General features: G+C 46.7%; 2 protein-coding genes across 3 annotated transcripts; one reads left to right on the top strand and one right to left on the bottom strand.

The window, feature by feature from the left end:
• Nucleotides 1-13,567: 13,567 nt before the first annotated feature.
• On the bottom strand, nucleotides 13,568-17,017 carry C6H10orf143 (chromosome 6 C10orf143 homolog). Its single transcript, XM_085064578.1, has 4 exons — nucleotides 16,915-17,017; nucleotides 15,790-15,930; nucleotides 15,596-15,661; nucleotides 13,568-14,938 (listed from the first exon to the last, which is right to left on the bottom strand). The coding sequence occupies exons 1-4, from the start codon at nucleotides 16,993-16,995 to the stop codon at nucleotides 14,912-14,914; spliced, it is 315 nt and encodes a 104-aa protein (XP_084920704.1). The 5' UTR covers nucleotides 16,996-17,017; the 3' UTR covers nucleotides 13,568-14,911.
• Nucleotides 17,018-20,664: 3,647 nt separating this feature from the next.
• Nucleotides 20,665-36,847, top strand: GLRX3 (glutaredoxin 3). 2 transcript variants are annotated; one of them, XM_085064576.1, is made up of 11 exons: nucleotides 20,665-20,793; nucleotides 23,897-24,005; nucleotides 26,264-26,338; nucleotides 27,876-28,077; nucleotides 31,770-31,942; nucleotides 32,030-32,091; nucleotides 33,351-33,408; nucleotides 33,946-33,998; nucleotides 34,955-34,994; nucleotides 35,076-35,168; nucleotides 36,630-36,847. In XM_085064576.1, exons 1-11 carry the CDS (start codon nucleotides 20,726-20,728, stop codon nucleotides 36,678-36,680), a joined length of 984 nt encoding a protein of 327 aa, XP_084920702.1. In that variant the 5' UTR covers nucleotides 20,665-20,725; the 3' UTR covers nucleotides 36,681-36,847. The 2 variants fall into 2 exon arrangements, with proteins under 2 accessions (XP_084920702.1, XP_084920703.1); XM_085064577.1 differs by having other exon boundaries at nucleotides 31,770-31,946; nucleotides 32,034-32,091.
• Nucleotides 36,848-70,193: the final 33,346 nt, after the last annotated feature.

Below are 70,193 nucleotides of genomic sequence, written 5' to 3'. Positions count from 1 at the left end.
CTGACTGACAGCTACTTTACACCAGCATTATCTGTCAAAACAGTATTTAATGGAATCCCTTCTAGAAGGAGTTGTTGTTATTATTAGAAATCAAAATGCGGCGATAATTGAATCCCTTTGTATTCCCTGTGTAGCGCAGGCAGTGAGACACATTCACACCTGGGGGGAAAACACATCTGGATTTCCTCTCTGCCCCAAGTCCAGGAGTTCTCCCTCTGCCTGGCTTTGATTCTCCACCTCGGCAGGGGAGGAAATTTGCAGTGTGTGCATCTCATCTGAGGGAAACGATTCCATACATAGACTGATTTTTATTTTATTTCATTTTATATATATATTTTTTTTTTGCCATAGGAATGGCATTAAATAAACAGGTAGCAGGCTGCAGTGTCACAACAAGGAGGTGTACAATTACGGAGACAAAATACCCCAAGGAAATCAACCCAAGGCTTATTAATATCCAGGCCTGCAGAAGACAACTGTCAGACAATTGGTCAACAAGGTACATGGTATCTGTTAGATACTGACTAACCCATTATGATCTTTATGAAGTGTCCTTTTGGGGGTCTAGATCTTCAAATATGAGTTGGAAGACCCTTTTCTTTTATTAGTTGCTAAGCTCTTTATACTTTTACCATATTGCGGCAGGTTAGAAGTCTGAGCTTTATTGTCTTATGTTATTGAAAATCCAGATTCCCGCAGCCTTCTCCCTCAGGTCAAGATTTGTCTGAGAATACATTCTCATTTCTCCATGTACAAAGGCTGTCTGGAGAGAGGCAGAAAAAGATTATGACTGTAATATACTTAAATCCAATTTATTTGCCTGACTAGAAACTTCCACACTTCGCAATTGCTTCCTACAGAAGATTTTTGTATTTAATTCCTTCATCGCGGTGAGGAGTGAGCTGAGCCCTCCACCAGGTCTGTGCTCCACACACACCTGAGCCAGAGGAGAGGGGATGGAAACGGCAAAAGGACATTTATTTTGCATGGTTGGAAAATATTTCTGTTTCTGGATAGCGAGCTGGGGAGGGATTTTTAAAGCCCCTCTGCAGAGCTGTGGTTTGGGGGCTCTGAGCCCCCTGGAGATGCTGTGAGATGGAGACATCACTTGGCTCGGCGACTTCATTCTCTGCTGGGTTTGGGAGGAGCAGCTCAGCTGCTGCCCGCGGGATCACCGGCTCCCGGGGCTATTTTAAACCTGCATTCGAGAAGGCTTGAAAAGGCCTGGCTCGGGTTTCCTGCAGCCTGTCCCCAAGCCGAGGTGGCAGCAGAGCCTCCCTGCCTGGCTCCAGAGCAAACCCGGCCAGGGCAGAGCGCCCTGGGACAGCCTGGGGCTCAGCAACACCTTCGGTTGGGGGAAAAGGTCTGAAATGGGATGGAAAAATGCTTTGCAAAGTGCAGCACTTGCCTTTGGGCTGTGGCTGGATGTCCATAGTGCTGTCCAGGGTTTGGGGTGGTTGTAGAGGATGGACAAAGGGACAGCAATGCCAAAGGGTCAGGAAAGCCAAGGAGAACAGGTTGATGCTGCAGTGGCTTTGGTTCTTACCTGTGCTCTGCACATCCTGCCAGGTTTTCCCTCTACTTCAGAGCAATTCATCTCTCCCAGGACCAAAATCCAGCCTGAAAAGATGGGAAATCCACTCTGGGACAGCTGTTTATTTAGGAAAACACTGCAGTTGGGTTTTTTTAGCCATGAAAAGAGATCCCAGCTCAGTTCTTGGTTCGAAACAAACTTAATTCTCCCCGAAAGTGCCATGGCTCTGAGAACTCTGGGCCAGCTGGGCTGGATAAAGCTCCTTTTCATAGAAAAAAGTATTTAATTGCTCCCAAACTTGTGCAAGTTGTAGAATTCCAGCATGAGGCTACACGGTTGTGCTTTCCAGGATCCCCATCCCTTCACCCCAGAGCTGGAATGCTGCAATTCCCTGTCCAGCTCTCCCAGCACTGTCCCTGTTTGGGTTTCACACAACCACAGCGCTGGATTTTTTCATTTCCCTCCCAATCTTGGGAAGAAATTCTCCTTTTCCAAGCCTTCGCCCCTTTGGGGCTCTGAAATCATAACAATTAATGCTGGCAAAGACTCCCGAAGCCACCTGAGCCATCCCTCCTAGGGTGGGATTGCTGGAGCAGGCAGAGAAATTAATGGAGGCGGGAGGCAGGGAGGAGCTGCTCCAGAGCTCAACTTGGGGTAAAAAGTTGAAATTTCTTTAAAAAAGGCGCTTTAGGGGAAGTGTCAGAGCTGCTCTGTCACCCAGTGCTTGGCAGTTAAAATGGAACGAGCTGTAATCACTGATTTATCCCAATTTTAACTCTTATTTCATCATTTGCTTGGGGTGTTTTTTTCCCCTTATTTTGACTTTTTTCCCCCGGATTTTGTAGCGACGCGGGGCGATCAAACAGATTTACAATAGCCGGTGTTTCTCACCCTTCCCGAGGCGTTAAGTGGCTATAAATGCATATGAAATATCGGCGGTGCATCCCTCGCCTGCTCAGCAATGTGTTCTTCCTACGTTCCTAATTGCTAGCAGGAAAAATAGGAGGAATTTGTTTACCAGCTTCCTGCATAATCTTCAGACATCTGGAGCTGCGAGGTCTGCCTGGCGTTCCTGGGGGACAACAAATCCATCAAGGACAATTAGACAACTGGGGAGCTGCAGCCTAAAGGGAATTTCCCAAACATGGGAAACTCTCCCTGGGCTCTCCTGCTCTTCCTCCTCTGCCTGAAAAGTTTTTTTCCTGCTCCTTCTATCATCCTGGGGATGGTTGGACTGGATGGTCTTAGAGGGTTTTTCCAAAAGGATTCCCTGACCTGCTGTTCCCACTGTCTGCCCTCATCCCTGTCCTTATTCCTGAGTGGATTTCCCCCAAAGCAGGGATAACAGCCTCAGGAAAATGAATTTTAGGGAAATAGAATCGCTGAAATAAAATTCTATTTAGTGAAATAGTAATACAAAATTATATTTAGTGAAATGTAATACAAAATCGAGGGTGTTTTAGGTTAATTTTTACACTCTTTTTGGGGAGAGTAAACACCTGGTGACCATCGTGCTGCGTGAGGCTTGACTGCTGGCTCGTGTCACACCCTCTGAGGGCACAGATCCCTTTCTGAGGGTTCCTCTGGGCTCCTGCCATCCCTCCAAAAGCCGGGATTGCCACATGAGAAGCAGGGAGCAGCAGTCCCCGCGGGGCTGCTCCTCATCTGTGACACAGATGGGTTATTGATGATTTTCTGTTTCTTATTTAACAGCTTGAGATCAGCAGAGAGAGAGAGAGAGAGAGAGAGAGACTGGGTGGTTTGATTGAAATCAGCCAAGGAACTGCTTTTAATCATGATTTAAATCAAAAAAAGTGAGGAACGTTGGTTTAAGTAATTGATTTTTAAAATTTGCTTTGCATTCGGGGTTTTTCAGTTGCCTAAATACAGGTCTGACCCCTTTGGGGTGTCCTGGAACCAAAACTCTCTTTGCAACACTTTAGGGCCAAAGAGTACATGGTTTCCACTTATGTATTTTGTGAACATATTTTAATTTCATTTAATTTTTAAATTTAATTTTTACCCCAAACCCACTTATCTGCTGTATTTTTATTCCTTTTCTGCTGCCTGTGTTTTATAATTCCTGGTATCAGGCTGTGGCAGGAGGTGACTGGAAGGCAGCCAGGGGACACTTTTTTCCTGGAGATAATACTTTTTGCTAAACACTGAACCTGAGAAAAGATGCTTGAATATATTTGGGCAGCAGGGGAGGAGGCTGGGGCAGCTTTGGGAGCTCAGGTGTGCCCAGGGAGGGAGATTTGGGACTAGGTGGGATCCCTGAGCCACCTGGCACCTCCAGGACACAGAATATTGTCTAGCACTGACTTTTGCTCTGTAGAATTCACAGATCTCATCCTCTCACATCTCTGGGTGAAGAGAGGTGTCCAAGTGCATTTTGGACATTGGGGTTTGGAGCAGCCTGGGACAGTGGCAGTGTCCCTGCCATGGCTGGGGTGGCACTGGTGGGATTTAAGGTCCTTTCCAACCCCAACCACTCTGGGATTCTGTGAAACCATGAGGAGCAGGGAGGGGAAGCACAAGATACCCCTTGGAGCATCCACAAATTGTTCATTCATCCTTCCACCCCTGAGGAGGTTCTTCTGCCCGGTCTGGGGTGGGTTGGGTGGTTTGGGGCACCTGCCCTGCCGGGGAGCTCCATGGATGGATTTCCCTGGGGATATTCCCACTGCTGAGCGGGAAGCTGAGTTAGTGCTGTGGCCAAACAGGAACTCACCGAGCTGATTGCATTCCAACCAGTGGGTGCTCTGCTCCCTTTCCGTGGATCTAGGGAGTTCCCCCAGGCTGGATGGATCCACTGTCAGGAGCACTGCTGGTTTCCTGAAGGGCTGATCAATACCTGAGCTGATCTTTGCTGCTGCGGCCGCAAAGGTTACCCTGGGAGCTTCCCCCGCGGATAAAACACAACACAACATCTCTTTTGGACTCGCTCAGAACTGCACATCCTGGCGGGGAGACACGCTGGGCAACTCGGCCAGCCCCGGTGTCCAGCAGGAGAGGAGATCGGCCAGCCAAGGTCACTCTATATGCCCTGAGCAGCATCCTGACCTTCCCGAACTTCATCCTGACCTTCCCGAACTTCATCCTGACCTTCCCGAGCCTCATCCTGACCCTTCCAGCATCCTGACCTTATGGAACATCATCCTGACCATCCCGAGCCCCATCCCAACCCTTCCCGAGCATCATCCTGACCCTTCCCGAGCCTCATCCTGACCTTCCCGAGCTTCATCCTGACCCTTCCAGCATCCTGACCTTATGGAACATCATCCTGACCATCCCGAGCCCCATCCCAACCCTTCCCGAGCATCATCCTGACCTTCCCGAACTTCATCCTGACCCTTCCCGAGCTTCATCCTGACCTTCCCTCATCCTGACCCTTCCCGAGCCTCATCCTGACCATCCCGAACCTCATCCTGACCTTCCCGAGCCTCATCCTGACCCTTCCCGAGCCTCATCCCGACCTTTTCCGAACCTCATCCTGACCCTTCTCGCATCCTAACCCTTCCCGAGCCTCATCCCGACCCTTCCCTCCCCGGCTGAGGAAAGGATGGAGCTGAGCTCCCTGCGGGACCCTCGGCAGCTCTCGGGCTGCGCGGAAAGGATGGATGATGGATGGATGGACGGACGGATGGAGGGACGGATGGATGCAGGGGAGGAGGGAATGGCAGCAGATGGAGCTGTGGGCGCGCAGGGATGCTCAGGTACCCTCGGAGCGCGGCGATGCTCCACGAGCGGTGCTGGAGCTCCTTCCTGTGGCGGCAGCGATGAGTTACTCGGGAAGCACCAGCCGGGAATCAGCCTGGGAATTCACCCATGGCACGGGATAAACCCTCCAGCCGGGAATCAGCCCGGGAATTCATCCCTGGCCCCGGATAAACCCTCCGGCCGGGAATCAGCTTGGGAATTCATCCCTGGCACGGGATAAACCCTCCGGCCGGGAGTCAGCCCGGGAATTCACCCGTGGCTCCGGGATAAACCCTCCGGCCGGGAGAGCAGCAGCCCTGCGGTACCCTGCGGGTGCAGGATGGAGTGACCCCGGACACTGCCCCAGGACACTCCAGAGGGACACTGTGCTCACCTCAGCCAGCCCCGGGCAGCTCTGTGGTCACTCGTGGTGTGTTCCCTGTGCAATGGTATTTTCTCACTGCAGTGGCACTTTTCCCGGTCAGGAATGGTCAGTCTGGCACTGGGGATGGCAGGGCGGAGCGAGGGCACAGTGTGGCACACAGGGATGTGCCTGGCACGGCAGAATTGGGGATTTTGGGGGACAGGCAGTCCCTGTCCAGCCCTGCCCAGCCCTGCCCAGCCCTCTCCCCTGGCCACAGGGACAGCAGCAGCCTTGGGCAAGTGGTGCCTGCAGAGCTTCAAAAGAACAGAATTGGGCCCTTAACGTCCTTTTGATGTGTTTTTTGTATGCAAATGAGGCTTAATTTGCGAACTTTGAACAGTTTGCAGATGAGTTTATTAGAGTGTTGTGTTATTAAGTTGATACTCCTGGGGTCAGCGGCAGGCTCTGGGAAACCACAGCGAACATCATTTCTATTGTTAAACAAAGTCAAGGAATTCAGGCATCTGCTCTTCGCCAGGAAAACAGACAATCAAAACAAAGCCATATTTGTAATCATACTCAGTAGTGTTTTTATGAGGTGTAATTACTAAAATCATCGACAGGCATGGATGGGATTATTAATGACAGGCACAGCCTGGAATATCCATCCCTCCCTCCCACAGAGCAGCTGGGGATGGAGTGAGTAGCCCTGGGGTGTGGAATGCCAGAGTTCCCACTTGGAAAAGTGTTGGCTCAGCTGAGGAGCTCGGAGGGGAGCAGAACTGCTTGGGAATTGTCACTCCTGTCCCGTGGACTGCTTCTGCTCTTTCTGCTCTGAAGAAACTAAATGTAAGTTATTAATGAATTCCTTTTAACATGAGCATTTATATGCGTAGGGCTGGGTGGAATTCCAAATAAGGTGGAAAACATCCAGGCTGGTTTGCTTGCTTTGCCAGAGGGATGGACAAGGAGTGGGATATCAGTGAGAGCCTGCAGAGGTGTCCCTGGGTCAGGCTGTCACTGTCATCAATGCCTGCATGGACAGGGCTTGGAGCAGCCTGGGGCACTGCAAGGTGTCCTTGTCCCTGGCAGGGGTGGCACTGGGTGGCTTTGAGGTCCTTTCCCATTCTGGGATTCTCTGACATCTCTGGTGATGCTCACACTGCTCACAGAGCAGGGCCTTCCCCAGACCCACCTGCCGAAATTCTGAGGTGTAAACCTGCTTCAGAGAGAAAATAAAACTCCAATAAAATATCCATGGAGACACACCAGGTGCAGCTGGAGCTCCCTGAGCCCCGCTGGGTTTTCATTCCAGGCCAGGCTCTGCGCTGGGAGCAAAGGGAGGAGTTGGGAGCAAACCTCCACCACGCTTCTGGAGCAGCAGCAGCGGGAATAAAACACCACTTTTCTGCCACTAATGAATGTGTGGCAGAGCAGGAACAGCTCAGTGCCCACAGGAAGGCTGGATTTTCAGCTCCTGTTTGAGTTTCTTTTCTTGCAGAAGTGCCGGTGAGGCTCAGTCCTGTCAGCCACTTCCTCTTACAAGCTTCGCTGACTTCAAAGGAAATCCTGCTGGCAAAATAGCTACAGAATTGTGTCAGGAGTTTGTTTGCTCCCAAGATTAGATAATTAATGAAGATAGAATATTAAAATTACATTTACATAAAGCCAAGGGTAATCTTAAAGCGTTCCATTATTTTGTAAATGACCCGAAGTTTGTAAGGCATTTATAATGATGAATCAGGAGACGAGGCCTTTCAAATGAGGAAGTGCAATTTATAATCTCACTTTCCTTCATTATTTATTCATCCTGCTGTTGAATCATCTGCTCTTCAGAACCTGGAAAGCCACACAGCTCCCTTTACCTGCCAGGGTTATCCTAGAAGGAAAACAAGCTTTGTGCTTGAGTCTCAATCCCACTGTGAGGGAGATCCTTTGGCTTGGACCCACTTTGTCTGAAATTCATACAGTTTCAGAATGGTTTGGGTTGGAAGTGAACTTAAATTCCATCCATTCCCACCCAGCCATGGCAGGGACACCTCCCACTGTCCCAGGCTGCTCCAAGCCCAATGTCCAGCCTGGCCTTGGACACTGCCAGGGATCCAGGGGCACCACAGCTTCTCTGGGAATTCCATCCCAGCCCTTCTCCACCTTCACAGGGAACAATTCCACCCCAATATCCCATCCATCCCCGCCCTCCTTCAGCTGAAGGCCGTAAATCCCACAGAACCTCTGCTGTCTGGCTTTCCCTTCAGGCTCAGACATTGCTACACCTGAATTACCGAAGATGCAGTGATGGTAAAAACAGACCTTTTCTATTTTCAGCACAAACCCATGGAAATATTGATTCCTTTCCTCTCTGGAGCTGTGCTTGTGGCAGTGCCCTGAACGATTGCCACTGCATGACCTGATTGCTCTGCTCCTCTCCAAACAAAGCCTCTCACCCAGCAGAGCTTTATTTAAAGCCCATTGCCCATCTCTGGGTGCAGCAATTCCCCTCACTCCTCACACCAAGGAGGAATTTGCACCACAAGAAGTGTCCAAGGCCAGGCTGGACAGGGCTTGGAGCAGCCTGGGACAGTGGGAGGTGTCCCTGCCATGGCTGGGGTGGCACTGGATGGATTTAGGTTCCTTCCAACCCAAACCATTCCAGGATTATTTCCCAAGTGTGGTGTGCAGACAAAGCCCTCAGTGGGCATCACGAAGATCCACCCGAGGAAGTCAGACCCTTAATCCAGAGGCTGCTCCAGGAGCATTCCCTCATTCCAGCAGGAACAAGGAGCTCCCCAAACTCCTTGCCATGAGCTGGCACCAAACCTGACCCACCCTGCTGCTTCTCAGCACCCAGAGCAACACTGGGGTCAAGAAATGAGAGGAAAAACCTCTATCCCCTTCCCTAAAACAGCTGTCCCAACCTGCTGCTCTGGAGAAGTGATTTGCTGCACTCAGGGACTGAGGAAGCAGAGTCTGGACAGGGCAGGACTGTGACTCAGCTGTCACCAGGACTGGAACCACTTCAGCAGGGTGCTCAGCACCAGTGATGTAACCCTGGCTGTAAAACCAGACAGAAAACTTGGAATGTTATTTACTAACTACCCGAAATGACCCAACCTTCAGTGAAACAGCCTCCCTCCACCAAACAACTCAAACCAGATATTTCCCTTTCCTTGCAAGCTCTTTTTCAAATGACTCGGAATTCTTTTCCTTCCTGGCTTTGCTCAGAAATGCACATTTTAAAAGCTTCCCAGCCTCTTTCCTTGGTGAGCTCCTGAGTCAGGGACTGAAGCATCTGGCCCTTGCTGGGATTTTCCAGCTGGAGGTGCTGAGTTCGGAGAACTTAACTTTGATTTAAAGGCTTTTTTTCTTGTTCAAGACTCAACCAAAGCAGCGCCCTGTGGGTGCTGAGGGACTGGAGATGAATTCCTGTCCCTCTCCCTGGGGATGTGAAGATGAGGGTGGTGAGGGTGAAGGCTGGGGCTCGGGAAGGTGTTCAGGACGATTCCAGCTGTGTGATTTTGGTTGTTTTGTGTGTTTTGTTTTTTTGTGTGTTTTGTGTGTGTTTTGGTTGTTTTAGCTGTGTGATTTTGGCTATGATTTTAGCTGTGATTTTGGCTGTGATTTTAGCTGTGTGATTTTAGCTGTGTGATTTTGGCTGTGATTTTAGCTGTGTGATTTTGGTTGTGTGATGTTAGCTGTGATTTTGGCTGTGATTTTAGCTGGGTGATTTTAGCTGTGATGTTAGCTGTGATTTTAGCTGTGTGGTTTTAGCAGTGATTTTAGCTGTGTGATTTTAGCTGTGTGATGTTAGCTGTGTGATGTTAGCTGTGCTCTGCCCTGCTGAGGGGCTGTCATGAAATATTCACATTCCACTGAACTCTTGTCATTCCCAGGGCATGGACAGGCCTGGCTTAGGGCACCACTGACCAAGGGAAAGGTGTGTTGACATCTCTTTATTAATTAAAGCCTCATTCATAAATTAGGATTCAATGTGATTCCTCATCCCTGGCAGTGCCCAAGGCCAGGTTGGATGAGGTTTGGAGCAGCCTGGGACAGTGGAGGTGTCCCTGCCATAGCAGGGTGACACTGGATGGGATTTAAGCTCCTTCCCAACCCAGACCAGTCGAATTCCATGTAATTAAGAGGTAAATGTTAATGGCTTGAGGGGGAAAAGCTTCCCAAGGAGCTGGCTGGAGCTGGCAGAAGTGGAAAGGGGAAGGAAGTACAGCAGGAATTCAGTGTTCAGGTCCTGATCCAGTTTGATTTATCAATGCCCACAGTGCTTGTTTGGCACCATCAGTGACCAACACTGCTGGCAGCACAGCTGGGGGAGAAATTCCCGTGTGGAATCTGTGGGGAAAGCTCAGCTGGTTTCACAGCGCTGCCTCCATGGATCAGGAAAACCTTCCTGCTCCTGCAGGTCTGTGCTCCATCTGCAGCCTCCCCCAAACTTCACAGGCCTCTCACTGCGCAATTACAGCAGGATTTTAGGCTGATTATATATTAAAAATTCTCCTCTCTAAAGAAACTCAAAGATCAGAGACATTTCCTTTCAAGTATTACACCGAAATTTGAACGCTCCTGCTGCTTATTACAAAATGTTCCTGCAAGGCTCCGTGGAACTCTCAGGCTTGATACTTTTATTGTTGGGATTGTTTTCTCTGTAAATCCGAGCATTTCGCTTCCATCCCCTTCTTTTTTCATGGAAATGTTGTCAGGGAAGTTTTAGTCACAGCTTGAGCAGGATGCACAGCCACAAGCCACTGCTGTGGGTACATTAACAGGACTGTGAGAATCACAACCAAACACAAAATAAATGACATGTTTGTCCTTCAGCTGGGTGAAAATGGGAATGCAAAGTCTAGAGTCTTATTTTCCCTGATCCCCACGATTCTCTAATCTTATCAAATATACATTCCCATATTCCAAGGCAGCCTGATAAAGCTGCTTGCTCGAAATAAGTTGCATTAGGCTGTGCAGAGCACATTTTCCTAGGAAATCCAATTTCACAATCATGTTCTGGTGACATTTAGCCATTGCTTAGTTCAGCAAGGGTTCCTTTGAGCTCTGAGGCTCTGCAGCCTGGGTGGCAGCAGGGCAGGGCAGGGCAGGGATTGTCCCCCTGTGCCACCACAGGGACATTGAGGTTCTGGTCCTCACTGCAAGAGAGCCCTGAGGGGCTGGAGAAGGAAAGGAAAGGAAAGGAAAGGAAAGGAAAGGAAAGGAAAGGAAAGGAAAGGAAAGGAAAGGAAAGGAAAGGAAAGAAGGAAAGGAAAGGAAAGGAAAAGAAAGGAAAGGAAAGAAGGAAAGGAAAGGAAAGGAAAAGAAAGGAAAGGGAGCTGGGAAGGTCTGGAGAATCCTGAGGGAGCTGGAAAGGAGCTCAGCCTGGAGCAAAGGGGATCAGGGGGACCTTGTGGCTCTGCACAGCTGTGACAGGAGGGGACAGCCGGGGGGTCAGGCTGTGCTCCAGGGAACAGGGACAGCAGGAGAGGGAACAGCCTCAGGCTGGGCAGGGAGGGGCAGGGTGGACAGCAGCAGGAATTTCTCCATGGAAAGGGATTGGAATTGCCCAGGGAGGTTTGCAGTCCCCAGCCCTGGAGGTGTCCAGGGAATTCCTGGCTGTGGCACTGAGTGCTCTGGGCTGGGGACAAGGTGGGCATTGGGCACAGGTTGGGTTTGGTGATCCCAGAGATCTTTCCCAAGCTCAGAGATCCTGTCCATTCCTTCCCCAGACCCCACTCCTCCCTGGGCACACAGCCTGGTGTCACAGCACCCTCCCTGCTCGCCCTGGGAGGCAGGGAAAGGATGATTCCCCACCAACCCCAGATTCCCAGGAAATCCCAGATTCCCAGGAGCTGCCTGGCCAGGCACAGCTGCAGAGCTGTCCCTGTTTGTCTGGCACTGGAGGTGCCTCCAGGTTCATAAATCTGTATGCAGTAGTAGGGGTTCTCGAACAGCAATTCATTTTAATTATGTGAGACATAAAAAGACCACCTACAGATGAGACAATACAGCTGTAAGATTCTCAAGGTTACTACGGGGAATACTTCATAACTGAAGTATGTTTTCCCCGAGGAATTCGACTACCATTTGATTTAATTTTTAATTTTTACATTTTAATCAAAAATAGATCAAATGGTGGTGTTCTCCCCCGGGAAACATACTTCAGATATGAAGCAGCCCATGTTCCTTTTAAATATGTAAAGCTGCCATTTATGTATAACTCATGAATGACACCCTGTGTTGCAAGCAAATACCAGGCGGCGATTTGGGGCTTGTGGCAGGGACAGCACCACAGTCACACCCAAACATGGCCCCAGCTGCTCCCACAGAGCCACAGGGAGGGTGCAGGAGCTGATCCAGCCCTTCCTGAGGGTATGGAATAGCCCCTGGATGGAGGATGTGCTGATCCCACATCCCACGGGATGGAGCAGCAGGGTGGGAGCTGCTCAGGAGCTCTGCTGGGAACTCAGGGTCAGGAGAAGAGTTTGGGACATCAGAGCAAAGCACAGCGAGCTCCAGGCTGGGGAGATGGAGAGGGACAGGGGACAAGGGATAGAGGGACAGGGAATGGCTTCCCACTGCCAGAGGGCAGGGATGGATGGGAGATTGGGAAGGAGGCCCTGGGATGGAATTCCCAGAGCAGCTGTGGTGCCCCTGGATCCCTGGCAGTGTCCAAGGCCAGGCTGGACATTGGGCTTGGAGCAGCCTGGGACAGTGGAAGGTGTCCCTGCCATGGCTGGGGTGGCACTGGATGGGTTTAATGTCCCTTACAACCCAAACCAGTCTGGGATTCTGTGACATGAAACAGCCTCAGGCTGTGCCAGGAGTGGGTCAGGCTGGATATTGGCAAAATTTCTCCATGGAAGGAGCTGTCCAGCCTGGCACAGTGCTGAGTCCCCATCCCTGGAGGGATTTCACAGCCCTGGGGATGATGTGGCACTTGGGGACAAGGGGCAGCGGTGGATTGGCAGTGCAGAGGCTTTTCCAACCTGAATAACTCTGTGATTCTGTTGCATCTTCCTGGGATTTTTTCCATTTTTGTGTGTTTTTAACCATCATGGCCAATGCTTTTCTTGCTTCCTGGAGAAGAGCTGGGAACAACTGAGGGAGGAGAGCAATGGCTGAGCCCTGATGTCCCTGGGGTGGGGAAGCTGAGATCCCTGGCCAAGGCTTTGGTCACCACTGGGACATGTGGGACAGAACTGTGTCCTCCTCAGGACATCCTGGGATCCTGAATGGCTCCCAAACTCTGCCGCCTGGGCAGCTGAACTCTCAGCTGAATTCTCTCCTTGGTCAATTGTCCATCCCTGTCCTGCTCAGGACACCCAGGGATCCTGAATGGCTCCCAAACTCTGCCAGGGCAGCTGAACTCCCAGCTGAATTCTCTCTCTTTGCTCAATCATCCATCCCTGTCCTGCTCAGGACACCCTGAATGAGAGTTGGATGTGGGAGAGAACACCCAGTGTAAGTGTTAATTTGATAATTAGAGCAGCAATCAAGGCAAACCCAGAGTTATTTGTGTGAATCTGCTAGCACAGGAGATCACATCACCCTCCCAGGAGAGCTGCTGAGGTTTGAAGCAACTCATTCAGACACAAACACCACGGGTTTTAAATCTCCTCAATAAATTATGGTGTTTAAAATAAACAAAAATAAATTTAAATATATTAACTATATGAATTTAAACATATAAGTCTTGGCTTTGTGGCTTGTCAGATCCAGGTTGCTTTTAAACCCCACTGATCCAAATATTTTGATTTTCCATCTTTTTTTGGCAGTCAGGATGCCAACTGGACTTGCAATTAATATCAAATGAACAGTTAGATGTAGTCCAAAGCAACTAAACCCACTACAAAGATACTAAATGACACAGAGAATTCATTTCTTATCCTCACCAGGTTTTATTTACCTTTATTCCTCAGTGCCTTCAGAAACCATTCATGGAATAACACAACCAGACAACTCCATGCTGTAGCCAAAGTGGTGTTTAATGCTTCTGCTTTTGCAAGGAACAATTTACAAAATACAGAGGTAAAAATAAGAATTAGATCCTTTTAACCTGAATTAAAAACAGGCCAGGTGCCTTTCTCACTATGTACAGGTAAAGAAAGCATCACTCTGGTTATTCTGTGTACAAACCACAGCAGTAGGAAATATAAAGTTTATATATTTTTTTTAATCGAGAAAAGAAAATTTCACAATTCTGAAAGGCATACAAAAATAATTCTGTGGTTCCACTGCAGATTTGACACAAATCTGCTTTAAAGGAATATTCACTGTCCCAGCCTGTCCCAGCTTTATGATGCTGGAAAATCCCAAAATAAATTACACTCTATTTAAATCTATTTAAAAAAATATCACTATTAAAAGCCTTCACTGGAGCAGACAATTAAACTCCAGTTTGTCCCAAGCCTGGCTGATTTATAAAAGCATTTCTATGTTGGAAAACAGGGAGCAAGGATTCACTTTCAAGTATATCCAGAAGTGTCTGCCTTCCCATTTGGGAAAAAAATCAGGGAATTTGTGAAGAGCCTTCACAAGTGTCTCCCTTCCCATTTGGGGAAAAAATCAGGGAATTTGTGAAGAGCCTTCACAAGTGTCTCCCTTCCCATTTAGGGAAAAAAGAAAATCAGGGATGATGAGGTGTTTGTGAAGAGCAAAACGTGGCTTTGGGCAGCTGGAGTGGTGAGGGAAGAGCTGAGGAGGAGTCAGGGCAGCAGCTCTGCCAAGGAACACCTGGATGGGAATTCCAGCTTCCCAGGGGTTCCATTTTGGGATAATTCCCACAGAATGGAACTGAAATCTGCATTTATCCACATCCAGGAGGTGCCCAGAGAAGCTGTGGCTGCCCCTGGATCTCTGGAAGTCTCCAAGGCCAGGCTGGGTGGTTTTATTTTGGGATTGAAATAGAAGCTTCAGTGGGATTTTTCCCAGACTTCACAACTGCAAAGCCACTTAAAATCTACAATTTGTGTCCTCCCATTCCTGCCTGTGGCCCTGGCAAAGGAGCATTCCCAAGGGAGTCAGGAGTGGTGGGAAAACCTCTGGAATCAACACCACCTCTGCCCAGTCCCAGGTGAAGCCTGAGCCTAAGGCCAGCTCAGTTTAAAACATTCAATCAGCCTTTTTTGTCCTTCTGAAGCCAGTTCTGAGCTACCTGAGGAGCAGAAGCAGTGTGAAAATGAAGCTGTTTGTGCCCTGAGTGCAGCAGAGCAGAGTGGGTGAGCTGGGGCAGGCAGGGCTGTGCAGCACCCACAGGGAGGAGGGAATCCTCGGATTGCAGTAGAATACTGAGCTGCTCCTGTCCAGCTCTAGCTCAGGATGTGACTGAAGTGACCCTGAAATGACAAAATTCCAGGTCACCACAAAGGAGCTTGGCAAAAAGGCTTTTCCCTCAGTTTTCATTTTTAATTTTTAATTTAAATCACTAAGTAACATCACAAATATTCCCTTTTTTTTTCCTCCAGGGATTAGTTGGACACCCTTTCTATGGAGTAGCTATAGCCTGAAAATATTGCTCCTTCCAGAGCCAAAATGAGGAGAGATGTGAGGAAATGCTGGATGTTTGTAGCAAAATCTGTGTTTTTCAGGCTGTGGCTACTCTATAGAAAGGAAATATCCAATTACAGAAAAAAGAGGACAGAGAATGAGATTCCTAAATATGTTGTTATTATCAGGTAAATCAAGGGCAATTAAAAATGAGGCAGAGGAAGTTTATGGTATTGTTTGCTTCAGTTACTTCCCAAATTCTGCTTTTCAGAGGGAATTTCAAAGCTGTGTTGGCAATCTCCATATTTTCCAATTCCTGCTGGAAATGGATTATTAATCTGTGCTCTGCTGAAATGCTAAATCCAACTCATTTTTTTTCTTTATTTCTATGCTTTATTCCCAAGCAATGCAATTGTGGGGCTTATTAACTTAATGTTTGATGGATCTAATATTGGAGAACAAACCCCAATCTTTTTTTGTCCCAAAAATCAGCATCACACACTTACAGATTCTCCAGCAACACATCTCGGGCAGGGCTGGGAAGTGCCTTTGCTTCCATGATTTTCCAAGGTCTGCTGAACAAAACCAGACACAAATCCACCAAAAAATTAAAAAAAAATAGGGCAATTATTTGGAGTTTTATTATAAAATGTATTTGAAAAGTGATGTTGTAACAAACACATGGACAGTGGGAACTTACCACAGGATTCTGCTTTGTCTTCTCAGCCCAGGGAGCAGACTCAGGGAGGAATTTCTGCCTGGAGTCCAAATCCATGGCACAGTCCATGAGCTGGGCTCCAGCCTCCCTTGGAATGCTGTCCAGCAGTCTGCACACTCGCTTCTGCAAGGGAAAAAGTGATATTTACATCTCTCTGCAAGGCACAGAACTCAAATTATCCGGATTTTACTGCCCGTTACTCTCAAAGATCTCACATCCATTGGGAAGAACACCAAGTTAATAACAGACTGTGAGATGTTAGGTCAGAATCCAAGATTTTGGATTTCCCACTGGGAGAGCAGGGAATTCTGCACATCTCAGCACTCTCTGTGCCTCAGTTTCCTAAATTCCCACTGGGAAAGGTATCCTTCAGCCTCCTTTGGAGCAGCAGTTTGGATGGAGCTCATCACAGCAGCAGAGCAGGGAGCTGTGGGAAATGAGGAATTAAATCCAGGAAAGAGAGGGAAAACCCTGCAGCCACATCAGACAGTGATGACAACATCCTTGGAGATGAGTTTGGTGTCTTTTCTTCAACATTGGCACCTTTTCCCAGCTTTCCAGTGCTCTAACTTCCCACTGCTGAGCTCTGTGCAGGACTGAGGGATGTTTGGCTCTCCTGGGAATCAAAGGACTGAGGGATGTTTGGCTCTCCTGGGAATCAAAGGACTGAGGGATGTTTGGATCTCCTGGGAATCAAAGGACTGAGGGATGTTTGGATCTCCTGGGAATCAAAGGTGGGACAAAGGGCTGAGCTGATTCCTCACAGTGCTGAGGGACTCCTCACAAAACCAGGAATTCCCAAAAATACCGCTTGGAGCACCACGGTGGGAACTGGGAAGGGAACTGGGAATACAGAGAAAGAAACACAGAAGTAACGAACAAGAAGGAGAGAGGAGAAAAGAAAGCGGTAAAGAAGGAAAGGTAAAGCCAGAGCCCGTGCGGCTCAGTCCCGCCAGGCCGAGCTGCCCCCGAGCGCACCGCGATAATCGCGACAGGCCGGGGCGAGAGGAGCCGGCCGGAGCCTCAGCCCATCCCATTCCGTCCCATTGCCATCCCGATCCCACCCTATCCCATCCCGATCCCGATCCCGCTCCGTCCCGCACTCACACACTCGGGCTCCCCACTCCCGCCCGGCCCCAGCGCCCCGCGCCTTCCCCTCACGGGCAGCGCCAGCGGCAGCGCGGCCATGGCGGCGGCGGCGGGCAGGGATCCTCCCCGGGAACGGCCCCGGAACATCCCCTAAACCGCCCCGGGAACCTCCCCTGAACCGCCCCCGGCTCCTGGAACAGCTCCGAGCCTCCCCCGATCCGCCCCGGAACATCCCCGATCCGCCCGGCCCGGCCCGGCCCGCTCTGGGCGCACGGCGGGATACAGCCGCTCTGAGGGCTGTGCTGAGCGCGGCCTGGCTGGGTCATGGAATATCCCCGCTTGGAGGGACATTAAAGCCACCCACTGCCACCCTGCCCTGCGGGGACACCTTCACTGCCACCCAGCCCTGTGGGGACACCTCCAATGCCACCCTGCCCTCTAGGGACACCTTCACTGCCACCCTGCCCTGTGGGGACACCTCCAATGCCACCCTGCCCTCTAGGGACACCATCACTGTCACCCTGCCCTCTAGGGACACCTTCACTGCCACCCTGTAGGGACAGACACCTTCACTGCCACCCTGCCGTGCAGGGACACCTTCAGTGCCACCCTGCAGGGACACGTTCACTGCCACCCTGCCCTGCAGGGACACCTTCACTGCCCCTGGTGCTCCAGTGTCCAGCCTGGCCTGGGACACTGCCAGGAATGGGACATTTCCCCAAATTCTGCACAGTTCAGCTACAGCAGGTTTGATCACATCCCAGCTTCCCCACGGTTGCTAGGTGTACTCTAAAAATATATATTTTTAATTCTACAATGCAATAAATGTTATTTATGAATCGAAACAGAGCATGGATATAGCCTGAATACTTGGCAAGTTCCAGCTGCTTCCAACTGGAATTGCAGAGTCTCTGCTGTTCTGTCTTTGTCTATAATATTAATAAATATTAACATTAATAGCACTAAACACCAGTAACTTTCCTGCCACGTGTGAAACTGTGGGATCAGGGCTAGAATGGGAATGAGGTTAAAAGGTTGGTATTTCAGGGAATTCCCAGCTGGAATGGGACAAACTAACCCTGTGTCCATAGGGAAGGTGCTTTCAGTCCTCCTGCTGGGCACTGAAATGGGAAATTAGGGAAAACCACTGGAAAACTGTGGGATTTGGGAGCAGTCAGCAGCACCCACCGCCCCTGTGCTCTCGGGGCTTTTCCATCCCGATTTTCCCTCCCAGTCCATCTCTGGAGCTCCAGGAGAGCAGAGGATCAGTGCTGCTCCACCCCGAGTCCTTGAAGCTTCCCCGGGACGCTGCTGCCAAAAGCTCCATATGGGATCCCAAAAATACAGCCGGATTTTCGGGAGATTTACCTCCGCCGTGTCTCGGTGGGGCTATCCATTAGGAACAGCAATCCTTCCCGAGGAACCTGGCAAAGGTCTGGTGAACCTCTGCGGGGTGATTGATGGGGCAGAGCTGGAGCTGACAGCGGCTATGGGGAGAGGAGATTTATTTGCAGGGTTCCAGCTGTCCCACGCCTCGTTCCCGAGCAGAACTGGGGGATGGAGAGTTTACTGTCCGAGGGTTTAACTCTCCATCCCAAAATGCCTCCAGCCAGAGCCTTGCGATTCCCTCTGCTGAATGCCTTGAGATGAGAACTCAGCGGGAACAGGGCTGAAATATGGACCCCAAAAATCCCAAAACGAAGAACGAATATATATGTGCGGCAGAAGGAATTTCAGGAGGAATTCCAGCAGGAATTCAGCAGGAATTTCAACAGGAATTGAGCAGGAATTCAGCAGGAATTTCAACAGGAATTGAGCAGGAATGCCAGCAGGGATTTCAGCAGGAATTCAGCAGGAATTTCAGCAGGATTTCAGCAGGAATTTCAGCAGGATTTCAGCAGTAATTCCATAGGAATTCCAGCAGGGATTCCAGCAGGATTTCAGTAGGAATTTAGCAGGAATTTCAGCAGGAATTCAGCAGAAATTCCAGCAGGACTTTCAGCAGGAATTTCAGCAGGATTTCAGCAGGAATTCCAGCAGGACTTTCAGCAGGAATTCAGCAGGGATTTCAGCAGTAATTCCATAGGAATTCAGCAGGAATTCCAGCAGGAATTTCAGCAGGAATTCAGCAGGGATTTCAGCAGGAATTCAGCAGGGATTTCAGCACAAATTCCAGCAGGAACTCCAGCCTTTCCTACAGAATCCTGGCTTGAACACACCAGGAATGTGGGGAACTCCAAAGGCAAAAGGATTTCCCGCTGGAAAATCGATTTGTTCATGGAATTCCCTGCTTTAGCCTCATCAGTGGCACAGCATGCTGGTTGCTCTTCCCAGTTGAGTGTTTTCCATGTTATTTCATTTGGGATTTTATTTGCTGGGAGCTGGAATCCAAAATCAAATTGGGCAATGTGTGAGGCTTATTTATAACATAGGAATTCATGATTTAAACGAAATTATTTTCTTCAAAACAAATATTTCATGGGGGGAAAAGCCTGTTTTTTCTTGTTTCATGACAGAGGGACAATCATTTTGAAAAGCTCTGAAACTCAGCAAAGCAGGGGATAAAATTCCTAATGGTTCAAATTTCTGATTATTCCACTGGGCTTCTGTCAGGTTAAAATGTCAGGGAAAATAAACAGAATTTGACTTTCTTCCCTCTGCTCATGCACTTTATACCAGCTAGAATGTATTTATGGAAAACGTGCAGTTTTACATATTTTTGTTTTCTGTAAAGTATTTTATAGAGACAGTCTATAAAAATGTCCATGAATGGAGATCTTAGTATTTGATTTTCGGATTGATTTGATTTTGAGAATTCAGACAAACTGTTGATTCATGTGTCAAAATTTTACATTAAATTTATCCGAACAGTAAAATTTCAGGCTGTTTCACCTTTTTAACAGCACAGAGCTCGGAGTGCTTTGGATTAATATTTTTTTTTCCTCTTTCTGCACCAGAAGGATTATTGGACAAAACCAAACCCAATAAAATATTCAGTGTTCCTCTTGCAATCCCCATCGCTGGCAGTAATCCTGGTTCCAGCTGCAGATTTACGGGCAGCGAGCTGCAGAGGTGAGAATAATCTCATTTCACCTTGACAACATCTCGGGTTCTTCTCCCCAGAACATCCTGGCGAACACAAAGGAAAACAGGGGAAGCAGAGCTGGGGGGAGCTGGGGACAAGGAGTGACCCAGGGTGGGTGGGATGAGACTTGGAGCATCCCGTCCCGAAGATCGAACAGCCAATAGCAGTTTTTAAAGGAGAATTTTAGATTTTCCAGGTTTTGGAATGTCCCGGGGTGGTGGGAGGGACAAGCCTTGGAGCATCCCAGTGCAAAGATGGGATATTCAATAGCAGTTTTTCAGGAGAATTTTACATTTTCCAGGTTTTGGAATGTCCCTGGGCGGGAGGGACAAGACTTGGAGCATCGCAATCCAAAAATCGAATATTCAATAGCAGTTTTTCAGGAGAATTTTCCATTTCCCACTGTTTGGAGTGTCGCAGACGGGGCGGGACAAGCCTTGGAGCATCGCAGTGCAAAGATCGAGCACCCAGTAGCAGTTTTTTAGGCGAATTTTCCATTTCCCACGTTTCGGAGTGTCCCAGCATTGCAGCCCATGGCATGTCCTTGTCTGGGAATGGGATGGGGACACACGGCCACGTGACACCGGCGGGACACGTGACGCGGGCGGGGCACGTGACACAGGCGGAAACACACACTGCGGTGTTATCCACGTGATGGCGGCGGAAGCGCGTGACGGCGGCGGAGCCACGTGAGGCGGGCTGTCACGTGGCGGTGCCGCACGTGCGGCTGTCCCCTCAGGCGGCATGGCGGGCGCGCTGTGCGCGGCGGGCTCAGCCGAGCAGCTCCAGCAGCTGCTGCAGCGCCCCGACAGGTCAGCAGCAACGGGGGGAGCGTGCCTGGGGCTGGCGGGGGGCTGTGCTTGGGGCTGAGCGGGGGGGGTGGCCGGGAGCGCCAGCCGGGGTGACATCCGCTTGGTGACATCCGCCTAGTGACATCCGGGGTGCCATCCGCCTATAGCCATCTGCATAGTGCCATCCCCCTAGTGCCATCCCGGGGTGACATCCCCCTAGTGCCATGCCGGGGTGACATCCCGGGTGCCGTTCCCCTAGTGCCATCCCGGGTGCCATCCGCCTGGTGCCATCCCGGGTGTCCCATCCCCGCTGTGCCATCCCAGGGTCCCTTTCTTGGGTGCCATCCCCGGCTGTCGTCCCTCGGTCCCCTCCCGGTGTCTGTCCCCTCCCGGTGTCTGTCCCATTCCGTGTCCCCTCCCGGTGTCTGTCCCATTCCGTGTCCCCTCCCGGTGTCTGTCCCCTCCTGGTGTCCCCTCCCGTGTCCCTGCCTGTCCCCTCCCGTGTCCCCTCCCGTGTCCCCTCGCTGTCCCCTCCGTGTCCCGCAGCGCTCAGTGCCCGCTGCTCGGGGACAGATAAAAGCCCCAAGCGGTCCCTGCATGTCGCACAGCTCGGTGTCCCAGCCCGCAGTGTCCCCGCTCGGCAGCCCGCTGTCACCGAGCAGCTCCTGCACGGGGATTAGGGGCAGGAAAATGATATAAATCATCAATTTTATGAATTCTGTAACCCAGAGCCGCCCTGCGGGCTGGGCTGGTTTGTCCTGCAGCCCTGAAGTGCCAGCAGAGCGTGGGACACTGCAGTGTGCTGCTCATCGGCACACCAGTGCCTCAGAATTCATCACTCACCTCTGCCCAGCGTCTCATTAATTAGCTTTTATGCTCTAATCATGACTAACAAGCTCTGCTGTTCCCACCAGCCCAGCCTGGAGCTGACAGCCGTGCAGGGACATCTTCCCTGGCCTGGGACAGTCCAGTGTCCTTGTTCCTGTGTTCCTGCACATAGGGAATTTTGGGATGAGCTGCACTAATTACTCTGTAATTACACATCTATGGGTGCTTTGCTGATTAAAGGAGGTGATGGAGCTACCAGCATCAGTTCTTACAGACAGCAGGAGGAAATGTTGGTAAATGTTGGTTATGGGGGAGAAAAAAACCCCAAAATTTCGTCAACAATTTCTTGCTGCAGGATTTTCGCTTTCCTCTCTGGAGTTGTCCTTCAGCTGGATTGTTCTGTAGGGACATTGCAGAGGAAACTCCTGGGGCCAAATGACAATGGCTTCAGGAACAAACACAACATTTTAAGGTTATTTTCAACAAAGCTCTCAGTAATTTTGCTCATTGCCTTTGTCTATGGAACATGATTCAGTTTTCTCTTTAAAGGAACTGATTATTTTATCCTTTTTTTGGACCCAAGATGAATTGATAGTTCTGATAAATCTTGCTCTGCTTCCTTTGAAAACAGCGTTTATAACTACATTTGAATTTCATAGGATTTCTTGTTTCAGAAAATTAACATTTCTTCCATCAAGTTTCTGTTGTAGAGTAAGTGTAAATTTTAATGTTTAAAGAGAGAATTTGGGATTTGTCATAACCTTTTTGTTCTGTCCCCTTTTATAGCTAATAGTGGAGCTTTTAGAAATACCTTGGGTGAATGCAGGGATACTTTGTTTGGAATTATTGAAGTGCATCATTTTGCTAAGTCTTTATTTTTTCCTTTGTTAAGGTTTTCAGTTACTCTGGCTGTTTTTAAGATTAAATTTCTAAATTTCAGTTTATTTTTTAAACCAAATTTTTTATTTTTACTCTGGCTGTTTTAAAGTTGAAGTGCTCAGAGGGCCATTCAGTTTAAAAATTTGAATTGTTCTGCGAACGAATTTTAAAAAAAATCAAAAACCAAAACAACTCCAAAACCCACGGAGGAAATGAATTTAAAGCATGTTCTTCCTGCAGATAAAAATGAAGTGTATTGCAGGAGGATGGAGCAGGCTGTGGTGGGATGAGGATGAAATAACCCTGTGATATTTGTGCTCTGCTTTTGCTGAGTTCATCCTGCTGTGCACACCGAGTTAAACAGCACTTGGGCAAAAAGAAAAGCTGTTCTGTTGGTTTTTGAGCAGAATTTTCTGGAATGTCATTGGCAGATCAGGTTGATGGGAGCATTCAGGGTGTGTGATCAGGTAACACTGCCAGGAGCTGCTGCAGCAGGGATGCTGTGCTGCCCACAGATCTCTACAACTTACAGTCAACTCCCATTTCTTAGGAATAAAATACTTTTATTTTATTAATTTGTTTATTTTATTTATTTTAGTGGCTGCTCTGGGCTGGCTGCCTTGATTTCTCTATTTCTCTAAATCAACTAATACCAGTACATTGTACCTTTAATTCCTTATTCCCATTCTCCGGTGGGTTTGTTCTCTGCAAACCTGGAGGATGGAAGTGACAATTCCAATCTCTGTCACTGTTGTCATCCCAGCATGTTTGAATTGGCACCCAGTGGGACAGGATTTCTGCTCCCACCTGGGATTCTCCCCCCTAAATTCTGTGTACAGCCCATCCCAAACACCCCAGGACACCTGGCAGGTGGAGCTAACGAAAGCAGAAAAATAACATTACACCCTGATTTGGTTTGTGTTGCAGTGCTGGTTGGGTTTGCAATGTTTCCTGGCCAAGTCCTGCTTTCACTTTGCAGGTTTTTTATCCCAGGAAGATGGTGGGGATGGGTTTTTGTGAGTCCCCAGCCCTGGAGGTGCCCAGGGAAGGGCTGGATGTGGCACTCAGTGCTCTGGGCTGGGGACAAGGTGGGCATTGGGCACCTGGAGTGAGATCCTGGAGGGCTTTCCCTGCTTAGTGATTCCATGGCTGTGTTTATTTTTCCTTGGCTGGTTTTGAACAGATTTTTAACTCAATTTTAACCAGTTCTTTGCAGGTTTTTAACCAGTTTTTAATAGGTTTCTAACAGGTTTTTAACCGGTTTCTAACAGGTTTTTAACCAGTTTTTAACTGGTTTTTAACCGGTTTCTAACAGGCTTTTAACTGGTTTTTAACCAGTTTCAAACAGGTTTCTAACAGGTTTCTACCCAGTTTCTACCCAGTTTCCCCCAGGTTTTTAACCCCTTGTTCCCCGCAGGTCACTGGTGGTTGTGCATTTCTGGGCGCCATGGGCTCCGCAGTGTGTGCAGATGAACGAGGTGATGGCAGCGCTGGCCCGGGAGCACAGCCAGGTCACCTTTGTCCAGGTGAGGGGACAGCACCCTGGGGACACGGGGCAGCACAGCCTGGGGACACGGGACAGCAGCCCTGGGGACACGGGAGAGCACAGCCCTGGGGACATGGGGCAGCAGCCCTGGGGACACGGGGCAGCAGCCCTGGGGACACGGGACAGCACAGCCTGGGGACACAGGACAGTGTGGAGGAAGGGGAATATCCCAAAAAAGGTGAGCTCCATCTCAGAGTGCTGCATGGCTCACATTGCCTCTGTCACCCCAGAGCTGCTGCTGCCAGCCAGGGTGGGCTCAGCAGGGAATCCTGCAATGCTCGGGGCGACAAGGGACCCTAAATGCCACCCAGTGCCACCCCTGCTGTGGGCAGGGACACCTCCCACTGCCCCAGGCTGTTCAGCCCTGGAGATGTTCCTGGTGAAAGGATCTCAGCATTCCCAGAGCTTTCCTGTGCCACTAAAAGGAACCTTCAGGAAGGTGAATTCAGCCCAAGCAGCATTGTCACTCTGCTTGGTGACACCCTCTGCACATCCCAGGGACATCCAGGGGCAAGGGAAAGGAATTCACTCAGCCACACACTGTTAGTTTGAAACCAAATTTCTCTCCTGAGTGAGGTTCTTGTGAGATGATGAGCGCTGGGAAGAATTTAATTTGAGTGTTTTAATTTGATTTCTTACAGCCTTGAGGTTCTGTGTGTGGTTTTTTTAATGATTCCTTTCTCAGTTGGTATTTGTAAAACAGGATAGAACTGTTCTAATGGTATTTTATGAGCTAGAACTTCAAAAGACTTAATTTTCAACATACTGCAAATTTAAGATGCTTAAATTTATGTAGAGTTTACTAGATTTTAGTCAGCCCAACAAAGTCTGAAAGGTCTCAGTTGCCTCCTTATTATTCATATATTATTTATTTACAACCTTTATTAGTCAGCTGTAATTTATTTTTTAATAACAAGGTTCCAAAGTCATCCAGGGCTGTAAAACCAAGACAGTGGCACATCCTTCCCCTCACTGCCCTCCTCCCAGTATTACTGCTGCTCTTGCTTAGAGAAAATAACCTACTGAAAGTGAATTATATTGATATATTTTTGGGGGGAGGAGCTCCTGAAGAGGAATATATTTGATTTTGGCAGTTCTTTGGGTTTTCTTTAATTCCAGAGTAGCCAAACTGCCTTTGAATTACCAACATCCTGTTACCTCCTGAGATGTTTGGATGCAATGAGTGTGTTTATATCCCACAGGATTTAAAACCAACATTTTGGGAAGTTGTGCCACTAAGAGCAAGTTCCTGAAAGGTGAAATTAAATCTCTTATGTGGAACATAAATATCCAAGCAGGAAATTTTACTGGGAAAGACAATGAGCTGGAAGTCATCATTTATCCCTGGAAAAATGATCAATAATAAGAGTTATCTATTCTCTTTCAGTGATATATAAGCTTTCAGTTCAATCTGAGCTGAATAAAAGCTTTCCTTTTATAGCTGTTGCTGCTGTTGGAATGGGGATTTGCAGAAGGAGGTTTGGGCTCAGTTGTGATGCTCCTGCTTTGCTTCTGCAATTAGTGAGTTCATCAGGAGCCTGCCTGGAGCAGCTCCCAATCAGAGCCAACCAACATGAAAAATATTCACAGTGTGATGAAATTGAGAGCAGCAATGCCAGGTTTGGCACTCAGCAGCCACCAGGAGTTCAAAATGGAGCTCAGCAGCCACCAGGAGCTCGCTGGAGGAACACCTGCTGTCCCTGTCCCCCTTGTCCCCCTTGTCCCCCTTGTCCCCCTTGTCCCCCTGTCCCCCTGCCCCCTGTCCCCCTGTCCCTCCCCATCCCAGGAGCTGTGGCTCTCAGGGTGATGCAGAGCCCCCCAAGGAGCCAATCCAGCAAACAGCCAGCACTGCTGGGGACACAAACCCGTCTGTGACAGTGACATCAGCAGGGTCACTGATTTATGGCTTCCAATATCGCAGGAGCTGCACAGCAGTGAGAATTTACTAGGTCAGGAGTGCAGCGAGAATTTTATTCTGAGCCTCGGGGCGACTTTGGAAATGTGCAACCAAATAAAAACCTCTGAACCTGTTGTGACACCGCGGAGGTTCAGTGGGTGCCACGGCAGCCCTGAGAGTCTCATTTAAATGCAAATGGCTCGGGAAGTTCAGCAGCAGCTCCTGTTTAAATGTATAAAACGGCTAGGAGAACATGCCAGGCGGGAGTGAGACCCACAGCGAAACTTTAAAGAAGATTATGAAAATAATCCGGGTTTTTTTTTGTTTGGTTTGGTTTCTAGCTGGAGGCTGAGGCTGTGCCTGAAGTGTCTGAAAAATATGGAATTAGTTCTGTTCCAACGTTCTTGTTCTTTAAGGTAAGAGGGAGTGGATTGAAGAGGAAATGGATTTAAGAGAAAATGGATTTTAGAGAAAATAAAATCCATGTGGGCTCTTAATATTTATACTTTTGTAATGCTCTACCAGAACCTTCAAACTTTCTCAGTGAGGAAACACCTCTGTAACTGATTGAAATCTATCCAGTGGAACCTAAAACTGGAGATGGAAATGGCTTTTGCACTTTATGTGGAATATTTCAGAGCTTCCTTAATTACTTTGGGATTCATCCATAGTTTTTATTTCAGTTGTTGTACTTTGGTTGAAAAATTTACAGCAATGTTTCTTTGTGCTGTAGCTGGGAAAAAACCCAATAGATAAATACAGTAATAATAGAAATAACAATTCTATTTGGGTTCTTTTTGCCTGTGATGATAAAGTTCATAGATTATCAAATTTAATAAGTATTTCTAGAGGCAACTTTGCTGCCATGAACACCATCAAAAAGGTGTGAGCCTGGGGATGCAGACCTCACCTGAAAATCCAGACTTTGCTGGGTGTGGTGCCTGGCCAGGGTAACCTAAAACAGGCTGGACAAAGTTAAGAGAATAAAAGATAGATTTATTGAAGGCCTGCAAGGTGCATTCAGGGCAGAGCCTATTGGAGATGCTGCACCCAAAATGGACAGTGAGACACGAGTTTTTCATACCTTATAAATTCTGTCCATTAACATATTGAGCCTTAATCCTCCAATTACACCTTCAGCTGATGAAGTCAATTACTCCAAGTTTGCTCCTGCAATTCACTTTTTACATACCTTGGGGCTCAGAGGCAGCAAAGTGTCCTTGGGTCTCGAGCTTTAGAGGAATTGTTTTGTGTAAAAAATACTGAGAGCAGGAGTTTTGGCACTTTGTGTGAAGCCCAGAGTCCATTAATTGGAGGTTTAATCCTCCAGTTACACCTTCGGGTGATGATGTCAATTAATTACTCCAAGTTTGCTCCCCCAGCTCACTGCTGTTATATATATCTTATATCTTACAGAAGATATCTTATATTTTACATACACACTTGGGGCCTCAGAGGCAGCAAAATCCCCTTGGATCTTGAGGAATTGTTATGTCTAAAGAATGCTGAGAACTGGAATTTTAGCACTCTGTACAGAGTCCAGAGCCACATGCTAGAACTCCAGCTACACCAAAAATCCAGAATTAAAACCCCTGTGGGCTCAGGGTGGTTTTAGCCCTGCCCAGGAGTGATTTGAGGGATTGTTATGTCTAAAAAATACTGAGAACTGGAATTTTAGCACTCTGTATGGAGTCCAGAGCCACATGCTAGAACTCCAGCTACACTAAAAATCCCAAATTAAACCCCCTGGTGCCTCAGGGTGGTTTAAGCTGGCACAGCAGTGAGCTGAGGGCTGTGTTTGTCCCACAGAATTAAACCCCCTGTGGCTCAGGGAGGTCTAACCCAGCACACAGTGATTTGAGGGCTGTGTTTGTCCCGCAGAATTAAACCCCTGGTGCCTCAGGGTGGTCTAACCCAGCACACAGAGAGCTGAGGGCTGTGTTTGTCCCACAGAATTCCCAGAAGGTGGACAGGCTGGACGGCGCCCACGCCCCGGAGCTGACGCAGAAGGTGCAGCGGCACGCGGCGGGCACTGCCCCTGTGCCCAGCCCTGCTGGCACTGCCCCCCAGGAGCTGCACGCCCGCCTCAGCAAGCTCGTCAACGCCGCGCCCTGCATGCTCTTCATGAAGGGCTCTCCCAAGGAGCCCCGCTGTGGTGAGCGCCTCTGGCCCCAAGGTGTCCCCAGATTGTCCCCATAGTGCCCTGCTGCCCCCAGGGGATATGGAGGTGTTGGCAGGGCACAGCTGGTGTTGCCAGGGCTCAGTTTTGGGAATGGAGGCTGGGATTGGGGCTTTCTGACAAAAGTGGGATGGGTGATTGTGGTGTTGAACACACAATTGTATGGCAAAGACATTCATTGCAAAAACCCAGGGTTCTTAAACTGTTAGTTTGCTATGAGTTTCCATACCTGTGAGGCACAACAAATGTGTTTAGCCAACACCACAGACCAGACAGGAACAGCACCAGGTGTGACCAGCCACAGCCCCACAGTGAGCACTGACTGCTGCTAATAATTCTGCAATTGTTCTAATTTACAATTGTTTCTAATTGTTTCCCAATTCTGTAACTTGTTTTTCACCTCTAGTTTAGCTGAGTCACTCCCAGAATGCTTTTCTAGTTAGCCAGAGTACCAGAAGTGAGCAAGGATTTTCCAAGGGCAGCATCTTTCTGCCCCACAGGAGGTGATGTTATCCCTGAGCTGGGACACTTCTCTGGTGGAGCTCAGGTTTATTCCTGGCAGGGACAGGGCTGGAGCAGCCTGGGATGGTGGAGCTGGACTGGGTTTCAAGGTCCTTTCCAGCCCAAACCATTCCAGGATTCCCTGTGGTTGTGCTGCAGTGAAATGCCTTTTCTGCAGCTTCATTCTGTGAACTCACAGCACAGAAGTGCTCACAGTTCAGTGCTCAGTCCCAGAATAACTTCAAGTGTTGATCTACTTGTAAAGCTCATGAACAAATGATAAAAGACAAAATTTGAAGTGCCACGGAAATGGAGCTCTGTGTGGTTGTTGAAATTCAGGAGCTGAGTCTGTGGAATAAATAAGAGCATTTTCATTAACTTCAGGTGGCTTTGGCAAATAAAGGAGCTGAGAGCAGTGGCCACAGGGCTGGAGCTGCTGGGAGGGTTAAATGTGGCCTGAGTGAGGTGCTTTGAGCTGATAGTAGTGTAGATTTTCCTGTGAAAAGCTGGTGAAGTTCCATCTCTTTATGTATAGATAATTCTGTATTTGTGTCATGTAACAACGTGGTTGTAGCTGATGGAATGTGTCATCACAGGAATTTACAGATCATTTTTAGGAATGGAAATTCTGACTGATTCTGCAATAGAGCCACTGCTCTGAGGAGCTCCTGACATTTCTGGGTACATTTGGGGTGTCTGAAGTTTGGGGTTATTCAGATATTTCTCCAGGCCTTCAGTTCTTACATGGTGCTCCATGGAAAGGGCCCAGAAGGCAATTAAATAGAAATATACATTAAAATTGGATTTATTAAAACGGAGTGAACACCCAAATCATCTAAACTTCCAGCTCTCAATTTGCAGGTAAATATTTTGCCAGCTTTGGGCTGCTCTGGGGGTGCCTGACAGTAGCTGGGTCCACTGAGCTTCCTAGAAAACACAAAATCTATTTCAGGGTGGAAGTCATTCAACAGTTTGTCAACATTTTTATCTTTCTCAAGTTGAAGGGGATTTAAAATTTTGACAGAAATTATCTGCATCTGTTATGCCAGCAGTAGGAGCAATAGAAATAGAATTAAATAAAGAACCCTGCTTGTTCAAAGGGGAAGATAATTTTGACTTTTATCTGTTTTGATACAAATAAGACTTGCTGGGGTCTTCAGTTCAGTCAGCAAGCAGAGGGGACCTTACCCAGCAGGGATTTGGGGATTTTATTGCAGTTTTGGGCATTTTTCCCTTGGAAGAGGCAGCTGAGCAGAGCAGGCAGGGAGGCTGTGCCCTGGTTGGCACTTGGATGTGGTTCCTGCAGGTGCTGTGTGCTTTCACTGCATTTATTTGCCAATATTGCCATTTATTTGGTATATTTGTTTATTTGCTTCATCCACACTGTCATTTATCCAGGGTGTTTTTGTTGCTGTGGAGTCTCTGATCACCACACTTAATTTTGTCTTATTTTCCTGACCACCCTTAATTTTGCCTGCAATTTAATTTGCAGACACTTAATTTAATGGGCACTGCTGCAGAAATCCCACCCAGCCCTCCTGTGCTGGAAGTGAAGCTCTCTGGGTCACTTTATCCCAAATAAATCCCAACCAGTGCATCTTCCTGCTTTGCATGGAGTTGCCTGCAGCTCGAGCAAAGCTGCTTTTCCAGCCTCCCCAGCAGGAATGAGGTCATTTACTGGAATCACCAGCAGCCTGGAGGTGTTTGAATGAACTCCCAGGTGAAGAGGGAATTCCAGGGTTTCTCTTGCACTCCAGGCTCTGCACTTGTGGAAGGAAAAGCAGCCTGAAAAGTGCTGCTGCCTCACTCACACTCAATAATTGCAGTGAAAATCCATATTTCAGCTGAAATCAAAGCTTGTTCTGTGCTGCCACTCCCATTCTTTCCCCCAGTTCAACCTTGGTTTTTAATTCCTTTGGCAAAGCCTTTCAGCATTGTCTCCCTCTCTGTTTGTTATTTAATATTTGTGGGAAGGTTTTCCTCTGTCTGCCCAGCATTTGTGGGAATTCTGGGGGGGAATGGGAAGGATTGAATGCAAACCAGGCTGAGCTGGCAAAGCTATCAAACATTATTATTATTATATTGATTTAGGGGCAAATTCTCCTGGATCCTTCTGCAAACGATGGCATTGTGTTGTTTGGGAGGTGGAGAAAGATAACTCTAAATTCAATAATATTAAAATTTTCATGCCTACAACTTTTGACAAGTAATGGGACAATTTTCTTGGGGAAAAAATTGCTTTGTGACAAATGGGAGAAACTTCTCCTCTCAGGTTGGCCACTTGTAAACACATAAAATCTGGTTGTAAAAGCAGAATATTCAGTGCTTAATGCCCTGCTGAGAGTGTGGATATGAAAATCTGTCAGGAAGGAAAACAAACCATGGTGTGAAGGTGTCACAGGGGTAATGAAATAACATTAAACACTCAGGAGAACATCAACACTTGAAGAAATAAAGAGGAATTTGCCTTTTAGGTGAAGTCAGGAAGGATGCTCTAGTAGAAAATACTATAAAAGTCAAGTTTTAAAGTTAAACCAGTGAGAACAGCAGTAAATAAACAAACAGCAATAAATACCTAAACAGAAATAAATGGGTTTTGCCCCTTTTGTATTATTTGAGGCTATTGATAGAGCAAAGCAACACCTAAGCAGAAATAAATTTCTTTTGCCCCTTTTGTATTTGAGGCTATTGATAGAGCAGAGCAATACCTAAACAGAAATACATTTAATTAATTATTTTTTTTCTTTTGTATTATTTGAGGCTATTGATAGAGCAAAGCAATACCTAAATGGAAATAAATTTATTTTATTATTTTATTTCTTTTATATTATTTGAGGCTATTGATAGAGCAAAGCAATACCTAAATGGAAATAAATTTATTTTATTTTTTTATTATATTTATTTTATATTATTTATATTATATTATTTATTTTATATTATTTGAGGCTATTGATAGAGCAAAGCAATACCTAAACAGAAATAAATTTATTTTATTTTTTTATTTTATTTCTTTTGCATTATTTGAGGCTATTGATAGAGCAAAGCCCAACAAGCAGAGTTTTCTGGAGCTGTCAGTGCAGCAAAATGCCATTTTTGGGTGACTAAATGAGCAGAGCCACAAGAACACCCAGCCCAACCCCACTAAATTCCCCTTTGTGTGGCCGCAGGGTTCAGCAGGCAGATGGTGGAGATCCTGAGCAAGCACAGCATCGCTTTCAGCTCCTTCGACATCTTCTCCGACGAGGAGGTCCGGCAGGGCCTGAAGGCTTTCTCCAACTGGCCAACCTACCCGCAGCTCTACGTGGCTGGGGAGCTCATCGGGGGGCTGGACATCGTCAAGGTGCCTGGGGGCATTGCTGGGGCAGAAAAGGGGGTTTTTGTGCTTCTTCTGGCTGATCTTGGGGGTTTTCCGTCTGATTTCAACCAGGAACTCGAAGCGTCGGGAGAGTTGGACACCATCTGCCCCAAGGCTCAGAAGCTGGAGGACAGGTGGGTGAATTATAGAAATTATTAGTGTTTATTAATAGTGTTATTATATAAATTATTTTATAAATTATTATATAAATTATATAAATATATATTATACATTATGTTATGTTATATATTATATATTATATATTATATATTATATATTATATATTATATATTATAATATTATTATATAATGTAAATTATTATATAAATTATATAAATTATTTATAAATTAATACTATTTATTAATAACATTACATTACATTACATTACATTATTATATTATATTATATTATTATATAATATTATTTTATTCTATTACAGTATATTATCTATAAATTATATATTAATTTTTGAGGTTTCTTGTGGTTTTGGTTATATAGGATAAACCCCCTGTAAATTCCTTCATTCTCAAAAGTGCCTCAAGGATTGATGTATTTACAGAACTGCACTTGTTCAGTGTCCTCTGGGTTTTATATACATAATATAAAAAAATACAAAAACATAAAGCTGCTCTGGTCCCAGAGTCTTTACTTATATTTGTAGTTTAATTTTTGCTTATAATAGGAATATATTTATATATTTATGGCTATATTTATTTGTATATTTATATCCCTATACATGTATATATCTATATAAATATTTATATACTTATCTATACATATATATCAATATATACAAATATAGATTCCTTCTTGTCTCCCTTTGAGATTTTATTCTCCAAAGCTAATTGAATACATTCCATTTCTCTGTGCTGATAAATAGTAATTCCACTGTTCCAAATTCTATGGATTTATTAATTCCTTTCAGATCTGTCTGTGCCTTGAGTTACTTTAATTTGGAATAGTTTCACTGAGGATACAAACCCCAATGAGTGCCACAAACCCCAATGAGTGCCACAAACCCCAATTAGTGCCACAAACCCCAATTAGTGCCACAAACCCGTTAATGCCACAAACCCCAATGAGTGCCACAAACCCCAATTAGTGCCACAAACCCCAATGAGTGCCACAAACCCCAATGAGTGCCACAAACCCGTTAATGCCACAAACCCCAATGAATGCCACAAACCCCAATTAGTGCCACAAACCCCAATGAATGCCACAAACCCCAATGAGTGCCACAAACCCCAGTTAGTGCCACAAACCCCAATTAGTGCCACAAACCCCAATGAATGCCACAAACCCCAATGAGTGCCACAAACCCCAATTAGTGCCACAAACCCCAATGAATGCCTTTTGCAGGAATTAAATTGGATTTTTCATGTCTTTTTGCAGACTTAAATCCTTGATTAACAAAGCTCCTGTGATGCTCTTCATGAAGGGAAGCAAACAGGTAAAATTCCAGAATATATTGAATTTTTACCTCCTTTCTCCTTCATTCAAATCACTGCAGCTTGAAAAATGTATTTATCTTTTTATTTGGTGTTTCTGTAAACCCCAAAACACTCCCTGTTTGATGATTGCTGAATATCCAATATCTGAAAATTGCTGGGGTTGGTTTTTTGTCCTTGTGTGAAGGGTTGGCAGTGGGAATTAATTATTATTAAATATTAAAATTAAATATTAAAATTTAAATATTAATTGTTAATTACTAATTAATTCTAATTGGCAGTTGCTGTACTTGTTCATTAATTACAGTTTATTAAGTGGTGAATACAGGGCAGTGATGCCTCAAAATAAAGCACATTTATTCCATAAAAAGCAGGAAATAAAGGATGGAAAAAGGGATTATATAGTGGCTCCTCCAGCAAAAAAATTGGGAATTTTGGGTTCATTTTGTTCATTCAAAAACTGGGAATTGCTGGAGGACTTGGAATTTCATGGATTAAATCAAGCAGAGCCATTTGAACATCTGTATTTTGTATTCCAGATGGCAAAATGTGGCTTCAGCAAGCAAATCATCGAAATCATGAACAGCACTGGGTATGTAATGGGGTTGGGAAGGAAATTTGGGGTTAAAAAGAGCTTTTTTTTTAAAAACAAAAAGGTTAAAAAAGAGTGGAATTGTTCCTCAAGTGGAAGTTGTCATTTTTTTAAAGAGGATTTTAAAGGAGTTGAGGGTTTGGGGAGAATTTTAATTGGTTTTTTTTGGGATTGTATTGAGGGTTTCTTTCAGAATTTTGAGGTTTTTTTCAGCATTTTGAGATTGTTGGTGTTTTTATGATCGTTTTGAGGGGGAGTTGAGGATTTTGAGGGGTTTTAAAAAATTCTTGAGGTTTTAGAATTTTGAGGGGGTTTTGTGAGAATTTCAAGGGAGTTTTGAGAATTTTGAGATTTTTTTTTGAGAATTTTTAGGCTTTTTGTGAGAATTTTGAGTGTTTTAAAAAATTCTGGAGGTTTTACAATATTGAGGGTTTTGGTGAGAACTTTGTGGGATTTTTGTGAGACTTCTGAGGGTTTGTTTTGAGAATTTTATGGGCTTTTAAAAATCTTGCAGTTTTAGAACTTTGCGAGTTTTTTTTGAGAACTTTTTGGGGTTTTTTTGTGAGACTTGAAGCTTTGTTTTGAGAATTTCATGGGCTTTTTAAAATTCTTGAAGTTTTAGAACTTTGAGAGGTTTTTTTGAGAACTTTGAGGGTTTTTGGTGAGAACTTTGAGGGGTTTTGTGAGAATTTTGTGGGTGTTTTTTGTGAGACTTGAAGGGTTTTTTTGAGAATTTTATTGGCTTTTTAAAAATCTTGACGTTTTAGAACTTTGAAAGTTTTTTAAAAACTTTGTGGGATTTTTTTTTTAGACTTTTCAGAAGTTTCTGAGAACTTCAAAATTATTTTTTTGGAGAATTTTAAGAACTCCCTTGAAAATTTTGAATGATTCCTGTTGTTTTTCATTTTCCTCCCCACTCCCCAATAAATAATCTGATTTTTTTTTCCCTTTTCCAGTGTGGATTATGAGACATTTGACATCCTGGAGGACGAGGAGGTAACACAACTCTCCATCCCTGCAGGGATTTATTTCCTGGAGCCAAAATTCCCCAAAAATCCCAATCCTGTTGTTTTTCAGGTGCGCCAAGGACTGAAATCCTTCTCCAACTGGCCAACTTACCCCCAGCTGTACGTGAAAGGGGAGCTGGTTGGAGGGCTGGACATTGTCAAGGTAGGAATTGCACTGATTTTCAGTAAAAAAAAGCAATTTATAGGCATTTTTCTGCCTGTTCCACACGGAATTCCTGCCCCTGGATGCTTTTCTGAGCTCCACCCAGGGAAAGGAGAAATAAATCTCCAACCTGTGGTTGCAAAAAGCTCATTTTTATCCCTTTTTGCAGCTTTCTCTGCCCTGATTTTCCTGCTGGTGTTGCTTTTTTACCCCCAGGCAGGTGGTTAGGGTTTTTTCCCAGCAAAGATCTTCATTTCTGGGAGGAAAAACAACTTTCTTGGAGTTGTTGGAGGAATCCCAGAGTTCCCAAATCCTCCTGAGCTCATTGCTGCCAATTCCTCAGACTCTGGGGCTCCTGGGAAACACAATTGATAAATCTCATTTAATTCTAAAAAATACTGCTGCTGCTTAAATGGTAGAGATTTGTTTTATTTATTTAAGAAGTGTAGGGATTGCTTAAATTATATAGATAAATTTTATTTATATAGATGAATTTCATTTATTTAGATAAATTTTACCTAAATTATATAGATTTATTTATCTAGATTAAGGGGAATTATATAATTATTTATATAGGTTAATTTTATTTATCTAGATTAACCAGAAATATAGAACTTAATTTCATTTATATGGATTAGTTTTATTTATATAGATTATTTTAACTTTATATATATAGATTAATATCATTTATCTAGATTAACCAGAATGATATAGATTAATTTTATTTATTTATTTAACAAGTGTGGGGATCAAATAAATAAAAATAATCTACATAATTGGAGGAGTGCTGAGGAAGAAGAGTCTTGGGCTTTGTGAGTTGCTGCAAAATCCTTTTCTCAATGTTATTAAATAGGATTTCTCTGCATCCTTGGGCTGAGTTAATTCCCTGCCTTGTATGGCTGCTGAATGCTGTCAGTGCTTTAAATTGCATTTTTAATATGGAATTAAATGCAGGCAGCTGTTTCTCCTGGGATGTGGGAAAAGAAGAATATTCCATGTTTTTTCCAAGTGTTTCCTGGAGTTCTGGAGCTCCTGAACCAGTGCACAGAATTGGAATTTCACTCCCCAGGACCACCTGGGCACCTCTTGCTCAGCAAGCTGAGCATATTTTATTGATATTTTACAAAATCCACCCATGGCTGGCATTTTTTCATTTTTCAGGGAGGCATTTAGGATGCTGGAAACTTCTGTGGTGCCTAAAAAATGTCAGGAATTCCACCTGGGAGGAGATGCAGGCTGACACCAAGCAGTGCTTTGAAATCTTCCTCTTCACCACTTCGTCTCTTTTGCCAAACAGACCCAAAAAAAGAATTTAAATACTTTTTAAACCTCAGAGTGTCGGCCAAGAGGGACCTCTAGTGAGCCTGACAAGGAGGATCTCCTCACCCCTCAGCATTCCCTGCTGGAATCCTGCTGGAAAATCCCCAAAATGTCCCTAACTGCTGCATTTCTGCCTTGCAGGAGCTGAAGGAAAGTGGGGAATTGCTGCCTGTGCTGAAAGGAGAGAATTGATGGGCAGAGAGAGAAATCCCTGGAAAAACCATCCTGCTAGAGATTCCCTGGGAGCAACAGAACTTGAGGAGCATCAGGAGTGAAAACAACCAGGAAATAAATATTCTCTGTGTTTCACCTGCTCTGCTGGAGAGACAAAAGGTCAATTAAAATTCCCTGCTCCAGGACTGTGGCTGTTGGGATTTCATTCTTTGCCCCTCTGTCCAGCTCAGAGTTATTCAAAGCTCAATTGCCCCTTGGTTTCTGTGGGTTCAGCTCTCCTCAGGGGATATTAATGGGGCAGCACAGTTTGCTGTCCTTCTGTATTGTTTCCATGTCCAGTGAGCAAGAAAAGTGACTTGGAAAACTTCACTCAGTGCAGTTTGAGGAAGTTTTTAAAGAGTTCAGCTCTGTTCTTTGTGTCCTCATTAACTGGGGCACTAATTGCTGATTGGGGTGCTCAGCCTGGCTGGACATGGGGTTTGGGGAATGGTGTTGGTGACCCTGAGCAGCCCTGGGGACATGGGAAGGTTCATCCTGGGCTGAGCAGGGATCCTTCACTCCTGCATGTGGGAGTTCATTTGGGGTTAATCCTTGTTTCTGGGATTAAACCCCACCTGAGGCTGGGTTAATTCCAAGAGACTTAATTTGGGGTTAATCCTTATTTCTGGGATTAAACCCCACCTCACTCTGGGGTAATTCCAAGGAATTTAATTTGGGATTAATCCTTGTTTCTGGGATTAAACCCCACCTGAGTCTGGTTTAATTACGAGGAGTTTAATTTGGGGTAAATCCTCATTTCTGGTATTAAACCCCACCTCACTCTGGGTTCATTCCAAGGGGTTTAATTTGGGATTGATCCTTGTTTCTGGGACTAAACCCCACCTGAGTCTGGGTTAATCCTAAAGGGTTTAATTTGGGAATAATCCTTGTTTCTGGGATTAAACCACACCTGAGTCTGGTTTAATTACAAGGGGTTTAATTTGGGGTTAATCCTTGTTTCTGGTATTAAACCCCACCTCACCCTGGGTTCATTCCAAGGGGTTTAATTTGGGGTTAATCCTTGTTTCTGGGATTAAACCCCACCTCACTCTGGGTTCATTCCAAGGGGTTTAATTTGGGGTTAATCCTCGTTTCTGGGATTAAACTCCACCTCAGTCTGGGTTCATTCCAAGGCCAGGAATTCCCCTGAGTTGCTCCTTGTCAGGAGGAAGCAGAACTGACTTTTCCAGGTGTTCCTGCTGGAAAAAGAGCTCCAAGTGAGGTGCAAACCTTGGAAAGGTTTGCCAGAATTTGGGAGCAATTCTGGCATTTTATTCCTAAAATTCCAAATACAATCTGTATTTTCAAACCTAAACCAAAACTGGAGTTTATCCCAACCTGGTAAATACTGCCTGCAGGGAAGCAGCATCTTAAATATATCAGAGGGTTCCTAGGGAGGGATATTTCATTTTCTGGGATTAGTTTTAGTAATTGCTATCAAATATATGTTATAACTTTAAACCCAATTTTAATTGCTATAAAAAAAAATGCTTGTCATGAAAACAAGCCTTAATTAATCCTCTTAAGTGAATTGCAAATGCGTTCAGGTAGTTGTCAGGAGGAAAAAAAATAATTTATTATAGCAAAACGTAGCATCCCTGTGGTGAAATTAGGAGTTAGAAGCTTTAATTAAATACTAAATACCAAATGCTATTTAGTTTTCCTTCCAAATTCGGCGTAGTGGAGTTTATTTGGGGTTTATGGAGTCGTGTTAATGGATTTATAGATGTGCAACAGAGCAGCAAGCAGTAATTCTCCCACAGTTTATATTTTGCTTTATTCCAATATTGGATGTTGGGAAGGAAATCCCTCCTTTTGAGGGTATTTTCCTCCTTGTTTTGCAATCTTTTCCTTGCTTCTCCCAAGATTGCAGTTGGATTATTTTTCCCTGCATTTTAATGTTGGGATTTAAGGAACCAAAAAACCCAAATTATTTCTGAGGATGGTCAAGAGGGAAACAGCAATTAAACAAGTGAGGTACTAAATATATTGAATAACTCCACCTGAAGATGATTGTCACCTCTGTCACCTCCTCCCTGCTGGGATAAGGAATTCCTGCAGAACGCTGAAGCATTCCAGCTTTGAAAGGGAATTGTCACCTGGCTGGGCTGAGGTGACACTTCTTACCTCCTTCCTGGGAAAACAGGGAAGGGAACTGAATTCAGCTGTCTGTGTGCTCCGGAGGGAACCTGCGGGAACTGCAGGGGAATGCTGGGCTGGCTTCACTCGGAGGGGAATGGGGATTTGGGGTGGGGAATGGGGTTTTAGGGGTGCGGAGTGGGGATTTGGGGGTGGAGAATGGTGGATTTTTGGGGGTGGAGAATGGGGGATTTTTGGGTGTGGAATGGGGGATTTTTGGGTGCGGAATGGGGATTTTTGGGTGTGGAGTGGGGGATTTGGGGGTGCGGAATGGGGGGATTTTTGGGTGCAGAATGGGGATTTGGGGGTGGAGAATGGGGGATTTGGGGGTGTGCAATGGGGGATTTTTGGGTGCGGAATGGGGGATTTGGGGGCAAAGCGCAGTCCCGGGGATTTTCCTGCCGGTAGCAGTACCGTGAATGGCCACGGGGCGGCGCTGCGCACCGCAGAGCGCGGGATAATGGGATAGCGGGATAACAGGATAGTGGGATAACGGGAGTGGGGATGGTGCTCCGGGATAATGGAATAATGGGATAACGGGGCAGGGAATGCTGCTCCGGGAGAACAGGATAACGGGGCTGGGAATGGTGCTCCGGGATAACAGGATAACAGGATAATGGGATAACCGGAAAACAGGATGATGGGATAACGGGGCTGGGAATGCTGCTCTGGGATAATGGGATAAAGGAGCTGGGCATGCTGCAAGGAGGGATAGCTGGGGGATAATTGGGAATAGTGGGGTAGTGGGGCTGGGAATGCTGAGGGGGAGCTCAGGGTGGGATAACGGGGGATGTGGGACTGGGAATGCTGCGGGACAGGATTGTGGGATCGTGTGCAGTGGGACAGGACAGGATGGTGGGATCATGTGCAGTGGGATGGGACAGGATGGTGGGATCGTGTGCAGTGGGATGGGGCAGGATGGTGGGATCGTGGTGCAGTGGGATGGGGCAGGATGGTGGGATCGTGGTGCAGTGGACGACTCAAGCTCTCGGCTGTGGAGGCTCCTGGCAGAATCTGCCTGGCAGTTCTGCCTGCTCAGCCTCTGGTGATCCTCAGCTGCCCCTGGCACCTTCGGGGTGCCATCCTGCCTGCCCAGCTCTGCACCCCGAGGGTTTGGGTTGGGATGATCTTGGTGACAGAGCAGATTTTGGGGGAATTAACTGATGGCAGCAGAATTCGTGGATCGCCTGTGAGTCATCCCAGAATCCCAGACTGGTTTGGGTTGGGATGACCTCAAAGCCATCCAGTGCCACCACAGCCATGGCAGGGACACCTCCCACTGTCCCAGCCCAGCCTTGGACATTCCAGGGATCCAGGGGCACCACAGCTGCTCTGGGAATTCCATCCCAGCCCCTCCCACCTCCCAGGGAACAATTCCTTCCCGATATCCCATCCATCCCTGCCCTCCTTCACTCGAAGCCATTCCCTTTTCCTGCCACTCCACACCCTTTTCCAAAGTCCGGATGGAAGATCTTCACCTGATTTGGTTTGATTGGAGTTCTTATGGACAGCAAAGCACGGCAGGAAAATCCAGTTATTTTGCCAGGACAGCTTAAAACCCCACAGCAATCATTACCAACTGCCTTCCCCCTGCCTTTTGCTCCTTTTTCCCGGAATGTGCCTGAGTGGCACTAGGTGGAGCCTTCAGAGCACGGGAGGAGCTCGGGGAGCTCAGCAGTGCTGCACTTCCAGCACAGCCTTGGAATGGTGCTGATGCCATTGCTGCTGGGAATGGGGATGTGTTCAGGGGGGAAAAAGGGATTGCTCACACCTGCAGAGGGCAAAAATCACCTGAGGGTTTCCCTCGGGGTGGGAATCCATCTGGAATGAGAGGTGGGATTGTAGACATGATTTTTAAAGTGGTTTTTTAAACTCGCTGCTCGTGGCTGGGGGTGGAATGAGCTGAGCTGGAATGAGCTGAGCTGGAATGTCCTTTCCATCCCAAACCAGGCTGGGATTCCATGGTTTGAAGAGTGAGCAGAGGAAAGGTTGTGCTCATGGCTTTGGGGACATGGAGGGATGGATGGAATTTCCTGCTCTGCAAACACCTGGCTGTCAGTAGCTGCCTTCCTGGGGAAAAGGGTTCCAAATGGGATTATTATTGGCTGTTGGGGTTTTGGTGGTGCTGCTGTGGTGGGAAGCACTTCCCAGAGCTCTCCGTGCAGCAGCAGAGCAGTGTCACCATTGTGTCACCGTGCTGAGCACATCCCAGCCCCTGCCAGCCCCCAGAAAAGCACACTGTGGAGTGGCAGTGTCCCAGAAGAGGAACTGCAGCGTCGCTCTGGGATGAGCCATGGCATCTCCACTCCTCTCTGCCAGCTCTGCACTGAGTGTAAACAGCTTGGACACTTTGCTGGCACCACAGCCTGGCAGGATAATGAGAAAATGCAATTATCCAACACATTTGGGGCATCATTTCTCTGTTTTTTTCTGAGAAGGAGAACTGAGAGGGCAGTTCTTTGAGGGAATTCTGAGAGGGGAATGCAGGGAGCCCATGAAGGGAGATTTTCTGCACCAAGGGGCTGCCAGGAGTGTCCAAACTGAGCAGGAAGGGATTTGCTCCACCCTGGAGGTGTCCAAGGCCAGCTTGGAGCAACCTGGGATGGTGGAAGGTGGGTGGATTGGATAGAATCCCTTCATTGTGGTCTCTTTAGTGGGAGATTGCAATTAAATTCAAATTATTTCAATCCTTCTCACTCCAGCAGGTCAGGACAGATTTTCAAATGATGATGTTCAAGATTTGTCATCTGGAAGAAGAAAAACGTTGAGATTTTAGTATTAAATGTTAAATCCTACCTTCCTGGCTTTGTTGTGTACAGTTTAGTGTTCCTGTGGAAAGGGATGGAGCAGGAGGAGCTCCAGGGTGGCTCTGCAATAGGAATTGATTGTCCCTGTTGGTGAGGAACAATCCCTGTGCAGCCCCTGCTCCCCAACCTGCCCCAAATGACTTCAGAAGCTTTTTCCTATGGATTCCATCAAAAAGAGCTCAAAACAACACAATCATCCACATTCTAACACTTTCTCTTATAAATCCTACAGGGTGCTGAGAGGATGTTCAATTCTCAGGGAATTTCTGTAATTCAGATCGATGATTTTTCTCCCAAAGCAGCAGAGATCACCTCTGCCTTTCCATGGTTTTTTTTGGGATGGGATCAGCCCTCAGCTCTGCAGCTCCTTGCACTGAGTGGCTCTGCCTGGAATTCCATGGATTGGCCAGTCCTGGGGTTGTTTTCCAGCCTGCATGGTCATGAATTCCATGGATTTGCCAGTCCTGGAGTTGTTTTCCAGCCTGACCCATGCTGGGATTTCATGGATTTGTGAAGCCTGCAGTTGTTTTCCAGCCTTGACTGATCCTGGAATTCCATGGATTTGCCAATCCTGGAGTTGTTTTCCAGCCTGCATGGTCATGAATTCCATGGATTGGCCAATCATGGGGTTATTTTCCAGCCTGAATGATCATGAATTCCATGGATTTGCTAGTCCTGGAGTTGTTTTCCAGCCTGCATGATCCTGGGATTCCATGGATTTGCCAGTCCTGGAGTTGTTTTCCAGCCTGACTGATCATGAATTCCATGGATTTTCCAGCCTGACTGATCATGAATTCCATGGATTTTCCAGCCTGACTGATCATGAATTCCATGGATTTGCCAATCCTGGACTTGTTTTCCAGGCTGACTGATCCTGGGATTCCATGGATTTGCCAGTCCTGGAGTTGTTTTCCAGCCTGCCTGATGCTGGGATTGCTTGGCTCGCTGGCAGCTGGATACCTGAGCAGACCTCATTAACTTCTGATCAAACACAACACAAATTCCTGCCCTGAAATGGTAATTTTCAACCCATGTTTCGTGTTAAAAGGACCCTTTTTTCTCCTGGCTTCCCTTTCATCAGGAATTCATGCCCAGCCTCTCGGAGAAGCAGCTCCCTGTGTTTCAGGAAATGTTTCCCAATTCCTGAGCTGAAAAAACCATTTGAAAAAAAAACCTCATTTGAATTTTTAAACAGCTTCGCCTGCCCCAAATGCTTCTCTGCCAAATCAAAGAGCTGCACCTGAAAAGTTCTCCAGCTCTGGGGAAGAAGTGGATCTGCATGTGGAAGCAGCTGAGGCTGGAATTGCTGAGGGAGAGCAGGAAAGAGGAATCCAGCCTGGATTTGGGGTGGCATGGATGGATTTGAGGTCATCCCAACCCAACCCAGTCTGGAATTCCATGGAAACTGCTGGTTTAGCAGCTTGATAGCTCAAAAGCTGTCAGAACCATGGAGCCTTAAGGCCCAAAAACCCTTTAAAATCATCAAATCCAACCAGCAAACGTCATTCTGCATTTTTTCCCCCCCCAGGGAATGGAGATCTGAATTCCACCAATCCAACCCTTGGCTGAGATCTGCTGGGATGAGCAGGTGAGCAGGTGAATCATGGGGTTTAACCCACATTTTGGATTAAAATCTACATTTTTGGATTATCTGGGATGCCTGAAGGGGTTTGGTGAATGTCCAGCATGGCATCATGGACAGAATCCCTGTGGAGCTGCTGGTGGTGCAGCAGCTCTGCCTGGCTGGGAGATGTCAGAGTTTTGGCCAAACACAGCAAAAAGGAGCACAAAATGCCCCAAATCCCCTGGTGCTCCATGTTCAGAGAGCTCAGGAAATTACTGGCTGCAGGAAACCCAATTTCAGTGCTCACAGTTGCCTCCTGGCTCTGTGAATTCCCTGTAAACAGGAGATTTCTGCTGGGGGCAGAACTCTGCTGGGTTGGATGCTGAAAGCTCGTTAAGATCTGATGGTAACCAATTAATGCTCCCAGGGACAAATTGGTTGGTGTAGCAGGCCTGGCTGTAGCCAGAGGAAAATACAATATCTCGGGAAATTACAGGCTTTGTAATAAACTCTGTGCTCACAGAGTGCTCAGTGATTCTCAGGGCAAACCTCACTGTTTCCAGGGCTTCTGTTCCAGGGAATCTGGGGGGATTTAAAAGCCTTTCCCAGCACTGGGAATGGTTGGGTTGGATGATTTTGAAGGGTTTTTCCAACCTCAGCAATTGTGGGATTCTGGAATTTATGAAAATGCCCTTAATTGCCTTGCAAACCCTTCCCTCCTTGGCTATTTGCTGCTTTTAGCTCCAAACATTGCACAGGAATTGCACCAGTGAGTTTAATGAAAATCCTATTTTGGCTCGAGCTCCATTTTCCCTGCTACATCTTCATACAGCCATAAAAACCACAAGAACGTTCCTTGGGGAATGAAGGCACTTCCCAGGGCTCAGGTTTGGGGTCATTACCCTCAGCTCTGCCCAGGGATATTTTTCATGCTGAAATCCCAGATTTCCTGCTCCTGATGAGTTCCCTGAGCTGAAGGCACTTCACAAAATGCTCCTGTGGAGTTTGGATTTCCCCAGGGACACTGCAACTCCTCTGGCACTCAATATTCCACATTTCAGCAGCCAGCCCTGGTGGCAGGAGCTGAGTGACACAGAGCAGAGCATTCATCCTGTTTTCATTTCGTCTCTGAATTTAATGAGTGACCACTGATGTGTTTTTGTTTTCCTCCCAAATTTTTAAGATCTACTTTCGTATTACTTCCTTGAATCAAAAGGAAAATCTCTTCCTCCTCTCTTCCTTTTTTCTTTTCCCCTTTTTTCCCCCTTTTTCCCCCCCTTTTCCCTTTTTCCCCCGTTTTCCCCTTTTCCCTTTTTTCCCCTTTTTTCCCCCTTTTTCCCCCTTTTTTCCCCCTTTTTTCCCCCTTTTTCCCCCTTTTTTCCCCTTTTTTCCCCTTTTTCCCCTTTTTCTTCCTTTTCCTTCCTCCCTCTCTTTCTTTCTCTTTCTTTCTCTTTCTTTCTCTTTCTTTCTCTTTCTTTCTCTTTCTTTCTCTTTCTTTCTCTTTCTTTCTCTTTCTTTCTCTTTCTTTCTTTCTCTCTTCCTGCAGCTCTAAGGCAGGGATGGATTTTTGGATTTCATCCCTCATGCCACAGGGTGAAAGGAAAACACATTTAAGCTGTCATCCCAAGTTTTAATTTCTTTTTTTTTGTTTTTTTTCTCTCCTGTAGACATCCCCCAAAGCTCATTTATGGAGCAGCTTGTTTGGTGAGCGTCTGCTTGAAATATTTTAGTTTCCATTTTATTACCTGCAGCTCTAATCAGCCTTTGCATGAGTCTGATCACAAATAATTTTGCCACCAGACATCTTTAGTCCCAAAAAAAAACGACTTTAAGAAAATGTTCAGTGATGCATTAAAATGTGTTTTACAGAGAAATTATCTCTATATGCTTTGTCTTTTTTTTTTTTGGTAAAAAGTACAGATGCTGTGAAGCCACAGGAAACACAAAAAACCAAACTGCTGTACTCAGAAAAAGGATTTGCCCAATATCTTGGGATCATTAGTGGGTTTTAATAACCACCACATCTCTGGCTGCTTAATTATTCACGTGTTTACCACATTACTTCCCAAATAATGGGCTAATCAGGGCGATGATGAGTTTTCCAGCTGGAGCAGGGCTGGGATCCCAGGAAATCCTGGAAAACGCTGTGCCTTCCCAGGGTGCTGTTTATTTCTGTGCAGTATTGATTTGCTGCCAGGCTGGAGTGGATTTAATGGGAACTGCTGGTCCACTCGTTCATCCAGGTTTGAATTGCTGGGGAGAGCTGTGGGGTTGTGTTTGCAGCATTCCAGAGGGGAGGAATTCCCTGGGGAGGGAGGGAATTCCTCAGACAGCCGGGCAGGTGAGCATGGCAAGGGAAATGTTTCCCTCTGGGATCCCTGCCAGAGCTGGAGGATAAAGGAATTCTGGGCAGAACTCAAATTATAGGGAAAGAGAGAGATCAGTCCTGCTGGGAATAACAAAACCAGAGCACAGGGAGAGGTTGGGACCTTTTAAACTCTGAGTTTTTTGTCCTGCAGGCCACAGTCAGCCAGAAGAATCCCAGAAGGTTTGGGTTGGAAGGAACCTCCAAGGTAACCTCACCCCTGGGTCACCTTCCAGAGAGGCTGTGGAGTTTCCCTTCCTGGGAATATTGCAGAGGATCTGGAGACAATCCAGAGGGATGTTGGACCCACTGGGGTCTTTCCAACCCAGCTGGGATTTCCCTTGGCTGCGGAAGTGATGTGGGAATGATGATTTTCTGTCCACTGGGAATGTGCTAAATGAGGTTTGTTGGTTTTTTTTTTTTTAAATTTTTTTATTTTTTGGGGAGGTGTTAACTCCTGAGCATCCTCATCCTTTAATCCCAACCCAAACCCCACCTCCCCAGCCCTGCTTTGCTGCAATTCCATAAAAATCCAACCCCAAGGCCCTGACCCCTCAAAAGCAGGATTATTGCTGAGAGCCCAGCAGCACAATGAGCTGGGTGCTGGAATCCCTGATCAGAGCATGGACTGAGGGCTGGAGCAGCACTGGTGCTCAGCTGCAGCAGAACTGGGTTAATAACCATCCTCTGGGGAATGCTGAGCAGGAGAACAGGCTGGGGATCTGCAGCAGTGGGAAATCAGGGTGATCTCAGTGGGCCAAACCAGAGAGGGGTTTGGGGTAAGGAGGGAAATGCTGGGCAGTGGCTCAGTGAGTGGCCTGAGCCATGCAGGACTCAGGGGTTGTGCCCTGAGCACTGCTGGCTGCTGGCAGGGGATGTTCAGAGGGAATGTTCACAGGGAAGGACACTGGAGGTGTCAGGATTGCAGAATAATAGGATTATTGAGGTTGGGAAAGCCCTGCAGGATCATGGAGTCCAAGCTGTGCCTCATTCCCACCTTGTCCCCAGCCCAGAGTGTCACAGCCAGGTGTTCCCTGGACACCTCCAGGGTTGGGGACACCAGCAATTCCCCTTCCATTGCCTGACCACCCTTCCCATGGAGAAATTCTTCCATCAGAGCAGGTTCAGGTTGGATATTAGGGCAAATTTCTCCACAAGGGTTGGATATCCCCATCCCCAGAGGGATTTCAAAGCCATGTCAGTGTGGCACTTGGGGACACAGGTGAGTGGTGGCTTTGGCAGGAGCCAAACACATCCTGCATTGGGTAAACTCTCCAAAATGCAGTTTTCTGGAGCGTGAGGGGGAGAAAAGTTCTTGGGTACAATGGCAAAATCCAAACTTTGTAACACAGAGGAACAAAAGGTGTGGATGAGGAGGCAGAAGCTGCAATCATAAATGAACAACAAAGCACACTGAATAAAGGGAAGGAGAGGCCTAAAAGGAGTGCACAGGGTTTGAAACCCTAAAGAGAGCTGCAGAGGCTGAGTTGCCTCAGCAAGCAGAGCTCCATCAGCCACGGGGAACAACCAGAGTCAGACTGGGCTGGGCTGGGGCTGAGGAGGGCAATAATCACCTTGTGGTGCCAAAACCACAACTGAAAAATCAGTTTTCCACTCCAAACATGGAGGTGTTATTAGGGGGACAGAGTGCCTGGCAGTGCAGCTGGGGCTGGCAGGAATATTGCAGTGCTGCTGATTGCTCTGGGGTGAGCTCCCTGCTCCCCTGGCCTGCCAGCCTGATTCCTCATTTCTCCTGCCATTCCCCATCTTTGAAGGCATTACAAAGGAATCTGAGCAACCCATTTTTAGCAGTGCTTGAAAGCACCTATTTTTATTTTATTTTTTTTTCCCCCAGGCCTGATTCTTGAGGAGCAGCTTTGATTCTGGTTCCTTTTGTTTTTGCTCTCCATTCTGGCTGCCTTGGAATGCAGCTTTCCTTTGGCCCTGAGGTCTCCTTGAGACATTTTAAACCTTTCCCCAGTGCTGCCCCTGCTGCTGTTTGCAGTCCCAGGCACAGGTGGTGTTCAAAGGTGGCATTTGATGGCATTTTTCACCCTCCAGGAGCAGCCAAAGGCAAGGGTTTGGTTTCAATGGCAGGCAAAAAGCTGGAAAAAAAAAAGGACAAGCTGTGTGTCAAATGAGAAATGTCAGGAAATAATCCTAATCTTGGCAGTTCTGAACCTAATGGGAGGGTTGGAATGGTCACTAAATTGAGGAGTTTCACCTCTGGCTTTCACAGGACCTGAGTTCATCTGCTTTGATTGGATTCACAGCTGAATGATGGGTGAATAAATCTGGAAATGTCCTGTAAGGTTTAACTGCTGTTCCTATGGGGCAGCTGAGCTCTTGGCCCTCATGGCTTCACCCCTCTGGGTTTGGATTTCCATTTTTCCTCTTTTCCATCTCCTTCCCATCCTTTCTCCTCAGCTGGAGGAACTCAAATCAAGGCTCTTCAGCTACTCCCAGTCATTACACAGCAAGAAAATCCAATTAAATTCCTCCAAACTCGATGTATCCTCATTTCATGGCTCAAACTCCCTCCTTTTACCCACACTCATCAATCCTGAGGTCTCTGTGTGATTCTCTCCATCTCAGTGAACTCCTCCATGAGTTCTCTGGTTTCTCCTCCCTCCCTTTGTCTCCATCCCAGGGCTCTGCTGAGAGGATCTGAGGCTTCAGCAGTGCTCTGTCTCCTTCCCCAGCCCAGGAGCAGCAGATCTGATCTGGGAGCTCAGCTGAGGTTTCTCCTTGGCAGGGAAGATGTATGTTGGGCACAGAGCAGATTATCCTTGGAGCTCTGATTGCGAGAGCTGATCGAGGTGGAATTGCTCACTTGAGGGGAAAACATTATTAGGCTTTGTGGAATGGTTTAGAGATCCCAGGAATATCCCAGGATAGACTTTTCCTTGGTTTTCCCTCTCCCTGGCTGGCCTGGAGCAGGAGGATTCACCCCAGGCATGCAGGGAGTGGAAATCTCATCTCATCAAGGAAAGGAAATCTCATCTGCCTGGAAGTCTCAGGGATTTCATTCCAGCTGTATTTATTTTCCATTTCTGCTCTCACTAAGCTCTCTCACTTCCAGAGCACACCAAAATTCCTCACTCTGCTGTGCCATAATTGATTTTAATTTCTAGGGGAGAACAATGTTGCTTCTCTGATGAGGGAAGCTGCAGTTCCTGGGATCCATGAACATCCCTGATACAGAATTCCAGAATTCCTGAGGCTGGAAAATCCTTTCCAGAGTCCAATCTGCCCAATGCCCACCTTGTCCCCAGAGCACTCAGTGCCACAGCCAGGAATTCCCTGGGCACCTCCAGGGCTGGGGAATCCAAACCTGCCTGGGCAGCTCCAATCCCTGACCAGCCTTTCCAGGATGGAATTCTTCCCTAATTAATTAATTCGTTCATAAGAAATTAATTCCTCTGCAAAACAAGCTCTCCTCACCCAGCAGAGCCCCAGGACTCACAGTCATGTTTCACAGACAAATGTAAAACCCATTTCAGGCCCCAAAATACTGAAATAAACTCACTGCTAATGATGGCAAAGTCTACATTCCAGAGGAGAAACCTCAGAGGCTTTATCCAAGCAGCCAAAGGCTCTGAGGACACTGTGGGGACATGGAGGTGGCTCATGGTTGGACTTGCTGATCACAGAGGGATTCTCCAGCCTGAAGGGCTCTGAGATCCCATGATTCCAGAATCAGAATTCATTTCCATCTGTGCATCCATAATCATCCTCAGAACTCTGTGTTTCCATGATTCCAGAATTTATTTCCACCTGTGCATCCATAATCATCCGTAATCATCCATAATCATCCTCAGAACTCTGTGATTCCATGATTCCAGAATTTATTTCCACCTGTGGAAGGATCCAGCCAAGCTGATTTCTGGAGAAGAAGCTGCTGATGGTGCACAGAAATGGTAATGGAAGTGAAGTGAAGTGAAGTAAAGTCGAAAAGGTGAAGTAAAGTCGAAAAGGTGAAGTAAAGTCAAAAAGGTAAAGAAGGTAGTGTGGGGTTCTGTCAGACCCTGAGCAGTTCAGGGTGGCAGCAGCAATCCAGGGACAGCATTCCTCCTGTCACCTCGACAGCTGGGGCTCTGCAGCAGCAGGAAAACTTGGGGAAAACGTGGAAATGGGGGAGAAATGGAAGCAGAAGCAGCAGGAGAGTCCTGAGGGGCTGTGATGGCAAAGCTGGGTCAGGTCTGGATAACTGGCCTTGGGGTGGAAAATGGGATTACAAATCACCACCCAGGAGGCCAGGCTGCCCCCAAGGTTGTGGGATTTCCTTCCCTGGGCACTTCCAGAAGCCCTGTGGACACAGTCCTGAGGAACATGCTCTGGATGAGCCTCTGGAGCATCTTGGAGCTCAGTGGCTCTTTCCAGGCTGGCTCACTGTGGTTTGGGGGATTCAGGCTGATGGAGGTTTGGTGATTCAGGTGAGTTCAGGTGATTTCAAGGAGATTTGATGAACTTTGGCAGGAGATTTTGCAGAGTGTCTCCCAAGGGGAAGGCAGAGAGCCTGGCTGATCCTTTTCTTTTCCCTCCTGAAGTTTCCCCTGCTGAGTCACCTCTCTCTGGTTCTCTCCATGTGACCTTCTCTCTTCTCTCACCTCTTTCACCTTCCTAACCCATTTTTCATTGGTTTTCTGTTAGCAGGGAGTTTTCATGCCTTGTTGTTCTTTTGTGCTTTTCTGGTTTTCCTGATACTACACGGTAACCAGAGATTGGAGCAGCGAAGGGAATAGAAAAGCAGGAAAAGAAAGGATATCTCACCATGTTCTTTTTTTTCCATTATCCACAAGTTTTCAGTCTCCCAGAACCTCAGTTTTCCCCCAGAGCAGAGGAGCTGCTTTTGCTGTGTTCATATCCTGCTCCTCATTTCTGCCCCAGCTGAACTTCCCCTCAGCAAGGAGCTTGGCAAGGAATTTCCCCATTTGGCACTCAGATCTGAGATTCAATTTCCTGCTAGTTAAACCCACAGAAACCCTGGGAAATGCCATGCTGCCCCAAAGCCTTGCCCAGCTCCTGCACCCCACAGTGCTCCCCTTGCTCAGCACCACAAACACCCAGTTTTGATCACATCACTGATTATGGAGCTGCCTGAACAGAACTGCCTGAACAGAACTGCCTGAACAGAACTGCCTGAACAGAACTGTCTGAACAGAACTGTCTGAACAGAACTGCCTGAACAGAACTGCCTGAACAGAACTGCTCTCCTTTACCCCGTGCTGTCCCAGGAAAGCTCTGCTGTGCATTCAAAGGGATTTAAAGGAGCTGTGGAGATGAGAAATGAGCTGTTTCCCATCAGTTATTTAGCTCTCCTGGCTGGAGGTGCTGAAGGGGCTGCCTGGGAGTTTGGGCTCCAGTAATTCCTGAGCGTGGAATAAATCCAACTTCTCCCAGGTCAGATTCCAACAGGTGGGAGGCCAGGAGGGGATCAAGTGGGAGGAACCTGTTTCATGTCAGGATGAAGCAGATTGGATTGGATTCACAGCTTTGGTATCAAGATGTGTGCAGCTAAAAGCTCTGGTGGTGATGGTGGTGAGAAGCCATGAGCTGTGAGACCTCCTGCTTTGGAAATTCACCTTTTTGGCTTTAATCTCTGGAATTTTGGCTGCCCCTGGATCCCTGGAATGTCCAAGGCCAGGCTGGACAGGGTTTGGAGCAGCCTGGGACAGTGAAGGTGTCCCTGCCATGGCTGGGGTGGCACTGATGGGATTTAGGGTTTCTCCCAACCCAAACCATCTGGGATTCTCTGATTTTCTGACAGCAGGAGGACAATCTTTGGTCCCCATGGAGAACATCTCAAAACGATGGAAGGCAAATGGTAATTTCTGTGTCCCAATGAAATGTGCTCAAGAGACAGAAAATCTTTTGCCATTCTGGATTTAAAACTAAAATATGGATAAACTCCCTAACTGCTTAAACAATTAAAAAAGGGAATCACAGAATGGTTTAGGTTGGGAAAGAGCTCTGGGATCATTGAGTCCAAAAGATGAAAAACAATCTCCTGACATGTCCAGTTGTGCAAAGTGGTAAAATGAGTTGGCATTGAGTTGAAAGTTGTCCAAAGCAGCATTTCTGGGCAGCTGTGGAGCAGCTGTGAGGGGATGAGGAGCAGCTGAGGGCAAAGCCAGGCTGATCAGAGAACCTGCACAGCTCTGCCTCTCCCATCCCTCTGAACTCCTGCTCTTGGATCTCCTCAAATCCACAAACCCCTGATGGAGCTCTGGGAGCATCAGGAATTTGGGATTCTCTCTCTCTCTCTCTCCCTCCAGCCTTTCTCTCCTGGCTGCAAACTGAAATTTGTGATTTTCGTGTTGCTGCTTAACACATCCGAGTACAATTCCTCTTTAACCAGAGCTCTGTTTTATCCCTGGCTGCCTTTTCCTGCAGAACACTGAGAGCCTTTCCTTCTGGTCAAGCAGTGTGTTTTAGATTAATTCCTCTGTTATTTTTCCCAGCTGGGCTGCTGAAGTTGCTGGAGAATGAAAACATTAATTTCCAGAGTAGCAGGGGTTTGCTCCTTACCCATGTCAGAGTGCTAAAAATCTCATTCCTTTCGCTCTCTCTTGGAAGGTTTGGGTGCAAATTAAGAAAATAAATGGAGGTTGGGATTTTTGGGTGGGATGGCAGCAATAATTGGCTCATGTCCTGCCCTGTGCTGGGAGGTGGTGTTGGGATATCTGGGAAATTCAGGAATACAGGAAAATTCAGGATAAATCCCACCATTCCCGTTCAGATTATTTGATTAATTGATTAGGAAAGTGCATGAGGAACAATTATTGCTTGGCATTGTTTGTGAAAACCAAGGGAAATTGGAGAAATGCATCAATATTCCAAACCACAGGCTCTCTGAATGTAAAAACCCAAATTCCCAGGTGCAGCATTAAAATCCATTTCCTGGAAAAACATTAGAAAAAACAAACAACAATTTGCATCCTTGGTGATGGAATAGCAAACTCCAAAACTGCTTCACCACCAGGAGGAAATTGGGATGTTCCTGTGTTTAAGTGGCTCAAACTGCTGGAAAAGAGCTGGGAATAAGTGGGATTACACCCTGGGATGGAATCAAAATAAACCAGAATTGGATATTCTCAGATTTGAAAGCAGATAAAAGCTGCAGGAAGGACTTTGAGGAAATCCCTGTGGCACAACCAACTGCTCAAGAGTCTGAGATATCCCAAATTTTCCTTTTACAGTGAGCTGAGAGTTTTCCTCCTTCCTTAAGTCTGGGCAGGAGGGAGGAGTAAAGGCTGAACTCGCTGTCAACTCCCTTAAAAAGCTCTTTATTGCAGCTGGGATGTGTGCTAATGGCCCCCAGAGCTCTCATTACAGTTAATTAAAGGTCTGTTTCTTTTTCCTGATGCCAGGGCTCTATTTTCTGCAGTTGATAACACAGCAATAAAAACCTGCTTTAGGCAAAGGCTCGCCAGGCAAGGTCACAATTCAGGTGTGATTTGGAAATGGAAGGAAAAGCAGCAAGCAGAGGCTGATTTCTGTTCTTTGTGAGTTGTGGGAGGGCAGAGGGAATGGTTTGGGGTTGGAAGGGAGGAAAAAGAGGAATATCAAGGTCTGTGCACTGTGGGGATGCTCAGTGCTGCTCGTGGTGGAGAGGTGAAGGGAGGACAGGGAATTTGGGGTAAACATCTAATAAAACATGAAAACTTGTCCAGTCTTGGTTTAATCTGGGTTGGAAAGGTAGAGCCTAACTCCAGGGACAGGACAAAGTTGGGGTGGAATGTCAGGATTTGGTCAAAACTGGAGATTTCCATCTCTTGGGAGTGGAGCTGCCAGAATGTGCTGCTGAAGGTGAATCCATTGGGTGTTTGGAACCTCCTGGGATTTATTGAAGGATTTTTGGCTCCCAAACCCGGGGATGGACGCTGGGAGGCTGTGGGGTGTCCTGTTCACATCCCTGAGCTGTGGGGTGTCCTGTTCACACCCCTGAGCTGTGGGGATCTAGTTATTGAGGAACAAAATCACTAAATTTCCAACCAGATGACGATTTACGGCTTTGTGATTCAAACACCATTTCTGCACTTTCATTCCAGGGCCAGCTGAGAGGCAGCAGGTGCTCGATTGGTCAGGGAAAAAAAAAAAAAAAAGTCATTTCCTGAGATAAGAGATGTAAAATAAGTGCCAGTGGTGGGGATTTAATTGCTGCAAATCTGTTGAGTGTTCTGCTCTCCAAAGGAATCACGGCCAGCTCCCCAGCCAGCACAGCTGTGCTTTGGATGGCGTCGAGTTTTTGGCAGATTTGTGGTGGGTGTGTTAATTAAAAGGTTAATTATGGCTGAGATGTTCTGCTGCTCGGGTTTCCTGCTGCTGCTGTGGGGTGGGAATGCTCCTCACCCCAAAATCAGAGGTATTGAAGGGAAATGGGATTATCCAGGGAAAATCTGGCTACCTCTGGAAGTGTCCAAGGCCAGGCTGGACAGGGTTTGGAGCAGCCTGAGAAACTCATCCTGGAGACACACAGGAAAAAATGATTGAAAAAAAGCTCAGAAATGTGTCATCTGGTGATAAGAGATTTCCCACCTGGCGGCAGAAAGGGTTTAATGGAGATTAATAACGAATCGCCTTAAGGTTTCAAACGACTTTGGGAATTTGTACAAACAAAACAGAAACAAATCCCCAGAATTTAATGCTCAGAACTGCAGCTCTGCGAGGCAGTGGCAGTCAGCTTGGAACCTGGGAAGGGCTGGAAATAAATTCCCACCCTCTGGGAAATAAATTCCCCAATTTCCTTGGGCAGCACTGGGTGTTGGAACACCTCAGTGACACTAATGAATTTCTGCAAACAGAGAGCAAAATTCAGCTCTGTGAAGAGAAGATGATTAAAAATCCAAGGAATTCTGAGTGGGAAGGGCAGAGTCCTGTCGCTGTTGAGCTCCTAGCAGAGTAAGAAGACCCAGGTTCAAAGTGTGGCATCAAGAAGAAGGTTTTATTATTTAATTCCAACTTATATAGACTTTTCAGAGGTCACCCAGATTGGTCAGTCAGAAACCTCCCCCTAGGCCTGACTGGCCAGGCCTGAACTGTCCAAATCTCAAAAAAACTGTTTTTAATAACATCCAAACTTTATCTTTGTTTAGAAAACACAGGAAGAAGAGAGAGAAGAATTCTCACAGAAAGGTCTGTGCTAGCCACAGAGTCCCCCTGGGGCAGAGAGTGGGACAAGATGGCTTTAAAATCCCTTCCCAGCCAGACCAGAAACTGGGATTCTGGGATTTTTAGAAAGAAACTACAGCAGTAAGTAGTTTTTTTCACATTAAAAAAATCCAATGTTCCCTTTCTGCAGCAAACTGCTATCCCATCCCTCAGGATTCCCTTCTCAAGGCCTTTTCTGCCAAAATTTGGATTCTGTTGAAGCCACAGCAGCCCTGACTAGAAAGTCTCTTCCTTTTTCAGACAGAGCTGCAGAGAGAGCTGTGCAAGTTCTGCCCTTCAGGGGAGTTTAACATGCAGCAGTTTTGGATGCAGGGTTGGTTTAATGGGATATTCATCTCCCTTGGAGAAGTTTCTGCTGCAAACCTTGAAGTTGGGAGAGGCTGCAGCAATAAGACTTCTCTGTTCATTCGAAGATAAGTTCCTTTTTGCTTATTTTTTTTCCATAAGAGATTTTTTTTCCTAGGCCAGAGTCTTTTTTTTCCCCCCTAATTTCCTAAATTTTCTAATTTCAGGGGAGTTGATGGAAATAAATGTCTAACAGCAGCTGTTCAAGGCCATGGGGTTGTTCAATCTCGTGGTGATGTTCCCACAGCTGGGGTGAGCCTGTGGAGCTCAGGGAGCAGCAGGGAATCCTTGTGGGATCAGGGATTCCCACATTCTCTTATCTCATTAAAAAAATTTTAAAAAAATTAAAATAATTTATTATTGATTATGATTAAAATTTATTATGATTATGATTTAAAAAACCCGCAGAATTGATTGCTTTAATTCTATTTTCCCCCTCTCCTGTAATTATGGATTAATTTTGAGCATTTTCAGTTGTGAGGTTTATTTTCATCCCTCTGTCCCACACCAGCAGCAGCCCCAGGAGCCTCCTGGATTCCAGCTCTGCTCCACCCAGCCCAATCCATCACAAATCTGCATAATTCTGCGTGTTTGCTGCTCCCTAAGCCATGAAACAGAGGATATCCAGGGAATCCATCAGTGTCTCCCACCCAAGCGCAGCAGCTCCGGAGTGTCCATGCTGACAGACTTCTCCACGTTTCCTCCCGGGAGGAGTAATTCATCCTGACTGCCAGACAGCAGCAGAGCATCCCCATGAATCTCCTCAGGAAAGCACCACGTGAAGGAATCGGGGTTGGGATCACAGCAGAGTTTTTCCTTTTTTAGAACTGGAAAAATAAAAGAAAGGAAAAGTGGGAGCTGGAGGGCACTGAAGGAGTTCCAGCAGCAGTTTTGTCTCTGTGTTCAGCCTCTGTGCTCTGGAGCTGCTATGGAAACAGAGCATCCCAGGAGTTTGGAGTTGGAGGAGGAATTATGTAAAAAATCAAACACTGTGGAGTGAAGCCCAACTGGACTTCAAGGGGATGCAGAGGAAAAGCAGGGGGTGCAAGGGAAAAGTTCAGGTTGCTGTCTGGAGAAGGTGGAGTGTGAGCTTAGAGAAAAGATTCCCTGATCCAGGAGGAGCTGCTGGGGCAGGAGTGGGGATGGAGAACACAGAAAAGCTCAGCAAAGACTTTGGCAGAATTAATTGCCTGGAACGGGAGGGAAATCCATGACAAGACATGTGTTCATGCCCTGGCTGCCTGCTGGGGATGATGTTTGATCCCCAGTTAGATACCAGAGGCTCTGACCTGCCCTGTGAGCTGGGCTGGGCTGAGGGGAGAGGTGGAAACCGCAGTGACTGGGGGCTTTGCTGCTGGGCTGAGGGCACGGGAGTGTCCCTGGGGCTGGGATGTCCCCTGGGGCTGGGATGTCCCCCGGGCTGGGATGTCCCCGGGGCTGTGTCACCCTGGGCTGGGATGTCCCCTGGGCTGTGTCACCCTGGGCTGGGGTGTCCCCCGGGCTGGGATGTCCCCCGGGCTGGGATGTCCCCTGGGCTGGGATGTCCCCTGGGCTGTGTCACCCTGGGCTGGGATGTCCCCTGGGGCTGGGATGTCCCCTGGGGCTGGGGTGTCCCTTGGGCTGGGATGTCCCCTGGGCTGTGTCACCCTGGCTGCTGCTCCAACTCTGCTCGTGTTTTGGTGCCACAGCTCAGATCACATTTCAGGGTCACACTGCAGTCTGTGCTCAGAAGGACAAGAGCTGAACAAGTTTCCTTCCCGCCTGCTCTGGTATGGAAACCCATTTTCTCTGTGTTCCCTTGGGTTAAGCTGCAGTGTTTGGGCTGTGTTTGGATCTGTGGGGTTGGGGACTGTCCCCTTTGGAGGCACAGCTCCACATAATACACTTACATTCTGAATAGTATAATATATAAATAATATAATATAATATAATATAATATAATATAATATAATATTATAATAGAATAGAAAATGCTGTGGAGAGCAGCAGGCTGTGCAAGGAGCAGCCCAGCTCTCCCAGCCTGGCAGCCCTGAGGTGCTCAAGGCTTTGGGAGGATTGGGGACATCCAGATCCAAAATGCAGGTGACAAATTCCAGAGGCAAATCCTTCAATTCACAGGTGAATTACGAGGCACCACCAAAAGGAGTCAGGACTGCAATGGAATATTCCTTCCTGGAAAGGCTGTCCAGCCTGGCCCAGCTGCCCAGGGCAGTGTCCAGTCCCTGTCCCTGGGGGGTTTCAAGGACACCTGGATGTGGCACTTGGGGGTTGGTTTAGTGCTGCAGTTGCTCGTGGAGTTATTTCAGATTCATCCTTAATGATTTCCGCAGCTCTCAGTTTGTTACATCCACCTGAACACCTCCTCTGTTCTGTCCTGTTATTCCATTTTCCCTTGGCTCTGCCCTGCAGTGTCCAATTCCTGCTGGATTTCCCCTCAGCTCTGGGGGAGGATCACCAACCCCTCTGGGTCCCTGCTGAGTTCCCAAACTCCTCCTGGCCCTAAAAACCCCAGGGATTGCCACTCCGTAGCCCTGTGATTTCCTGTGATTTCCACTCCATATTCCTGTGATTTTCCACTCCAAATCCCTGTGATTTCCACTCCAAATCCCTGTGATTTCCACTCCAAATCCCTGTGATTTCCACTCCGTATCCCTGTGATTTGCACTTCATATTCCTGTGATTTCCTGTGATTTTCACTCCATATTCCTGGGATTTTTCACTCCATATCCCTGTGATTTCCTCTGATTTCCACTCCATATTCCTGTGATTTCCTGTGATTTCCATTCCATATCCCTGTGGTTTCCACACCATATCCCTGTGATTTCCCATGATTTCCACTCCACATTCCTGCACTTTCCTGAGCATTCTCAAGGTGCTTCTCTGATTTTTTCCTCTCCTTCCCTCCCCATTTCCCCGCAGGTGCCTGGGGATGGGATGATGATTCAGTCTCCAATTTTCCTGGTTCATCATGCGAAATCCACTGACAAAACCTGCTGCTCTCAAATCCTGTAAGACTGGGGAGAAAATTTTTTTTCTCACCAGAAACCATTACGGCTTTTAGGACTTGGAAAATTCATCCTCAACAGCATTACATTTATTTTTCATTATTGGGTCAGGCTGGTTTTTGTTCTGTTGGAACAAAAGCCCAAGGAATTATTTTCATCTATTTATTTTTCTTTTTTCCCCCACCACCCTTTTATTTCCCAGGATGAAGACCTTTCAGTCTCAAAGTTTTATTTCACTGAGGAACATTCCTACCCCACCTGGATCTCCGTTTCCTTTCCCCCCACGGGCTTTAGCATCAATCAAATCCTTTTAAATGTCAGTTCTGTCACTTCCTGCATTATTATTGTTATTTTTTTTTTGCCATTTCAGATGCTGCAAACTGACCTTGCATTGTTGGGAGAGGTGAAAAACTGGAGCATTGCATCCTTGCTTGGCTGATTTTTCCATGGAACAGGCTGGGAATGTTTTGGGGGATGCTGGTGGGGTAGGAACAGAATTTTGGGGTTGTTCCAGGGTGGCCTTGCTGCTTAGGCTTGGGATTTTCTGCTTAGGCTTGGAATTTCTAGTTAGTCTTGGAATTTTCTAGTTAAGCTTGGAATTTTCTGGGTAGTCTGGGAATTTTCTAGTTAAGCTTGGAAGTTTCTAGTTAAGCTTGGAAGTTTCTAGTTAAGCTTGGAATTTTCTAGTTAGGCTGGGAATTTTCTGGTTAGGCTCAGAATTTTCTGCTTAGGCTTGGAATTTTGTAGTTAGGTTTGGAATTTTCTAGTTAGGCTTGGAATTTTCTAGTTAGGCTTGGAATTTCCTGCTTAGGCTGGGAATTTCACCACAAATTGTTCCAGGCAGTGTTTGCTGCCTGCAGTCACAGCTAAATGCTGTTTGTGGTGATTCTTGGGGTTAGGTAATGATATAAAAATGGAAAATTAGGTAAAAATAGGGAAATTCTTCTCTCAGCTCTCCAAAGGGTGAAAGACCTGTTTTCACCCAAAGCAAACAGAGCAAATTCCTGCAGAATTGTCACTATTTAAATGAAGGTTTCAGTTCTCCTGAAGGAAAAATCTGTTGAGCTCTAATTCCTAAAGTGGCATTAAACTTGTTTTTTTTAATTATTCCAAGAAAGAGCCATGATGACTGTGAAGCTTCTGCTGAATTCCTGCTCCTGTGCAAGGAGGGGAAAGTTAATCCATTTCATCACCATGTTGGTGATTTTCACCAAAGGATTACAGTTCTGAAAGGGCAAAGAAAACAGAGTCCTTAATGACAATTAAAGAATCCCTTCTTGTCCCTGTGCTGCGAAATTTAGGATGCTGAAGAATTCCCAAGGGAATTCTCTGTGCTAATTTCTCCTGATTTAATTCCCTAATTGTCTCAGAGGCTATAGGGATAAATCTGCCTTTGGTTATTGGTGTTGCTGCTCCATAATCACATCCTGCCTTTGCTGCTAGAGAGGAGTTTATTTGGATTATTCTGGGAAAATAAATCTTAAGCAAATCTTGGCTGCTTTGTCCTCCCTCTGAGCAGAGAGAACAGGGTCAGAACATCCTTTCTGCCTCGATATTTTCATTTGTTGTGACATGATTTACTCCTCTTTGGGTTCTGCTTTCTGCAGGAAGTTTTCAGGGTCCTTTGTAAACAACGTGTCAGGTGTGGAGTTAATAGAGTTTGGATCTGTTTGCCTCACAGGTAACCCCAAAAAGCCAAGAATTTGACTGAAAAGGCCCAGGAATGTTGCAGCAGGAAGGAGCAGCCAAGCCAGGCTGCCACTCTCATTTTGCTCTGTGGTCTGCAGGCAGAGCAGAGCTTGAGGATTATCAAATTCCAGGTAGAGTATAAAATATTTATGTATTTATATTTACATTTATATTTATATATGTATTTGTCTCCGTGGCTTTGTGAAGAGTTACAGAACCCCACATAACTCCATGATAAGGTGAATTTATGGGGTAATTTTGTACCCACCTGGGAAGAATTGGTGTGTAAAACCCTCTTTGGCAAGAGCTGCTTTTGGATTTTGATCAAACCCATATCTAAGCATTTCCCCTCTCAGATAACCATTTCCTTACAGCTGCTGTGACTTTGCTGGTGTGCAAAGCCAAAATTTTGGCTTCTCCATGCTGCTTTTGCCTTCCCCCATCAATAACAGCTCTTGGCAGAGGTTTAGCAAACTGACAAATTGTTGGATATCATTTGCCTGTGGATGAAATGAGATATCTCTGTGGCCAAAGCCTCCCTCCTGTAAATCAGGAGCACCAGGGCTTGTTTAACTGACAAATTTTAGAGCTCACCGGGGGAAATGACCTCCCAGGCTGCTGGCAAGGCAGTGTTCCTTCACTTTCCATCCCCGAAATTCCATGCAGATAACAACCAAGCCAGTGGTGATTGACAGACTGGAATTGCTGCTCGGGAGGGAAAACACATCGGGAAGGATTTGTTGTTGTTTGCAAGGAGCTCTGGATTTGCCAGCAGTGATTACCCTAATGAATCAATTAAGGACAGGGTGATTAGGGTGGCTGGGCAGTGGTGCAGCCCAGCTTCGATCAGGTGTGGTTCCTGCAGAGAGCAGAGCTGCAGGGCTGGGAATTTGCTAAAAAAAGGGAATTTTTTTCCCTGGGGCAGCAGAGAGGAAGTGCAGTGGCTCTTTGCACTGTCAGTAAAATGTTTCACTGTCCTTAACTTTTTTTAATGGAATTATTCTCTACCTGGAAAGTTTCTTTGTATTTTCCAGCAGTATGTATACATATAAAAATAGGAAAAATGTGGTTTTGTTTGGTTTTGAGGGGATCCTGTGCTTTGGTCAGCTCCCAACGCAGTGGGATTTCCCTGAGTTCATTCCAGCCCATTATCTCAGGTGGAACTGGAATATTCTCCTGCAGAAACTCTCAGCCTTGTGCTGCACACCTGAGGCACTGCAGCAGCCACCAGAGCCTTTGGTCATTTCCCTCAGTCGTTAATTATTCACTGCTTTGCTTGACGAGCTGCTTTTCCCTGAGTGGTTCTGGCACTTTTCCCCTTGTAACCCCTGGGAATTGATATTTGTTCTTGTCGGGATGAAATGCTTCCTGCAGCAGGTTTTGTTATCCTTTTTGGCTCCTCAAGCTGTGATCAAAGTGCTCCTTCCACCTCTCTTTGGCAAACCAAGTGCTTTGACCTCTGCAGCTCTGCTCCGTGCTGCTTCTTGCTAATCCCTTCAGCTGCTTTTGGAGCTTTTCCTTCCAAAATTCCCAAATTCTCCAGTCTGGAATTAAGGAGTTTTCCTCTCAACCCTCTCCAGTCTGGAATTACAGAACTTTCTTCTCCATGCTCTCCAGTTTGGAATTACAGAGTTTTCCCCTCAAACTCTCCAGTTTGGGATTATGGAGCTTTGTCCTTAAACTCTCCAGTTTGGAATTCAGGAGTTTTCCTCTCAACCTTCAGCAGTCTGGAATTACAGAGTTTTCCTCTCAAGCTCTCCAGTTTAGAATTATTAAGCTTTCCTCTCAACCCTCTCAAGTTTGGAATTCTGGAGTTTTGCCCTCAAACTCTCCAGTCTGGAAGTATGGAGTTTTCCCCTCAACCTTCACCAGCGTGGAATTCTGGAGTTTTCTCCAGTTTGGAATTACAGAGTTTTCCCCTCTATGCTCTCCAGTTTGGAATTCTGGATGTTTTCCCCTCAAACGCTCCAGTTTGGAATTCTGGAGCTCTGCTCTGCTGAATCTCTAAAATTCAGGTTGGGGTTTGAACCCTGAGACCTTTCCATTCCCCTCCTTGTCCTCACAAACTGAAGGTGCAGAGTTGCTCATTCTGGTTTTCCCTTCTGGGCCTGGTGCTCATCAAAATGAAATCCTTCTCATCCTTTTGCTGAGTTCAGCCATTTTCTTGTGCCTCAGACCCACATCAGGCCAGTTAATTTGAGTTTGGGTATTTAAGAGTTTTGACACAAATAATTTTAACATTTAAAAGAAAATTTAAAAAAAAAGAAATCAGATGAAATCTGTGACCCGTTTTGTATTCGTGGATATTTTCACATGTAAATAAACAGCTCCAAATGCAGATGGATGAACTTCTGGAAAGGCTCATTGAAGTCTTGGATTCGATGCCCAGTCCCTTCTATTTTTTATTTTTCATTAAAAGAACTCCTCATTCCCAGGGAGGAAGTCCTGGAGTGCTGTAATTAAAGCTTTATTCCAGACCAGTTCTTCAGTCTGCTGTGCAAAAATTGAGCATCTTGTGCAAAACTTAATTTGAGAGACTTGACAAACTGTGCAGGAGGAAAAAAATCCAGTAATGGGTGGGTTGGTAGCTCAGGATAAACACTGCTGCTGCTGCTGTGGTGATGCTTGATTTGCCATGGAACAAACCAGATATTCTGTGCACAAAATGGGGCAATTTAACACTTGGGAAGGATTGAGTTTAACTACAAAAGACAGGATTTTTTTTTTTTTTCAGGCAGTTCATCCTCAAATTGGGGGAACTGTGAGCATTGCAGAGTGCAGAACTACAAATGGGCTTAGAACAAGTGATAAACATTAAAATACAGCAATGGGGAGGTGCAGGCAAAACAGCCTGCGTAATTGAACACTCTGGAAGGATTGAGTTTAACTACAAAATGGGGTAATTTAGCACTCTGGAAGGATTGAGTTTAACTACAAAAGACAGGTTTTGGTGTTTTTTTTAATCCTCAGATTGGGGGAATTGTGAGCATTGCAGAGTGCAGAACCACAACTGGGCTTAGAACAAGTGATGAACATTAAAATACAGCAATGGGGAGGTGCAGACAAAACAACCTTGTTTGTGTTTGCTGCTCTGACATTACCAGGGACCAGCTGAAGGCTGCTGGACACACTCCTGGAGAACTTCAGGTTTATCCAAAGCTGCTTCTCGACAGCAGAAATTCAGCTGCTCCTCACCTCTGTGATTTGTTTGGCCTCAATCACTGCAGGATTCAATTGGCTGAATGAGGTTGGACTCAGGGAGTTAATTCAGTGTTTAAGAAGAGCCTTTTCAGCAGAACACGAATATCTCAGATTTATTTGTCATAAGGAGCAGCAATGCCCTGATTTCAGCGGCTGGAGGAGGATGGATGAGGATCATTGCTGCTTTGATGCAGAAATGGTGGTTTTGTCACCTCTGAATGAGACTTGCTGTGGTGGCACTCGGATTCCTGGGAGCTGCAGGGGCAGAGATGGGAGCAGCACAGCGTTTTTTGCTTGTTTTCCATTAAATAACTACCAGGAGGCACAGAAGGAGATTTACAGCAGTCAAAGGAGCTGCGCTGTAATGTAGCATTGAATTAATTTTGCTGTAATGATGCTTGGCTGTGCTGTTCACTCGGTGACGTTCCCACAAAGCTGCTGCTCTCCACCAGAAATCTGAGTGCCCTGCAGCTAATTCCTGCAAATCCTCTCAGTTCCTCATTAAGGCTTTTTTTTTTATTATTTTTTTTCGATGTGATGAGTTGATCAGAGGTTGGGAGCACCTCTGCTGAGAGGGAAAAGGAGAACTGGGATTATCCAGCTGGGGAGGAGAAGCTCTGGGCTAACTGTGGCCTGTCAGTGCATGGAGGAGCTGCAGGAGACATGGAGAGGAATATTTACCTGGGATGGAGGGCCAGGACGCAGGAATGGCTTCAAACTGGAAAAGAGAAGATTTGGGTGGGATTTTTGGGAGGAATTCCTGGCTGGGAGGGATGGGATGGAATTCCCAGAGAAGCTGTGGTGCCCCTGGCAGTGTCCAAGGCCAGGCTGGACAGAGCTTGGAGCAACCTTGGAAGGTGTCAACGTTGGAAAAAAATGAATTTTAAGTTCATTTCCCACCCAACCCCTCTGTGATTCCAGCTAGAACAGCTGGGGAGGATAACAACTGCCACTCCCAGCACTGCATCCCTGTTTCTCTCCCCAGGATGCGAAGGCAGGAGTTGTAAATCACCTCTGAAGATCTCAAAGTCACACAAACAGCTCTCAGGCACAGCGAGGCAAACTCCTTTTGTCGCCAGCCGAGCGTCCTGGCAGTAAAGGAACACTTTGCATTTCAGATGAAACACACCTTGGGATGTAGGGATAATCCTGCCCCAGCTGGGGACTCTGCCTGCCAAACAAAGGTCACCATGTCCCTGCGAGGCTCTCATCTGCATGCAGGAGGAGGAGGAGTTGGTTTTGCAGCATTTTCGTGTTTGCAAACAAAGCTGGGAAGCATTTCCGTGGTGAGGCTTGGGGGATGTGTGGGGATGCAGTGCAGGGGGTGTGTGCAGCCCAGAGCCTGGCTGGGGTGGACTGGGGGCTCTGCAGGGACAGGAGAACCACAGGATTGGCAAAATAACCCAAATTCTGTGCTCTGGGCTGGGGACAAGGCGGGGATGGCTCACAGGTCACTCCATGGCTTTTCCAAGCTCAGTGATTCCATGCAAAGCAAGGAGTTGTAGACCATGGTGGTTGGTGCTTCTGCCATGGTTTGGCTCTGCAGCTCCTCCTGCTCCAGCCTGGGAACCTCCTGGTGCTCCTGCTGGGTCACCCTGTGCCTCCAGCCCTGCTTTGGTGTCCCCAGCCCTGCTTTGGTGTCCCCAGACCTGCTTTGGTGTCCCCAGACCTGCCCAGGAACCTCCTGGTGCTCCTGCTGGGTCACCCTGTGCCTCCAGCCCTGATTTGGTGTCCCCAGACCTGCTTTGGTGTCCCCAGACCTGCCCAGGAACCTCCTGGAGCTGAGGAGTGAGGTAGGAACAGCTCCCCAGGGCAGGCTGGGCTCACCATGCCTGGAGATGTCCCAAACATGTGGATGTGGCACTGAGGCCATGGTGGTGGTGCTGGTTGGGGTTGGACTCGACGATCCCAGAGCGTTTTCCAGCCTTATTGATTCCATGATCTATGAAATGAGATTTTCCTGTCCCAGACAGACCTACGGTAGAGGGTGAAATTGTATTTCATGTTTTGCCAGCTCTCTGGGCAGCATTTTCCACCAGAGACTTAATTTCTGCAGCCAATTATCTCCCACACCCATCACTCAGTGTCCAGAACCCTCAGAGACACCAAATCCCTCCTTCTCCTCACGTGTCTCATCCTAAATTAGCTCTTTCCTCCTGGCACAGTGAGCAGGATCTCCAAATTAGAGGAGATAAATTACAAACACACACAAAGATATTTATTTACCTGTTTTATTTGTTTGCAGTGGGATCCTGTCCTGCTGGAGGAGGTGAGGGAGGTTTCCCTCAGTGACAGCTCTGCTCACAGTCACAGGGAGGGCTGGGAATGTGCCAGGAATGAACCATGAAGGCTGGAAAAGACCTCCAAGGACACCAAACTGCATCAACGTTCCCCTTTTCCCAAAAAGCTGCTGGAATTTGACCACAAATGCTTCAGGATCAAACCTGGAAAAGCTTTGGGATCCTCAGGGGTTTGTCCCTTAGTGAGTGGCACTGAGCTGGGGGAGGAGGATGTGGATTTGGGGTGGAAAAAACCCTCAGCAGCATAAAAAATTGTTTTGCTGCTTCATATTTTCACAGATGGAAGGCAAAGTGGTCAAGCAAAAGAACACAGAAAACCCAGGGGTAAAGCTCACCCCCATTTGGAGAAGCAATTAGGCACCTGTCAGAGCAATTAGCGGCTAATGGAGTTTCGGTATAATTGCAGGATAATTGCCCATGTGCAGCGCTGGGTTGGGTTTCTGGTTGTTGTTGGAGCTAATGGAAGTTAATATGCCGCTGGTGTTGGGGATGTAGCCACAAAACACACTTTAATATCCAATTAAAAGCGATAAACAGGCGTTCGTCTGAGTTAAGGTGCTCCTGGCAGTTCGTGGGAAGGTGAGCAGCAAATCCAACGTTTATCTCAGATAAAGCTCCCAGCCTGTGGCCAGGCAGCGTTCTGAGGGGAGGAAGAGGCTTTCCTTGGGAAATTCGGGAGAGTCATTTTTAGGCTTCTAAAGTCGTATTTCAGAGATTAAAACTATTAGAAGTGTCCAAGGCCAGGCTGGATGGGGTTTGGAGCACCTGGGACAGTGAAGGTGTCCCTGCCATGGCTGGGTGGCACTGGGTGGGATTTAAGGTCCCATTTTGTCACATATCCAAATCCAGGGAAATTCTGAGAATTCTGGATATGGAACTCTGCCTCCCTAATTGCTGAATTCTGGAACTCTGTCCAAACTCCCTGGGGAGGGCTGGAATAAACCCCTGGTAGCCTCTTTTGGCAAGTGCCTTCTGCAATCAAGTGAAATCACATCTCACATTTCCCTCTGCGTTTTGTCCTGTCAGGTGTCTGCAGGTTTTGCTGCTAAGGGAAGTGTTTGATTTGATTTAAGCAGGAGATGAGATAAGCACGCTGCAAATGGAGCTATCGATGGCGGGGCTATCATTTACAAAATTGCAGCATTTTCTTTATTGAAGCTCTGAAAAATAAAGCAGCATCACAGCTGGTTGTTTAAGGTAAGTAGGCACCGAGTGATCAACTCCAATCACATAAAACCAACAGGAATTCTCTCCCATCCTCCTGTGCTGAGAGGGAAGAGATGAGTTTTATTGCCATTAAGGTTATTTTTGGCTCGAGCTGAACTCAAAATTGTTCCAAATCACCAGAACTCTGCATTGAGAGGAAGAAAGGACCTTTTGTGTCCTGGCAGTTGTGGTCTGACTGGGGTGATGTGAAATGAGAACATTTGTAGGTTTTCTGCTTTGTCTTGCTGGGAATTGTCTGAACTCAGACCTTCTGCCTGCAGGAATATTGTTGTTCATTTTGTGAAGAGCTCGTGGTGTTTGTGGTTCTCCTTCACCTTCCACCATCATGGAATTATGGAATGGTTTGGGTTGGAGGGACATTAAAGCCACCCAGTGCCACCCCAGCCATGGCAGGGACACCTCCCACTGTCCCAGGCTGCTCCAAGCCCAATGTCCAGCCTGGCCTTGGACACTGCCAGGGATCCAGGGGCACCACAGCTGCTCTGGGAATTCCATCCCATCCCTCCCCACCCTCACAGGAACAATTCCATCCCCAAATCCAGCCTGAATTTCCCCTCTTTCACTCTGCACCCACTGCTCCTTGTCCCACCAGTCCCTGGGCAGAGTTCCTCTCCAGCTCCCTGGGATCTCTGCAGACTCTCCAAGCAGCTCTGAGTCTCTCCAAACCTTCTCCTCTCTGGGCTGAACATTCCCAGCTCTCCCCACAGGGGAGCTCCATCACTTCTGCAACTTCTCATCCACTTCTAGGTCTTCTCAGCAGCTCCCTGTCTCCTCTGGCCTCCCTCAACAGCTCCATGTCCTCCTCCTGGCATCCCTCAGGAGAGGACAAAGCCACCAGCCCTTGGTGACAGCAGGGGCTCTTCCCCTCTCCTCTCCACGTTGCTCCAAACCATCAGCAAATCCAAAGTTCTGCTCATTTTGGGGAAGGAGTTGGTCAGGTTGGGAGGCTCAGGATGGAGATTGGGAAGAATTTTTCCATGGAAGAGTGAGGAAATCCCTGGAGAGATTTCACAGCCCTGGGGATGTGGCACTTGGGGACATGGGGCAGTGGTGGCAATGGTTGGACTCTGTGGGCTCTTTTCCAGCTGTAATGACTCTGTGATTCATTAGGAGACCCCAAAATTGTCCTGTCCAAAGTGTCACCTGCATTTCTGGGGGAAATGCTCAGATTTCCTCACCCAGGCTCCAAACAAAGCCATCAAACCCCTCGGATTCCCTGGCAAAGCAGAAACTCTGGATTTTGACAACCTATTTTTCTGCAGGCAGGAAATTATTTTTCGATGAGTTTTCACATAACTTGAAGTAATTGGAGGCTTAATATTTGCAATATTTTTACATTTGCTTTCTTACGAGTATTTAAATATTTGCACATAAAATAAATTCTTCCACCACACTAATGAAAATCTAAGGACCCAATAGTCACATTCATTATTAGAGGCAGTAAATCACCTCTGGTGAGTTCAGTTTTACTTCCAATATAAATGCAGATTTATGAGCTTTTCTGTTGCGTGATTTATTTGCCTTTATTTTTTTTTTTTTTCCCCCAGGAAGACTATCTCCCTCTTCCTAAACATCCAATATACATGAAAAGGGATTTAAGTGCTGAGGAATTATTAAAAAAAAAAGTAACTAAAAATAAATTAAAAAAATCAGGTTGCTGCTTCCTCAACTGGACAGCTCAGGTAAGAATTCACAGCTGAAGTTTTGATGGGAATTTTGTGGGGGAGAAAATGGTGGATAGTGGAATGGGATGAGACATTTGTGTGCTGCTGCTGCTTTTACTGCCTGGTTATCGACTTCAGAGCGTGTTGCGAGCAGTATTGAATTTGCAGCAGTGAAACACTTCCCATTGCCCAACACTTGCGTTTAATAAATTGCTTTTTACGGCAGCACAAGGCTGTATTTACCAATTGCTCTCTGCAGCCTGGGGGATTTCCCATCATTCCGCAGAGAGCTACCTGAGAACTTTCCCATTCCTGAGCCAGACCAGCCAGCCGAATTTTCTCTGAGGTGAGGGGAAGGCGGAGGAGGGAAAATCTGTGCCACAGGAGCCTCTCAGGAAATATTAGAGGTGAGAAATGCCTTGATGGCGATGGGAGGAGGGACAGAGCAGCGTCAGGATCCAGCTGCTAATGGACTGAGCAGCATCCACCTCTTGCAGCAGCTCTTAACGGCCTTTGTGGCTGAGAAAAGCAGCCTTGGCCGAGCTTTAATAAAGTTCTGAAGTTTCTAAGCGAGGCTGACAGCTCCAAACTGAGACATCTTTTAATGTCTCCTGAATTTCCCACCTCGCCCCTCCTGCCTTCCCGTTCTCTGCCTCTTCATCTGCGCTAATTAAGCAGCTCTTCCATCCATCCCATGTCTGGGATTTCCACCCAAGGATTCCTCCACGTCCACCTGAGTGCCATTTTGTCCCCCTGAACGCCTCTGATGTCACCAGCCAAGGCTGCCTGTTCCAGGGTATAAATGTTTCACCAAGTCCTACTCCTCTGGTTTTTGGGAGAGGGGAGGGAAGCCGGGTGCATGAATGTGAAATGACTCCTCCATTTTCACTTCAAAGGCTCCTCGGGCCACTTCAAAGGCTTCCTTCGCCTAAGAGAAATCGTGGGGTTTTTTTTTTTTTGAAAATAATTTAAAAAATGCAAGGCAAAAAGCAACTTTGTACTGAAAAAATCCATCCTGAGCCAGTGGCTGGGCAGTGGTGATCTCGGGGTGCTCAGAAGTCTCAATCAGCCCCTGAGCTTTGATTGGCAATGCTTGCTGCCTCCAGGCTTTTCATCCCTATAACCACATGGAAATTAAAAATAAGGCAAAATATTTTGCTCTGACACGTCCCTGGCGCTCCCTGTTTAACATTCTCCCCTTGTCCTTGGGATTGGGGAATTAAGGGAAATCTCAATTCCTCTGTTTGCCCTGCAGAATGTCTGGTTAACATCCTTCAGTGGAATTTGAGAGCCTCGATTTGCCCAGCATTCCACCCCTGTAATTCTCTAAATCTGAATCTCTAATATGATTTCATTCATCCAAGAGAAATCCAACATCTTCCTCACCTGAGGAGTCAGGAAACACTGGGATTGATAAATGAGGGAACAGAAACCCCAGGGGAAAAGTGGAGGTTATTTACAGAAGGTAGGTGGAGATTTTATTTGGGAAGGTTTTGGAGTTTTTTAATACTTTTTTCTTACTTTTTCCCCTTAGGAATTTTGCTCCCATGCTTTCCTTTTCGCTCTGAAATGGAATTGTTTTCCACACTCACAATCCTCACAGCAAAAATGGCTTTTAATTAATTTTTTTAAAATGTGTTTCCAAATATAGATAACTTTGGGTTGCTTCAGGAGAGATGCTGATAGCTAAAAGTGAAAACCTGACCTCCTGGCTCCTCCAGTGGGGTGGTTTTCTCGAAAATGGTAAATCCATGAAATGCTGAAATAGGGATTAACTGAAAAAGGGTAGATTTAAATGGGATATTGAGAAGGAATTGTTCCCTGGGAGGTGGGGATGGATGGGATGGGATGGAATTCCCAGAGCAGCTGTGGTGCCCCTGGATCCCTGGCAGTGTCCAAGGCCAGGCTGGACATTGGGGTTGGAGCAGCCTGGGACAGTGGGAGGTGTCCCTGCCATGGCAGGATGGATTTAAGGTCCTTTCTAACCCCAACCAGTCTGGGATTCTCTGATT

The sequence above is a fragment of the Lichenostomus cassidix genome, chromosome 6 (assembly GCF_008360975.1).
Source record: "Lichenostomus cassidix isolate B80296 chromosome 6, HeHo_3.0, whole genome shotgun sequence".
Lineage (NCBI taxonomy): Eukaryota > Metazoa > Chordata > Aves > Passeriformes > Meliphagidae > Lichenostomus > Lichenostomus cassidix.
The sequence above is the reverse complement of the archived record's forward strand: the minus strand, read 5'-3'. Positions and strand labels throughout refer to the sequence as shown.

Excerpts from the sequence above, each read along its gene's own strand:
- GLRX3 (XM_085064576.1), top strand. The coding sequence starts at position 20,726 with ATGGCGGGCGCGCTGTGCGCGGCGGGCTCAGCCGAGCAGCTCCAGCAG. Across the intron at positions 20,794-23,896 it reads CTGCTGCAGCGCCCCGACAG|GTCACTGGTGGTTGTGCATT; the intron begins GTCAGCAGCAAC and ends TGTTCCCCGCAG. Across the intron at positions 32,092-33,350 it reads GCTCAGAAGCTGGAGGACAG|ACTTAAATCCTTGATTAACA; the intron begins GTGGGTGAATTA and ends GTCTTTTTGCAG.
- C6H10orf143 (XM_085064578.1), bottom strand. The coding sequence starts at position 16,995 with ATGGCCGCGCTGCCGCTGGCGCTGCCCGTGAGGGGAAGGCGCGGGGCG. Across the intron at positions 15,931-16,914 it reads GGAGTGGGGAGCCCGAGTGT|AAGCGAGTGTGCAGACTGCT; the intron begins GTGAGTGCGGGA and ends TTTCCCTTGCAG. Across the intron at positions 14,939-15,595 it reads GATGTGTTGCTGGAGAATCT|GGTCACTTCAGTCACATCCT; the intron begins GTAAGTGTGTGA and ends TTGTCATTTCAG.